Source organism: Microplitis mediator, chromosome 11 (genome assembly GCF_029852145.1).
Source record: "Microplitis mediator isolate UGA2020A chromosome 11, iyMicMedi2.1, whole genome shotgun sequence".
Classification (NCBI taxonomy): domain Eukaryota; kingdom Metazoa; phylum Arthropoda; class Insecta; order Hymenoptera; family Braconidae; genus Microplitis; species Microplitis mediator.
Window position 1 is genome coordinate 2,617,849 of NC_079979.1, and position 72,089 is coordinate 2,689,937.

Sequence of the window (72,089 nt, forward strand, 5' to 3'; positions counted from 1 at the left end):
AGTTACAATAACCTAAAAAAATATTTAATGAATGAATTTTATGATTTTTCATCTAATCCACAATTAAGTTGCACAGTAGTCAAATTTAAAGTTAAATATTTTGAAAACTACTAAAAATTTTGAAAAACTTTATGAATACAGTCTTTCAGCCCAGTAAATTTCCTATCCAAAACCCTCCCGAAAGTTCAATTTTTCTTTAGTTGTTGGGATGCTACAGCTGTTCAAAAAGTAATGAATGAATGAATTTTATAATATCCGATTTGAATTTATTAGCAATTTATTAAAAGATCATATTATCTCGGAGAGCATTAGAAATTTTGAAAAATTAAACGCATACAGTTATTAAGCCCAATTAATTTTCTATCTAGAACTCTCCAATGAGTTCGATTTTTCTTCATCCATTGAGAAGTTACAGCTCATTTAAAAAAAAATAATTAGTGAAATTAATAATCGAAAATTTAAATCTACTCATAGTTGGATTCGAAGTCAAATATCTCAAAAACTACTAAAAATTTTCAAAAATTAAAAAAATACAATTTTCTAGTCCAGTAAATTTTCTATCCAAAACTCTCCCCAGAATCAAAATTTTCTTAACAACATTAGTAGTGAGAACCAACGAAAAAAAAATTTTTTTCAAATTAAGATTTTTCCTTTTCTTTTTATCAAAATGAAAAAAATACATACATATATCTAGCTTGTTGAGTTTTAGATGAAACGAATGGTTATAAGGGTAGTCCATTAGCAGGAGTAGGATGTGTGCGATTACACACCCCTGACAGTCCACTTAATAATGCATCAGTTTCCATCCTCACACATTACACCCGAGCTATGACCACTCTGGCACCGTCTCTTTATCCACCAATACCTCTCTCAAATCCACCATCAGCGTCATCATAAACACCAACACAAAATCGTCTTTCTGTATCGCACCGTCTGCTTATTACCAGCTTTGATTTGTAAAGGCCGTTGAGAGCCAGACGTAGGATAGAAAGCTACCGTTGAAAGCTTCATCTTCCAAAGAGTCCAGCTTTCATTAAAACCCGATCCACCTTTCGCTTCTGCTTCTGCTTCTGCTTCTACTTCTACTTCTATTATTCTCTTTATCTTTCTCTGCCTCTCTCTCATCTTCCACTTTTTCAGATTCTGCATTTTATTCTACTTCAGTTTGTAGTTGGACTTCAATTTCTGGTCCATGTTCTCTTCCTCTATATTCTGCTTTCAGTTGATCAGTTGAATTTCAAATTTAAGCAGCATTAAAATGAACCGAACCTAAACTTACATCCACTTGAATTAAACAATATAGAGATTTTAATTCCCAGATCTAAAAACCGTTCCAACAATTGAATTTCTAAGTTTGTTAATCCGTATGCGCTACAGTTGAGATGGATTTAAATCGTCTGTGAAAGTAAAGAGAGTAATTTATTTCAAGGATTTTGAGATAATTATTTTAACTTTCTGTTTTATTTATTAATTTACGAAAGAACTAAAGGACAAAAATTTTGATCATTACAGGGTTCAGGATAGAAAATTTACTGGGCTACAAAATTGTATTTATGAAATATTTCAAAATTTACAATAGCTTTCAAGTTATTTGATTTTGAGTTCAACCACTAGTGGAAACAAATCTAAAATTATAAAATTCATTTCTTGATAACTTATTAATTAGCTGTAACTTCTTAAGGGACGAAGAAAAAGTACACTTTTCATAGGGATTTGGATAGGAAATTTACTGAGCTTTAAAATTGTGTAATTTCATTTTTTCGAAATTTTTAGTAGTTGCCGAGATAATTTTATTTTTAAATGAATTGTTAATGGATTCAAATCTGAAACTATGAAATTCATTTATTCATTACTTTCTAATCAACTCTAACTTCTTAACTGATGGAAAAAAATTAAATTTTTGGGTGATTTTTGGATAGGAAATTTACTGACCTACAAATTTTTTGGGTAAAGATTTCGACCATTTTTAGTATCTTCTTAGTTATTTGCCGTCAGTCATAAAACCAAAAATTTTAAATATCTCAACTTCATTTTAAAATTTATTAAAAATAAATATCTCAGAATTTAATTAACAAAAACCAATCACTATGAAATAAAAATTACAGCCAATGATCTCAGAATTTCAATGAATTCCAAGAATTCTTATTTTTCCAAATTTCCAACTTTGAATAAAATTAAAAAATGGGAAAAGTTGAAAACTATCCGAAAAATTTTTTTATTTTGTTTTTTATTGAATCAACTGAGAGTAATTAATCCAATTTATTTACTAATTGAAAATATTCTCAAATTATTAAGAAAAAAGTCAGTAGTAAATAAGAATTTAATTGACAGAAGAAAAAAAAATAAATAACTAGACTCATCAAAAGCCAGAGCAATCTCGTTCTTATTAACTGAGCAGTGATTTCTGTAAAATTAAAATAGCCCAAGGTGGTATCATTTGCCATCTTGCATCAGGGTAAGACGACCTCATACCTTTTTTTATTATTATCATTATTTCTTTTTTCTTTCTCCAAATCTTGATCTAGAGATAAGTCGCGCCGAATTTTATCTCACTTTTGCTCTAGGCGACTATCAATCGATTATTGTTTTTTATAAGAAGGCAATTAAGAGTTCTATGGTAATAATTAATTTTTTAAAGAAATTAATTTCTTAAAAAAAAAAAACTTTTATTTTTCAAACATTTCAAACTGAGGTACTTTTTGATAATTTGAAAATCAAGGTTGTTCCGAGACTTATAAAAAAAATTCGATGATTGAGTTGTGAAAATTGTAGATAATTAATGATGTAATATACTACAATATATCTCAAGTCATACCAATTTTTCGTCTATAATGGTCTCCTCTGATCACGATATAACGTCATGCAATTCGTTTTTCAGTTTAAATAATACCATCAACAGAAAAATTGAAGAAACACAATTTTTAACATTTTTTTCGGACATTTTAAATATTAACGCTATGATCTGAGTCAAACCCGGGTCGAAAAATTTGATCCGATTTTAGTTTAACTGGACTGCATTTGGACTAATTAGTCTATATTTAAACTAGTTGATCTGTTTTTGATCTTTTATAAAAATTTTAAGCCGCTTTAGATCTGCTGTTTTAAAAAACAATTATGATACAATTGTATCAGGGAGAGGGGTTTGGAAGAACAAAAAAAATTGCAACTGATTTCTACTAGGGGTATGTAGGGGCAGGTCGGGCAGGTATAAAAATCAAGTATCACGGCCGGTCATTTGAAACGCTGTTACTCCGTTAGTTTTACTCGGATTAATTTAAAATTTGTACACAATATTCTTGACATATTGTTCATTCAGAAAAGAAATAAAAATAAAAAAAAAATAAAATTTTAAAACCCTACCCCCCTTAATGGAATAGTTATAAATTATCTCCATAAATGAAAATATTAATTGTTTTTTTTAATTATTTTGTGAATTTCAATTCACTGCGCATATATAACGCTTCGAATGAAGCGAAGAATTAAAAAAAAATTTTTTTCGCGTAACTCCTTTTTTTTTTTTTTTTTTAAATTACTCATTTTCACACAATCTTTGATTTGCTTAGAATAACTTATCGTTGAGTGGCAAGATTTTCACTAATTATTCTTTAAATTAAAATTCTCTTTCATATTGAATATAAACTTATAATAATACTTTATCCAAAAATTCCCATAGAATCCACTCAACTGCCACAAAAACCGCATAGCATCCTATAGACTGTATTGGTTTCAATGCGGTTTTTGTCGCATTTGATTGGATTCTATGGGAATTTTGGGATAGGGTAACTTTCTATATTTATAAAAATATCTAACAGATGATGATAAGGAACCGAATGAGCTGGAGGTAGAAGAAGCCAGAGGAAAATAGTTGATTTTTCTCAGAATGCTTGTTCAAAGAAAGTCTCAGTTACTAGGATGCACCGTCAGAAGAAAAGAAGGAAGATGATGTTAAATTTTTTTTTCAATAATGTCTATATGTCAATTGAGACTAATTTATTTAATAAAATAAATATTATTTTTCATTAATATGTAAAATAATATCAAACTTTCATTAATTTTATGTTTTTATTATTTATCATTATAATTATAAAAAAAAAAAATTTTAATCTGTTTTTGATCTAATATTGATCAAAATTCGAACAAAAACAATAGACAGATAAAGTCTGATTTTGATCTAGATTAGAACAAAAAGAGACTTTAAAATTATTAAAAATAAGTCTGAAAATAGTCTCAACACCGATCAAATTTTTCGACCTGGGAAAACTCATTTCAATCACTTACATTGTTTTCTTCCCGAATACATTGATTTTATAGTACGTAATCTTGGATAAAAAAATTAAGAAAACTTGTTTATTAATTATTTTCGATATCTTGAATTTTCCAAGTTTAATATAAAATATTTCTGCTTCAAAGCTTGAAAAAACAAATGCAGTACAAAGTATTCCCGCATGGAAAAGCTATATATTGTTAAAAGTATATAAAAAAATATATGGTGAATATGTGATAAATATATATAGCGGCAAAAATATCTATATTGAAAAATATATGTTTTTTACATATATTGGATTATATATTTATCATAATATATTTACTTGTATATAATGTTTTGTATTTTTCTATATATATTATCTCATATAATGCTCAACATATTCTTATCATATATGGATAGTACATATATAATTTATAAGTATAATATAATAAACTTGATATATATATCCATATATTTTGACTCATAGAATTAGTGGTATGTGGCCTCTATATAATTGATTATATATGAAAGAATTTATATGATTAAATATATGGTTCGCGGTATATTGGAATTATATTTTTCCAGTATATCAAAACTTATATTTTTCGCAATATATTGAAAATTTTATTTTTTAATATACTTTTTCAATTTCTACACAATTCCACGAAAAAAAGTCAAATTTATTATTTTTTCTCCTTCTTTTCATTGACCTTATATTTACTGGCAATAACCTAAGAAAAGTAAAAAAAGTGCCATATATTTTACAATATATTGGAAACCATATATTTTGCAATATATTGAAAAACATATATAAAAAATTTAAAAAATACTATATATTAATTAATATACTACTTTCAATATAATATATCAATATAAAAAAAATATATTAAAATATATATGTAAAACATACATAAAAAGTCATATATTGATATATATATATAGAATATATATGTTAGCAATATATTTGTTTTCAATATATTATCATATATTAATACGGCAAAAATATAAATAATATTTTATATATTGTACAATATATCACATTATAATATTCATATATTCTATCATATATGTTTTCACATATAAAGTTTTTTCATGCGGGTTGTCAAGTTGAAAATATTTAAAATAATGTTTTCGAGCTCTTTGATTATTTTTAATAAATTTAAAGTACAAAATTCGTATCAGATAAATAATTATACATTTATATAAGTAATAAACATAAAAATAGAAGGAAATTATGGAATAAAAACTAAAAAATGTAAAAGTTGATCTGGAGTAAAATAAAAAAACAAATAAATAAAATACGAATGAGAGATGGGAATAGATAGGTCGCGTTGATATCGGAGATGGCGGAAATTTAATTTACCCCTTAGAGAGAGTTATCTCGACTCGTAATATTCCCGGCGTTTTTAATGAAACATTTAACTTTAAATTGTTAAAAATACGAGAAAAAAAAATTTTTTCAATTCCATTGGTAGCGTCCTAATGAATTTTCAAGCAAACGCGGATAATTTATTTTAGACGCTCCATTTTGCCCCAGTTTGCAAACACTAACGTTTTTAGAGCTCAATTTTTTTTTAGAAAATTTTCAGATTAAGAAAGTGAAAGAAAATTTTAAAGTGGGAGAAGTTTCGATTTAAATGTCGAATGTTCAGAGTTTGATATCTTAAGAAGTTTATGGAGAAAATAGATCGGTAGGGTGGGTTTGGAATCGAGAAAAGTCTGATCTTGATGACGAGACTGTTAATTTTTGTCGATATTGATTAGTGTAGAGGTTATTAATTTTTAAAAATAGAAAATGGGAAAATGGGAAAATTGAACGTTGTTCTGATATAGAAGTGATTGCTTTCATAGTTAATATTCCGAAAACTAATGACTGAAACTTAATTAGCCATGAATAAAAATTGTTTCTAGATATCCAAGCTTTGATTTGAGACCAATCTGGTTTCTTAATCATAATAAGTTTCTAAGTTATGAATTTTCAAAGTTTTCTTTGAAAAAATCTAATTTTGAATCTACTAAAATCAACCCCTATTTATGTAGATCGATATTTCGGGAACTAATGATCGAATCTTGATCAACAAAATGCCAAAATTTTACTTCTGACTTCAACCTTTAATTTAATCATGACCATTTCCTTTATTCATCATTTTTCTAGAAGACATAAATTTTTTAACATTAAAAAGAATCTTGTGATAAAGAGTTGGAATTTTTCTGGCAGAAGATGAATTCAAATCTCGTAAACTAATCATCGAAACTCGATGAACGCAGAATGAAAATTTCATTTAAAAGCCTTCTTTTTCAAATGAGACTAACAGCTTTCCTTAATAGTAATGATTAGATACAGAGCGATTATTTTACATAAAAAAAAAAAAAAATAAAAAATAAAAAATAATTACACAAATTAAATATATATCATACATAAAATATATTTAATATACACTGACGGGTGATTAAGAACTAAATATGTTTACAACACAGTATTCATGCACCGAGTAATGACAATAGGGGTTAAATGCCCATCTAGTAAAACCGCACTAGTTAAACGTCGTAGCGGTTGTCGCAAAAGTTTGGACGCGATTATCTGGTAGGTTATGTCCTAACAATTATGAGACTGCCACTCTGTAAAATCAGAACCCGACTAACTTGTTTGTTTGCTTTAATATTAACTATATGTGTATACATATTTAACCTATTGTCCGTAAGTCCAAATTATTTTCCCGACTTTGGATAATGGACATAAACTATCCGGGCTAACTTACCCTCATTTAATTATTTTATTTCACTTTATACGTTAATCACTTTGTAAATAAGTTTATTATCATGGTTTTCATCACTTTTAATACTGACTTCTAATTATTTTAACTTTTTTTTTATACAAAATTTTACTAATTTTTTTTTCTTTTTTTTTGAAGATCAAAAATTTCCAACTTTAAAATTTATATACACTAATGCAAAAAATTAAAGGTGCAGAAAAATTTTATAAATTTTGTAGTGATTTTTGGAAGGCTGTAACTTGGTGAAAAATGATCGTATTGAGATTTTAGAAAAAACATTTTGTAGCTTAAAATCTCTAGTTTTAATGCATTTTTCCCAAAATTTTTTAAAAGCTTCGGTTATTGCGCAAACATGAGAAATACCGCAAGACAAAAAATTTCTAAACTTTTTTTTTTTTCGAAGAGCCCACGGACCGCGGAAAAATTTTTTCAACTAAACGAATGCATAGCACGTTTAGGAAATTTATTCAGCTTCAATTTGGTTTTTTGTTTAACCTCGTAGGACGTTTTGTCGCAGAGATATCAGCCTTCAAACAGAAAATGATCCTTTTTGCTTTGATCATCGATATTTCAGGTACCAATGATCGCACAGACAGTTAAAGGGCGGCGTTGAAAACTTGAATAAATTCCCTACAAGACCCTGTCATCATTTTTTGGAAAAAAAAATTTTTTTATTTTTAACATCCATCAGAAGTAAGTACCAAAAAATGACTTTTTTTGGTTTTTTAGTAAATCAAACGCTACTCTGCAAATATCGATAAAAAACATAATGTTGCCAGGGACTTGTTTAGCTTAATGTACCCCCAAGACCCCTGTAAATTTTTTAATTGATCCATTAAACCGTTTTTTGCGAATCATCGATCAAAGTTTAGCGAAACAATTAAAGGAGCAAGTTTTATTCCTTTCATTGTGTAATCATAATCAAAATTAAAAAATTATTTTTTTTGGACTTTTCTCAAAGTTTAGCATTGGTGACTCAGCAAATTCACAGAAATGACAAAAAAAAAAAAATTCCAAAAAATGTAAAAAAAAAAAATTTAGAACACAAAAAAAAAGTTTCAATTTTTCTTTTTTCTTCGATTGTTTTTTTTCTGTACATAATTCTTGAAGTTCCTTTCATTAGTATTCCAGTTATTAATTTTTTAAGCCATCACTTCTGAATTAGAAGAAAACTTGAAATTTTCTTCCCATTTCCTATTTTCTAAAATTAATATCCTTAAAATTAATCATAAATAAGTAAAGTTATCAGTCCCAACAACAAGTACATACTTTTTTCGTTTAAAATCTCACCCTTTCGATCCACCTTAGACCACAACTCACTCTCATGTATCTGTAGCAAACGCGTGGATGAATAAAAATTTGTAATTAAATGAAACTAAAAATAAATTAACACAAATAATTAAGACACATGTCTCTTATTTGAATAGATGAATGAAAAATATATGTAAATACTTCTTTAAATAAATAAATAAATAATAATTTAAAAATAATAGTCTGCAATTTTGTATAACCCAGATCGAGAATTTCAATAGAATTGAATGTAAGCTTAATTTTCATTTGCTCAAGTTTATATGCGATCTTGAATTAATGAAAGTTGGAAGCAGTCTCAGCTCGCATGTCAAATAAATATGTCTTCCCATTCATCCCTTTTCAACCCCTTTTGTCTGCAATTTTTTTTCTTCAATTCGACTCTTATTCTTTATTAATTCAACGTATATGTGTGTTATTAATATATAATTTATATATGAATAATATAACCTCGTACGACTTCTTTCAGTCAATAATTAACCAGAAGAAAAATGAAGAGTTTCAATTTTAACTTGAGCTTTTCACTCGACGTCTTTATTTATTTGTAAGGGCTTATATTTATTTTTTAATTACATATTAAGTTTATTATATATGAATACATAATATATGTAATGTATGGATAATATAATAAGACATTTTTAATTATCTGTTTTTGGGAGTGTGAGAGACTGGGGCAAAATGAGACAAGAAGTTTGAATTAAGTCGGTAAAAATGTTGATGTTGTGGGGAAATTTAAAAAATAAATTAATGAAGTTTACGTCAACGCGATGTTTTTATATCGACAGTCGTGACGAGGTCAAATATTTTGTGAACCATCAATCGTAGGAAAAAATTTATAGACAAAAGTTCGAAACAAATGTTCTGGGAAATTCGATTTCCTGCAGAAAGAGTACCAACGAGCTATACTTATTTTCAAAATTTTAATTATATTTAATATAATAATATATTTACCACGTAATAGGGGAAGGGGGGGGGGCAAAACGGGGTACCCTCAAAATTTTATGAAAAAAAAAAATTTTTTTTTTTCGTCTAATTAGTATAAATCCGATATATTTGCGCACTTTTAGCCCTACGCATGACACATGGGGCAAAATGGACCAGCCGAAAATCCTGAAAAAATGATTCTTTCAAATTTTTATCGTTAAATTAAAAAAAATTTGATATAATTCCGCATTTTTAGCCTTACCTATAACACCTAGGGCAATATGGACCAGCCGAAAATTTTGAAAAAATGATTCTTTTATATTTTTATCGTCAAATCAAATAAAATATAATGCATTAATCCGTTTTTCGGCTGATTTGTTATAGCTGGGGAAAATTTGGCCACTAAAAATATTCAAAAATAATATTTTATTTTTTTATTGACAAAATATTTTAAATAATGCAAAATAATCTGCAATCTAAAAAATCAAAAAACACGTTTTTTGGGTTCAAAATAATGACAAATAAGAAGTACAGAATTATTTTTTTTTATTAAATAGCAATTAGTAATTAAGCTAATCGAGGGGAAACGATTTATTACACTTAAAAAAATTTTTCTTGAGTATTATAAAACCAAAAATAGTTGTCAAGAGAAAGAAATACATTCTTAATAATGAAAACAATTTAAAAAAAAAAAAAAAAAAATATCATTTTTTGGAGGGAAGCCTCCTTGCCCCACAAAAAATTTTTTTTTTGCCTTCGTGTCCACCAATGATGTGAAATGTAATTTTTCTTTATGTATATTACATATAAAAGATTCAAGTAATAAAATTTGATCAATTTTCAGAAATTTTTTTTTTTCAACTTTTTTTAAGGGTACCCCGTTTTGCCCGCCAAAAATAAAAATTTTATTTTTTAACGGCAGCTAAAAATTTTGTCTATTTACCTCGAATATCACTAAAAACAAAAAGATTTAGCGTATTTTAGTCCTCGAAAACTTAGTATTTCCTTAGGTACCCCCTTTTGCCCCCCTCCTCCCCTATATCAGAGATATGAAAAAATTTATATGAATAAAAGTTGTAGAGAATTAATTTTCCTGTAGAAAGAGTACCAACAAGCCATACTTATTTCCAAAATTTGAAAAAAACATCAATAAAAATATTCAAATAAATAATTTTCCCGTTTTTGATGTGTCAACTTTATCTTAAATTGAGAAAACAGAATTACCGAAAAGTATGAATAAAAATAAAAGAATACAAAACGGGGGTGGGGCAAAATAGAGTACCCCCGAAATTTTATTAAATTCTCCGCGTGTATATATATTATGTAACATATATAAAAGGTCACAAATGGCCTCAATACTTGAATTAAATTGCTCTTGGACTCCTTACCGATAACATTAACCTTTGTCTTATGTAACAAATCCAATGTGTCGTTTCCAATAACAAACGGGCGTATGCTCGCGTATAATCAACAGATTAGCCAACAAATAGATCAGAGAAGTCTCGTTCCAATTTCTTTCTTCTTTATCTCTACACTTTTTTTTACTCTATCCATGTTCTACACATGTGTCTCTAATATATATATGTGACAGACATCCAATGTGAACGAGACTCAGTTAAGCTAAAAGCTTTCCCAGTGGCCATTAACTGAGACCATATATATGTATATATATATAGGGAGTTTTGTCTTGTGCGACATATCAGACCGAGTGGTGAGAAAATGTAATTATAAGTCACGAGGTGTTAGTTCACATCAGTCTTTTCTCTTCTGGACAATTCAACAATTGATTTTTATTTTCCCTACATTTATTTTTTTTATAGGACAATTAATTTTTTTGTTACCTCCTAATAATTTTTATATTCAAAGGCCGATTTTTCTGAAAGTTATTAAGGAAATAAGAAGACTGAGTTGTGATAACTGTAGCTGGGGGTCTGATGAACAATTTTAACTTGAAATTTTTTGAAGATGAACTGCGAATAGGTTATTATATTGCGTTGCAGATGCCATAAGGGCGTAGAAATTTTTTTTTTTTTTTAGAAATTGACGTAATTATATTCTATAAGTATAATAGAGACAAAAAATAGTATATTACACACCTAGAACAGTAAAGTCAGAAATGTCTCAGATCACATGTAATTGTTGGCCGAGGCAAAGCCGAGGTCACCAAACATGTAATCTGAGGCTTTCTTATTTACTACCTACGGAGTGTATACTATTTTTCTCCTCGATGGAGGTGGAAAGCGTCAACTTTCATCCCGCTGTGCAAAACAAAGTTGCCGCTTTCTGCCTCACAATTACATCTGATCTGAGACATCTCTTACTTTACTGTCCTAGGTGTGTAATATACTATTTCCAAAAATCAAATTTTTTTATACGCCTTTATAGCTCCCGGCGTCGGTACCGGGAGCCATATGGTCCGGGAGCCAGGTGAAAATTTGGTCAGTCATTTCCTCTCAAGCGAAAATTAGAGGAATGCATCAGAGTGTTGTGTTATAAAGCTACGTGAACGTCAGCTTCGGTTCCATGGATGGGTTAAGCGGTGATAGCCTCCCACGCACGAAAAAAAAAAAAATGTATTCAGTCATTTCCTCCTACCTGAAAACACGGTAAATTGTCGCTAATCCAACATCTTGAAGAAACATAACAATCAGCTGACTATAGCGAGGTTTCCCTCGACTTACCGCCAGCTGATTTTTTTTATTAATTACAGCAGAGTACTAAAAATCAGCTCATAAATTTTTATCTGGGAGGAAATGACGTATCTCGAATTATTGGGTGTTAATATTAATATTAAGTACTCGACCACAGCGTGTGAAGATTTCCAATTTAAAATACACGTTAACTTGAGTTTTTATTTTTTAAACTTCTATAACTCCGCGGCATTTTATGATATCATCTCGCCCAACATCGCGATTTTCTTTAAATTAAATGCTCTACAAAAGTGCCTATGATCGCGAAGTCGTAACTCATACAGGTGGGGCAGTACGGACCGCTAAACTGAATTTTTCCATAGGATTCTTGTTTTTTCTCTCAACAACAAGACCTACAGAAAAAATGCGAATGATAATTTTATAGAAAATTCAATTTTCTACAAAAAAGGTATGTAGCACCGAATCACTCAGATTGATATTTTCTGAGATATTAGTCAAATAAAAAATCAATATTTTCTAAGATTTGATTCGACATTTTATGGGAATTCAATGCTACGTAAACTTCAATAATTAATATCTCAAAAAATATCAATCTGAGTGATTCGATGCCAAGGACCTTTTTTGTAGGAAATTAAATTTCCTATAAAGTTGTCATTTGCATAATATTAATATTAAGGGAATCGATGTCATTATGTCCTAAAAGTATAATACTGAAAAAAAATTTTTTTTCAAAATTTAATTCTTTTTTATAACTAAAAAATGATTTTTTTCGATATTGAAATTTTTTTTCAACTAACGAAAAAATTTTTCTTAAGTTTGAACGTTTTTGATCATTTTTATACTTGATGGTCACAGTCACGTTAGTTCCGGAAATTAAATTTTTTTTATACGCTCTTATGGCACCCGATGCTAACCTTGGGAGCAATAAGGGTGTATAAAAAAAATTTGATTTTTGAAAAACATTTTTTTCGTCACTATTATACTTATAGAACATAATTACGTCAATTTCCGAAAACAAAAATATATTATGCGCCTTTATGGCCTTTCAGCGGTATATTTTTGAGGTATACACCCTTATGGCATTTATATCGCGATATTTCAAATGACTGCTTGCAATCAATCTAAAGTTACAGCATATTTTTTAACTTCATTGTATATACACAAAAAAAATAGTGATCAAAATCAGAATTTTTGAGTTTTTGGATTTTAGCAAAATAATAATTATAAATTCTAAGCCATTCCCTGGTAGGAATGATTCCGGGTACCTGACCAGGCTTCATATAATTTGCCCGATTTGAAATAAGGGCCCAAGAAATCGCCCCGATTATTAGCCCGACTAGAATGTAATGCGTTTTGAGATGGCCCCGGTAAAAGTGCCCGGTCGGGTAAATAATCGGGTAGACAGTTAATCACCCGATCGGGTATATGTTCTGCTGCATGATCAGGAAAGAATTAAGAAACCTGATTGGGTTTTTCGTAATTGCCCTATTTGTAATTTTAACTAAACTAAAAAACAAAAAACAATTTTTTTTTTTTTCATTTTTCGTTCAATCGTTTTCGCGATGCAGGGACTATCAGGTTTGCGGATAATTTAATTTCTAATCGAATGGGGGAATTTTAATTCGGAGAAAAAACACTAAACTTAGGAACGACCGCACATACATTAGTGGGATTCGAACCCGGGACCCTACGCACGAAAGACCGACGCTTTAACGACTTGGCTACGCAACCGACAGTGATAACTGAGTTCAGCTGTACTACATAATCTGTAGGTAATTTGAGGAAAATTTTATTTGTTCTGTTAGTATAGTTTTTCACTTTATTTACTTTTTTTTTTATAATATAAGTAGATACCATATTTATAATATGTAAAAATTCTATATATTAGACCTATATATTAGAGTTATATAACATTTTGCCCGATTAGTTACCCGATCGGGTGAAACGTTATAGGGGTACAAACAATTAGCCACTTCGGGCACCTAAACGGGCTAGTATAATCGGGTCCATAACATTTTGCCCGATTAATTGCCCGATCGGGTAAAAAGTTATCGAGATACAGATATTTAGCCACTTCGGGCACCCAAGCGGGCTAGTGTAATCGGGCCCATAACATTTTGCCCGATTAGTTGCCCGATCGGGTAAAAAGTCATCGGGATACAGATATTTAGCCACTTCGGGCACCCAAGCGGGCTAGTGTAATCAGGCCCATAACATTTTGCCCGATTAGTTGCCCGATCGGGTTAATGGTTTTCGGGATATATATTATTAAACTTAACAGGCTCCCGACAGGGTATAAGAAATGAGGCTAACAAAATTCTCCCTGACTAGTTACCTAACTGGGTTTTCGATAGTTCGGGCAACGAAATCGTCCCTTGTCTAGCACCTTCTCGGGTACATGTAATCGGGCCTTTCTTTTACTCCCCGATCGGGTGCTGGTCGACAGTCGGGCGGTTGTCGGGCACTTTCTACCAGGGTTGTATTAAAAAAATATCAAGGCGTGACTCTAAAGTTTGATTGGTAAAATAAAAAAATGAAAGATTTGGCCAATATAATTAAAAAAAAAATAAAATTGAAAATCTTTTAGAAAATTAAAATGTGTGATAATTACAAATAATTAATGGTAATTAAGTGTAATTAATTAATATGTAATGTTATAGCTGCTTTAGATAATTCCGAATGTTAAAATAATTCTCTTGTAAATCAAATTGATAAATCAGTTTTAAAATTAACATACAATGAACTGCTTACACAGTCAACAATTTCACAAGGATTGAAAATAAAAATAAAAATAAAAACTACGTATAGATATATAATGAAATGTTGAAATAAAAAAGAAACTATCAAATATGTGGATCGTGGATTCATGTTCGCGATTAACGTTTCGCGATTAGACAATTCATCCGTTCTGTTTATCCGGCAACACTTTCAGTGGAGATCTTGACACTTGACTTAATCAGTAATCGCTAATTGCCCGTCTGATATGTAAGAACTTCTTTCTCTTTCTTGCCCCTCTCTTTCTCCCTCCCACTGACGGGTTCGCGCGCTTACTCGCGGGCTCGCTGGATAAGGAAACGTATGCTAATTTTTAGAATTGCAATATTATCTCACCCGATAATTACTATTGTTTATTTCAGCTACGACCGTTAAATTTTTTTATCATTTTACATATATATATATATATATATATATATATATATATATATATATATATATATATATATATATATATATATATATATATATATATATATATATATATATTAGGGTTTCATATTCAGGCAATATTTTTTTTTTCTGCCCTACCTGAAAAACTAATAATTTATAGAACATAAAAAAAATTCCCGCTTGAAAAAAAATTCTAAGTCAATTAGGAGCTTAGCGCATCAAAAAATTCGATTTCCCATTTAAATAGCATGGGAAAAAAATTTTTTTTTAGTTTGGAATTTTTCACCTCGGCAATGGCTTATTGTACGAATAAGCCCAGCATGTAATTTTGTCGGGAATTTAACGCTCTACAAAAAAATTCTTTTATTATTTTTTAATAAATCCATCTGTTCAAAAGTTATTTGACCTCGAAGTCAAGTTAGAGTAAATTTTGAAATCTTTTTACTTTTCCGGCGAAACTATCGGATTCATTATAAAATGACATATAATTTTTTTGTAGACAATTTTATTTCTTACAATTTATTGCTGAAAATTTTTTTTTCAATTCTGCATTGTTTTCTAGTTATCTCCATTTTAATGCCAAGCTCTTAAAATCGATCAGAACACTATTTTTCTAGGAGCTTGGCATTAAAATAGAAATGACTAGAAAACAATGCAGAATTTAAAAAAAATTAGTCAGAAATAATTTGTAGAAAATAAAATTGTCTACAAAAAAGATTTCATGACATTTTATGATAAGTCTGATAGTGTCGCCGAAAAAGTAAAAAGATCTCGAAATTTACTTTAACTTGACTTCGAGGTCCAATAACTTTTGAACAGATGGATTTATCAAAAAATGATAGGAGACTCTTTTAGTAGAGTGTTAAATTCTCGACAAAATTTCATGCTGGGCTTATTCGTATAATGAGTTATTGCTGATGTAAAATATTCCAAACTAAACAAAATTTTTTTTCCCATGTTATTTAAATGGAAATCGAATTTTTCGATGCGCTAAGCCCCTCATTGACTTAGAATCTTTATTCAAGCGGGAATAAATTGTATGTTTTTAAATTGATCTATCGAACCGTTTTTTGGGAATCATCGATCAAAGTTTAGCTAAACAATTAAAGGAGCAAGTTTTGTTCCTTTAATTGCGTAATCATAATCAAAATGAAAAAATTTTTTTTTTTCGACTTTTCTCAAATTTTTGCGTTGGTAACTCAGCAAATGCAAGGAAATGACAAAAAAATTAAAAATTTCCAAAAAATGTCAAAAAAAATCGAAGAAAAAAAAAAATTGAAACTTGTTTTTGGTGTTCTAAATTTTTTTTTTTACATTTTTTGGAAATTTTTAATTTTTTTTGTCATTTCCTTGCATTTGCTGAGTTACCAACGCAAAAATTTGAGAAAAGTCGAAAAAAAAAAATTTTTTCATTTTGATTATGATTACACAATTAAAGGAACAAAACTTGCTCCTTTAATTGTTTAGCTAAACTTCGATCGATGATTCCCAAAAAACGGTTCGATAGATCAATTTAAAAATTTACAGGGGTCTTGGGGGTACATTAAGCTAAAAAAGTCCCTGGCAACATTATTTTTTTTATCGATATTTGCAGAGTAGCGGTTGATTTACTAAAAAACCAAAAAAAGTCATTTTTTGGTACTTACTTCTGATGGATGTTAAAAATAAAAAAAATTTTTTTTTTCAAAAAATGATGACAGGGTCTTGTAGGGAATTTATTCAAGTTTTCAACGCCGCCCTTTAACTTTCTGTGCGATCATTAGTACCTTAAATATCGAAGATCAAAGCCAAAAGGATCATTTTCCGTTTGAAGACTGATATCTCTGCGACAAATTGTCTTACGAGGTTAAAAAAAAAACCAAATTGAAGCTGAATAAATTTGCTAAACGATGTATGCATTCGTTTAGTTGAAAGAATTTTTCCGCGGTCCGTGGGCTCTTCGGAAAAAAAAAAAAATTTAGAAATTTTTTGGCTCGCGGTATTTCTCATGTTTGCGCAATAATCGGAGCTTTTAAAAAATTTTGAAAAAAATACACCTAAACTAGAGATTTCAAGCTATAAAATGCTTTTTTTAAATTTTCGATACGATTTTTTTTCACCAAGTTACAGCCTTCCAAAAATCACTAAAAAATTTATAAAATTTTTCTGCTCCTTTAATTTTTTGCATTAGTGTATATATATATATATATATATATCTATAAATATTCAAGGTTGAAGTAATGTAAAACGACTTCAATAATCTTGAATAACTTTTGAAGGAGTGAATTTAGCGAAAATTGTTAAGAGACTTTTTTTGTAGAGCATTCAATTTCCTTCAAGAATATTCATTGTCTTTTTCCGGAAACTTATTTTTACATGAATTACAAAATTCCAAAGTTGAACAATCAAATTTGAAAATCATACCGACGTTCAAAGCATGATTATAAGAAAACAGTTCATCTGACGAAAAATTTTAATTTGACCTTTTTTGTAGAGCATCAAATTTCCTTCAAAAAATGTACCGAGTCGATTTCGTTTATCTCGATGGATTGAGAGTTATGAGACAAAAACCCGCTCATTTAAAAAAAATCGAAAATTGCGATGATACACCTCTTAATATCAAAATTGAGGGCTCAAATTGTCACAATAATTTTTTTTTGTCATCCCAAATAATATTTACACAGTATCATTAAAAAAAAAATATAGTCGATTTTTTTGGCCCAGTCTAATATATATATATGCGAAAACAAATCTATCAATTTTATTTTTAAAAATTTATAGCAGAAAATTATTGAAATTAATTAACTTAACTATGTTTTATTCAATGAGCACTTTTGGCCCTAATCTTTTAAATTTTGGAATTGATTTTTTATCAATAGTTTTCAAAATATTGAATTTTGAAAGTTATGAATTATATTTTAATATTTCGGTTTCTTTGTTCCTGAAAGTATCAGAGTAAAATGGCTGTTTGAAGGATGAAATTACGCAAAGTAGGAAGAAAACCTTTCTGGAGGAAATTAAATTTCCTATAACAAAATCTACTAGTTTTTTCTTATAAATCAATACTTTTAGATATTACAGTAATTTGAACCCGAAAAATTATTGTTGAACTTTTAATTTTTTGACTGAGCAATAATAATTCGGAAAATGGTTTCAACTTTCAAACGGGTGTGGTTGCGGTCAGTAGCCAGAGGCTTTTTTTTGGGAAATTTAATTTCCTAAGAATCAACATTAGACTGTTTTCTTTTTAAATCAATATTTAAGCCGAGACACTTATTTTTATGAGAAAAATTTTTTTGAGAATTAATATTGATGATATATATGTTTGTATATTTATTTGTATAAAATCTATCCCTTTCCTTTAGAATATCAAACAAATATCTTACGACTTAGACTTGCATCCTTTAATTCTTGTTACCGTTAAATTTATTGTAATTAATTTTACTATCTAGTTTAATGATCACAATCTTCCGGATACGTGAAATCCCATGCATTCCTCACGTACTAACGTCGTTCACTCTTAATCTGTTTGCTTAAACCTATTCTATATTATCCACTATCATCTATGATATATACATTGTTTTTTAGTGCTATTGTATTTTAATTTCCAATTTATCTTAATTTTAAATCACGAGTGAAATTGTGTTACAATTTATTTGTTGATTTAAATTTTATTTTTGTATAATTAACAGTAATTGAGACTAATTAGTGATTGTTATATAAATATATAGACTGATATATAAATATGTTATATAAATATATATATTAGATTGATTCACTATAATTGACTACTTTTTTTTTCTCGAAACCCCCTATCGAATAATTACAGAGAGGTGAAATAAGATGCCTGTTCAGAATGAGCTCTTGAAATTTATATTTAAAGGTCACTCATTGCAATTTTCTATTTTCCATTTAAATAACATAAGACAAAAAAATTTTGTCTGAAATTTTATACCTCGGCACCCGGGTCGAAAAATTAGATCTGTTTTAAAATAAATGATAAATTCAAATATTTTTCCTTTAATTTAAGTTTATAAATCGTATTTATTTTATATAAGAATTTAATCTGTTTTTGCCCGTACTATTCCTTATCCAGGCTAATATCAGACTTATTTTAGTATGATATTTAGTCTGTTTTAAATCGCGTTCAGACTAAAAACAGACTTTATTTTCTATAATATTTAGTCTGTGTTCAATTGTTTTTAAGGACAAATGCAGGACTTTTTATAAATATAAATAATAATAATAATAATAATAATAATAATAATAATAATAATAATAATAATAATAATAATAATAATAATAATAATAATAATAATAATAATAATAATAATAATAATAATAATAATAATAATAATAATAATAATAATAATAATAATAATAATAATAATCTAGATTTATTAATTTATTTTAATTTTCTTGGTATTTAAAACATGCTAATGCGCTTCCATAATAAGATGTCACACAGAGAAAATGTTGGCTCGAAACCTACCAATTTTTACAATGCTGTCGACTAAACTTGAAACAGGGAGTAAAGCATCCAAAAAATTATCGTGCTCTTACAGAAAATGATTATACTGTATCACATTACTTATTACGCGCGAGAAACTTATCGATGAGCTTCAATATCAATTACTTCCATACATTATAATAATTTTGATGCAGCATAATAATTTTTTATAAGAACATAGTAATTTTTTGGATACTTTACTTTCTGTTTCAAGTTTGGTCGACAGCATAATAAAAATTGGTAGATTTCGAGCCAACATTTTTCTCCGTAGCACAAGAATTTTGATGTTTTCTTCTGCCAAAATATTTTCAATTTTATCCAGTAAATAAGAGAAAATTCTTGACATTTTAAGAGTTGTTTTATCTCTTTTATTAAATGATATAAATATTCAATGAAGACAACTAAAAAATTCAGCTGTCAAATTTTCATTAACTGCCGACATTTTTAAACAAAAGATAGTAAATAAATAGTAAATAAAACATAATCAATTCCGCAACTTAATATTTTTTTATAAATATTGCCCATAAATAAAAATTTTATAAGTCCATGATTTAATCTAGTTTTGTCCTTGTAAATTTTCAGAACTAAAATTTTTTAAAGTTCACGAATTAATCTAATTTAGTCTGCTCGTAACGCGTTTGTTTTTTAAAGTAGCAGGTTGAAAACAGCTTAAAATTTTCATAAAAGATCAAAATCAGATCAAATAGTCCAATCAGACTAAAATGAGGTCAAATTTTTCAGTCCGGGTAGATCAAAAACAGATTAAAATTTTTATCGAAGTTCAATAACAGACCAAGTAGTCCAAATACAGCCCAGTTAGACTAAAATCAGATCAAATTTTTCGACCCGGGGCAATGTCTCATTGTGTAGATAAGCTCAGGATAAGATTTGGAAGGGAATTAAACGCTCAAAACATGATAAAATCTCTCGTCATTTTTTGATAAGTCTATCTGTTTAAATATAAATTTTAAACAAACATTACAAAATTCATGCAGAGCTGAATGAATATCCTGGAATGAATTAATATGTTTTTTAACGGTAGGAATGATGTGTTTCATTATGGGGTAAGCAACTACCCTGGTGATAGTATGAAGTACATGAAAAACCTGAACAACACTTATAGCCTTGTTGGGGATGGCACTGGAAATTAAAAAAAAAGAATTATATACACTGGTCACAAAAATTAAGGGATAGAAAAAAATTTTGAAATTTTTGGGTGATTTATTAGCGAGGTGAAGTTGAGTGATCATACGGGAAAGATTTAGCGGACATAGGATTTCGGAGTATCTTGATGTGCCCAAACTTTGGCTCTAGAACAGCTGTGATTGTTGTGAAGATGATCGGAGGTATTTTTCGTAGTCGAGTCGCTTAGCTCAATTATTAATTGCATCCCGAAATGAGGGTTGGTGCTTTTCCCAGAATTTCGGGTCCAGGCTGGCGAACATATCCGGTACCGGCACTTCTATTAGAATGTTTTTCAATTTAGTGACCCAGTTAAACTGGGTCCTGCAACTTGGGTTATTTGCTAGAATTATTAGATAGATAAGGCAGATTTTAGCCCATCGATCTTTACTCATCTTAAGAATTCTTATTACCCAGTTCACATTCGACTGATTGCCATCACAGAGAGTTGTGTGATACCCGTTTCAAGCCTGATCATATATCCAGGTGTGTTCCTGGGAAGTAACAGGATTTTTTTGAAGAAGTCGTCTCGAGACCCCATGCTTCGATTCCATAGAGCACATTTGGGGCGACGAGGCTGTAAAATAGTTTGCTTTTGGGTGCCCAAGAGTCTGATTTTGCTTTACTTAGGATGGATCACGCTTTGCCTGTCGCAATTTAAGCTTTGCGTAGCGCTGCCTCCGCTGCCGAGCTGCCTTTGGTTGCACTATCTATCATCGTACCCAGGTAATTGTATTTCGCGGTGATTTTAATGGGTTGTCCCTTGACCACGATTTCAATTTTACCTGTGTGTACCGTGAGTTTGTTCTCATCAAAGTACACTTCAAGTGCGGCTAGGATTTCTGTGGTTTCTATAAAAAAAGTAGTGAAAAAGACTACATCGTCCACGAACAGTAGTGCTAGTAGAGTGTTCGGGCCAATACATAAGCCTTTTATACCTTTTTTCTGGAGGAAGGATATTATATTATAGATATATGATATGAATAGTGTTGGGCTAAGTTTGTCCCCCTGCAGTAGACCCTCCGTAGCTTCAAAGACTCTAGACAGGTTCCCCTCTATCCGTAATTTGATGTTTGCCTGCTCGCAGACCTCTTGAACAGTGCCTATCAACTTACCACTGACTCCGATCTTGAAGAGTATCCTCCATAATCGATGATGGGGTACCGAGTCGATAGCTCGGCGGAAGTCTATGTATATGCAGTACACCGCATTGCCGTTGAGCCTAATTTTCGTTCGGAGTGCTGTTATGAGGGTAAATACCTGGTCTAGACAGCTTCGACAGGTTGTTAAGTAGATATATACCTCTATAGTTGGCAGGGTCAACCTGCACTCCTTTTTTAAAGATCAGCGCAACTAGTGCTGAAGGCCAAGCGTGAGGAACTTGTTCGGTGTTCCATATCTTGTTTAGCAGTTCTTTTATATAGTTGATCCAGGAAGGTGGTAAGTGCTGAAGATGTTCTTTTAAAATTGCGTCTGGTCCCGTTGACTTATTTGTCTTGCTATTCGCGATAGCTTTGCGAATTTCATGATGCGAAAAGTCCTTCTCCAAGTCAGGGTGGCGAACATCAGTGTAAACCGTGTCATCAATTGTTCTTGGAGGATAGACCGTAGAATAAAATTCTTCCCATTTGTAGAGCGGTATTGGGTTTGGGTTCCTTGGAGATCTTCTTGGCCTCCTCACCAACAGCCAGAAGTCTTTCGGTTTGGATGTTTGGGCCGTAGTATATCTTATGTTTTGGAGGTAGTTCCAATTTTTTTGTTTTCTAGCCTTACTGAGTTGATTTTTGAGGTCATGCAGTTCAGCAAGGTTCTTTGGAGAAAAGCCTGTTTTACGGCAGTTTCTCTGGCATTTAAATAAGGACGATTTGAGAGCTTTGAGTTCGCAGTCATCCCACGGTTTTCTGGGCATCCTTCTGTTAGGTTCACAGGATGTGATCAGTTTCATTCCCGCAAGCTCGGCTGCTTATCGGTGTTGATGAGATGTATATAATGAGAATAGCGTAAGGTTTTGGGGTACTGAGAGGCGTTCTCTGGTTTCTAGATTACTTTGGCGATGGTAGACTTGCTTCTGTTCACCGTGGCATTCGAGATAGCTATAGATAAAAAGAACCTAGTTCGAACAGGAAAATGATCCGAGCCGTCGGAGTCATCCTCCACTTCAAGTAAATAGACTGTTTTGGCTGCTTCATAGTTACTCCAAACTAGGTCCACAACACTAACACTACTCTGGCCACAATATGTTATTTTACCTTCTCCGTCCTTATTTGTCCTTCCGTTGAGAAGGATAAGACCATTGCTGGACATAAAGATTAGTAGAGAGATACCTTTGGGGGTGACATGGGTGTCCTGGGAAGATCTGGTTGGTTGCAGGTATGTGACATTGGTTAATTCAGGTGGTAGATCGCCATCCAGGTCACCCAAACGAGCGTTAAAATCACCACCTAGAATAATAGGGGCGTCCCCGTTGAGGTCTTCGCATTTGCTAAGTGCTAACTGAAGACGGTTCAGGTTGTCCCCGAGATTCAGGTCTGGCTTAAAGTAGAGTAAGCCCATAAAGACACAACGCTGCAGTAGTTTGATATCAATGATGATCCAGTGGTTGTTTATTGCTATTATGCCCGATTCAAGTTCATCTTTGACCAATGCCAGTCAGCCTCCGCTGCCCCTTCCTTTATTGTGGGATTTTGTTGCATTGGACCAAGACATCTAGGACCTCGGGCCCAGCTTGGCGAGGAAGTTAAACGTAGGGTAAGCCGTGTTCCTGTGAGCCCAATAAAGAAGGTATCATTGGAAATTGGTAGGTTGTTACAGTTTTCTATACCACGACAGTTCCAATAATTAGCAGTGTTGTAAGTGGAGCAGCTATTTTGCCTTTAGCTAGTTTTTTGGGAGGTTAAAGATGGTTTCTTAGATGGTTGCGTGAGATTCACAGATTCTTCGGTCCATTTCTTTGTAAATCCGTTCCAGGTAAGGCATTTTGTCTTTCAGAAAAATTTTGTTTGAGCGGATCCTTGGGTGGTTTCCTTTTGCACGTTCTTCTTCAACTTTTCTTCTCAGTTCGGAGGCTTCTTGGCTCTCTAGTGGGGTTAAGTCATTATCAATGAAAATGTCAGTATCGGCCAGCAGTGTCTTTTTACTCTTCATAATATTAGCTTTGGGTTCATGTTCGTCGAAGTGCACACTGGCCTGGTTTGTAATCTAGGTGGCCCGTGATTATTTCTACCAGGGAAGTTTTTTAATAGTCTCGGGTGAAAAATAAAACTAGATTTAGGCTCGCTTCACCTAATTAACTTCCAACTAAAAAAATTGAAAATTTTCAAAAATTCGGGATGTTATTAGTTTCTAATTTCTAAAACCGAGTTTTCTTCAGATGTCGACGTTTTGAGGTCCTAGGAAGCAAGTCTGACCATCTTCAGAATGATGTCTGAGTGTCTGTATGTATGTGTGTATGTATGCATGTATGTGTGTAAGCTTGCTATTACTTTTAAGCTAATTAACCGATCAGAACGATTCTTGCCGCAATCGAAAAAGCTTGTTGGTCATCAACTTTCCTGAAAATTCCAGATCGATCAATCAATTAGACTCTAAGATATTGAAGACATACGACAATATAAAAATTTCTTTTTCAGTTTTTTGAAAATTTCTCACAAATGAATCTATCGATTGATTCCAAAATCTAATCAGCTCTAGAACCCAATGAAATGCGCCGATTGCCGCCCAACCATCAAAATTAATTAATTTGTTCGAGAGATATCGCGGGAGAAAGAAATGTTAAGAAACGGTTTTTTCCAAATATCTTTGAAACGTTTTAACTGATCAATTCCAAATTTTAATCAGCTTTAAACCTCAATAAAACGCGTCAAATGCCACATTAAACATCAAATTTAATTTATTAGCTCAAACGATATCATCGTTGGAAAGTTAAAAGAGCAACATTTTATGTGATTTTTCTCAAGTAAGTCATTACATAATCTACTAACATGTATTTAAAATCACACCAACTCTTCATAATTAAAATAATAATATCGACGAACAAATTGGAAAAACACAGATTTCAATATTTTTTTCGGATATTTCATGTATTAATGATCTGATTTGAGTCAAAACTTATTTAAATCATTACTTCACTTACATTGATTTTTGCCTACATACACTTTTTTCTTTTTTTTATTGAACCTAATTGTGAATAAATATTGAAAAAACGCTCATTCCTTGATTACACCGGCGCACAAAAAAAAGTTGTTTGTACTTTTGTCTGGGCCCACCTACGGACATGGATATCAACCCGCTGAATCCGAATTTGAAGCCCGTTTGGCCCGGTCACCCTCCAGATTCAAGTAAAATGCAAAAAACCCTCCAAAAAGGCAAAAAATTGCGAAAAACTGCAGTCACAGCGATGACAAATTTTTTTTGGACCCAGATCAAGTATGATTTTTATGTATTTTAATTTACTGAATCTGAATCTATACGTTAATTAGCCCGCAGAGCCGTCAAAATTTGAAAAAATCGCGAAAAATCGAAAAAATTGCAACAAATCATGAAAAATTGAAATTATTGAGATGAAAAAAATTTTTTTGATTCAGATTGCTTACGATTTTTATGTATTTTGTTCCACTGAATTTTAACCTGGAGTTTTCTTGTCCCATTAACGTTTTAAATTTAAAATAAAAATCTCAAAAAACCAAAAGTACTGAAAAAATTGCAGTTATAAACATGAGAAAAAATCTATAAAACATGATTAAAAGCTTTGATTGTATTTTTTCACGCATAAAATACAAGTTTAGAATCTGATAATATAAACAATTGTAATATCTATAACAAATGACGTATAACTAGAATAAAGAGAACGATTTGCTCGAATTTTAAACTGTTCTTCGTTGGTATCGAAATCTTTTGTTCTCAAACCATCTACGCAGTGGATTTTTCTTCCGTTTGTTATCATCTCTCGGTGTATCCCTTTGAAATGCCCAGCAAAAATCGTATCAACATAATATAACATCAACCAAAAACATAGTGTGGGACCCAGGCCGAATTCAAATTCGTTATTTGAATACGAAAGCATTCCTCATAACTTATTTTAATCTTTCGGAAAACGCTTTACGGTTTTTTGCCGATTCAAACTCGCCACAAGCGTGATGAAATCAACCAGCAGTTTTATTACAAAGATGGGAATTACTTCTTGTAATGGTATACTCTCTTGTAGCTAAGTTTTCTACTACTGAAGAGCTGCAATCGCTTGATGACAACGCCTGCGGGCCTACTTTCTCCTCCTTACCAGACACTAGTACTAGGTTTCCGGATCCCTGCATCGCAAAGTACTTATCACTGGTACCTGCCATGACGGCACACATGCCGTTAACCCAGGGACTTTGCCCGATGGTTCTGTTGCCCACCGTCATTACGTGGAGGTGCCCTGATTGCAAGCACAAGCGATCGTAAAGAATTTTTAATGGACTACAAATTCGAACTCTATTCCAGGATGCAAATTTTGTAGGAAAAATAAACGAGACGGAGTGAGCAGCTTGGGTAAGTTTCAAAAACGTGTCTCAAAATTTTTTAGGAAATAGAAAAAGCGAAAACTACAGGACGTTAGTAAAAGAATTGGTGACAAATTACAAAAATTTAGGGTGCTTACTGAACCTCAAACTACACCATGGATTTTCACGTCCACCACTTTCCTGAAAATCTTGGAAACTAAAGCGAAGAACGAGGGAAATGATTTCATCAAGACACAAATGAAATGAAGAGTAACTATCGAGCAAATTAAAATGTCAACATGATGGCAGATTTTTGCTGGATGCTAACAAGAGAAATACCAGAAGAAAACGGAAAACGTAAAAGGAACCCACTGCGTAAGTCATTTAAAGATACAAATGTTTGATACAAACAAACGACAGTCTGAAATTCAAAATCATAGTTTCATACCTTCTCTTTACCTGCTATTTTTTACAGATTTGCAAGTTTTGTCAATTTTTGAATTCTACGATCATATTCCATCCATGAAAATATATTCAAGTTATTCACAATCGTGTTTAATATATTTTTTCGCATACTTATAACTGCAATTTTCCCGATTTGTTTTATTTTTAAAAATTTCGAAATGTTAATAGAGCAAAAAAACTTCAGATTCAAATTCAGTGGAACAAAATACATAAAAATCATAAATAATCCAAAAAATTTGTTTCTTGTTGATAATTTCGATTTTTCATGACTTATTGCAATTTTTTTCGGTTATTCGCAATTTATACAAATTTTGACAGCTCAACGTGCTAATTATCGTGTAGATTCAGATTAAGTGAACTACAATACATGAAAATCATACTTGATCTGGGTCCACAGAAATTTTTTCATCGCTGTGACTGCAGTTTTTCGCAATTTATAGCCTTTTTTTTTGGGTTTTTTGTATTTTACTCAAATTTGGAGGGTGACCGGGCCAAATGGACTTCATATTTGGATTCAGTGGGTCAAAATACATGTTCGTAGGTGGGTCCAGTCGAAAGTACAAACAACGTTTTTTTTGTGTGTTGGTGTAATTATCTTCGGTTCTAAAATTTCGAACTTTAACTTACAACATATCTCTTTTGAGCTTAAAAAGCTCATTAAAAAACAATGCTCTTTTCGAGCTCGAAAATGTATTTATAGTAATGTTGTTGAGCTCGAAAACAGCGGGGGAGAAGGCCGCGGGAGAAAGAAAAAATTAAAAACAGTTTTCTGCAAATATCTTTGAAACAACTGAACCAAACAATTCCAAAATCTAATCATCTCTAGAGCTCAATAAAATGCGTCGATTGTCGCCTCAACCATCAAAATTCGTTCATTCGTTTGCGAGATATCGTGGGAGAAAGAAATTCTAAAAAACGGTTTTTTTCGAAAACAATGGCATACAAAAGTATTTTTGAGTTCAAGGAGCTTGAAAACACCGGGAAGTTTTGGCTTCGTATCTAATTTTTTCATTATTGAATAATTTCAAATATTATTCGTCACTCCTCTTTTAAATAAAAAATTAACGGCTGACGCAGCTACGCATTCTCTAGTCCATTGAGTGCTTACCATCAGGAGTACATGGAGAAAAATGTTGGCTCAAAACCTATCAATTTTAATTATGCTGTCGAGCAAAATTGAAACAAGAAGGGAAGCATCCAAGAATTTATTATGCTCTTATGAAAAATTAGTATGCCGCATCACAATTATTATAATGTATGGAAGTAATTGTTATTAAATCTTATCGATAAGTGTCTTGCGCGTAGTAAGTATTATGATACAGCATAATACTTTTTCGTATGAGCATAATAATTTTTTAGATGCTTCTCTTCCTGTTTCCAGTTTGGTCGACAGCATAATAAAAATTGGTAGGTCTCAAACCAACATTTTTCTCCGTGTAGAGTCGTCTTATACAATCCACTCTTCTTATAATAATCTAATTTTAACTGATGATTTTCTTTCGAATAATATTCGCACGAGTATGCATCATCACTATGACTTCGAAATCATGCGACATCATTACTTTTACCACAATAATAGAAATTTTTCCTACAGTTATGGAAACTTCCCAGAATTCTGAGAAATGCAAGAAAAATCACTATCAATTTCTTGATGCATACTTAATCATCAATCATCGATAATTTAGAACAACAATGTAATCGTGAATCCTTGAGAGTTTATTTTTTGTTTTAATTGTTCCCGCCTCTTTGATCTTCAACTTTGTTGATAATTTAAATCAATAAGAAATAATTGACCTTTAATTTATTTCTAACGGATCGAAGTGTCAAGAAATCAGAATGACGAAACGAAATTCGCAATAAGTTATTTTGGTTGCAATAGGAATTAAAAAAAAAAATGTGAGATAAAATTAGCGACCAAATACTAAATTCAATAACTTTAAATTGACAAGAAATCTATTTAGATTTCTAGATAGTCTTGCATCGATAGATAGTTGATCTAAGGTATCTTTGTTATTTTCTGGTATTCAAATTTTTTTATTAAATTTTTCCATAAAAATTTTCGTTACTTTATTATCGTTTAAGTTCAAATTTACGTAACTTCATTATTGTCAAGTCATAAAAAAAATCTAAACATTTTTCCGAGAGAAATTCAATTTCTTATAAGAGTACTCCAGTACCTTTCTGCATAAACTTTATAGTTTTGTAAAAGTATTTATTTTAATTTTTCAGCTCAAGAGATAAAATCAAAATGGCAAAAATAATTTTGTTATTACCCAGAGTGGAAATGACGACGGGACCAGGCTTGGCCCATGTATGTAGAACCTTGGACCGAGTTTGTAAGCCAGCCTTGGTTCAGCCTTGGTAGAAGTCTGGAATGACAACATTGGGCCAATCCTGGTTGCTAAACCTGGCCCATGCTTCGTTGCCAGTCCTGGCCTAGGCTTTTTTGCAAGACCTGGCCCTTACATCGAGGAAACAAATAAATTTAATTTTAAAAAATTTCTATTGTTATTAACCTCGTAGAGTTCATGATCTTTAACGTTTAAACTTTCTAAGGGAGGTAAATGATGTGAACAAACTCAGTAAAATTCTGTTGGGCTCCGGGCACGAACTGCCATCCTTCTGATTGCTGGATTTAAACGGTAGCTACTGGACGAACCTACTAATGTTGAACTGACACATGTATATGATCTACTTATTAAACCATAAGTACAGCCAAACTTGGGTAATCCTACCTTGGCCCAAGCCTGGTTTGCCATTAGACGGCCAAGGCAGGGGCACCCAGTCTTGGCCCAAGCCTGGTTTGCCATTAGACGGCCAAGGCAGGGGCACCCAGTCTTGGCCCAAGCTCGGGTAATCATTGTAACGGTCAAGGCTAGGTTACCCAGCTGTGGCCCAAGTTTGGCTTGTCATCGGATGGCCAAGACAGGGGAACCCAGTTTTGAAGTTATCGGTTTTCTGACGATTTTTCAGCGAGATCTCGACTTTTTCTAATTGAATTGAATTCGTGTCAAATTTTAGAGCTTTTTACATCTTACTTTGGACTTATTCATATTTTTGATTTTATTTCGAACTTCTTCGTCTTCACTTCGAGCACGACAGCCATTCACCTTACTTTTGACTAACTGAATTAAGTCAAAAGCAAGCAGTATTTTTCAGTGTGAAATGTGTTGATTTTTTGTTAATAAAACTAATTGATTGTTATGTAACTATATTTTTAATATAAGTTAATCATTAATAATAAAAAAAGAGCTATCTGGCCTCACCCGAAAGGGAAAGGTAGATTCGTTATTTAGATACACTGTAAGAAAATATTCCTGACGTCAAATCAGATTCGTTTGGCTTAAGTACTCCGTGCGTTTGGATACAGCCAAGCGCGTCAAGAAATAAGTCTACCGCCCTCTAAGTTTGACAGTATATTTTGCTCCAACTGAGAGTTTCTTGAGGGAAGGTACCAAGTCGTTTGAACTAATTCTATAGTATTTGATATAACTCAATAACTTTCTTCATTAAAAAAAAAAAGTTTTTAAATTAGTTCGAGTCATTGATGCTGTTGATACAATAATGATTTTTATTTTATATAAAATAGTTAAAAATTTCACTCAAAGTAAATTGTGAAATGATCGAAGGTAGGAATTTTTTTTTCTTCCTACGATATTTATATCTACAATCTTCCAAAGTCCAAAATATAAATTTTCATTTGTTGAGGATTTTTAAGTCTTAGATATAATTTAAAATCGATAAATTATTTGAATTTAGGCGGCCATTAAAACATCAAAGGAATTGAGGCTTTCGAGAACTAAACTAGAATTTGTTTTTTGACTCGGGTACACGGAGAGAAATTTATGGTAAACGTTACTAGTACGTTTATGAAATATCATCCCGTACCGTTATGGTAATGATTACTTGGAAATATGGGATATAGGCCCATACTTTCTGGGAAAAGTTCCCATCAGAATGGGAACAATTCCCATAACTATGGTAAAAGTTCCCATATCGCATGTGAAAGAAGTATGGTAATGATAACCATAATATTATGGTAGTCGTTCCCATTATACTATGGTAAACGGTACTATAATATTATGGTAATGGTTACCATATATTATGGTAACCATTGATATATATTATGGTAATTATTACCATAATATTCTAGTAATCATTACCATAATATTATGGTAATGGTGACCATATTTATGGTAACGGTGCCGTTCCTATAATAAAAATTTAAAAAAAAGCGGTTACCATACATTATTGGAACCATTCCTATAATAAATTTTAAGTATTACCATAAATTTTTCTCCGTGTATGGAAACTTCCCAGAAATGCAAAAAAATATTGCCATGAACTTCTTGATGAACTTGATCGTCGATACATTAGAACAACAATTTAATCGTTAATCCTTGGGGGTTCATTTTTGTTCTTAATTGTTCCCGCCTCTTTGATCTTTAACTTCGTCGGTAGTTAAAATCAACAATAAACAATTGGCCTTCATTTTTTATCTGCCGGATTGAAGTGTCAAGGAATCAGAGTGACGCAATTAAATCTGTGATAAATTATTTTTGTTGCTGCTAAAAGAAATTAAAAAAATCATACGAGATAGATAAAGCGAACTAATAATGGAGTCACTGACTTTAAATTAACGAGAAATCTATTTAGAATTCAGTTCTTAGTCTTACATCGATAGATAGTTGATCTAAGGTATCTTTGTTCATTACTTGTACTAAAATTTTAATTATTGAAATTTTCTATTATTAATTTTCCTAATTTTACTATCGTTTAATTTAAATTAAGGCAAATTTATTACTATTGAATCATATAAAAAAGTCTAAATATTTTTCGAGGAGAAATTCAATATCCTATAAAAATATTATAGCTTTTTACAGAATCTTCATTATTTAGTAACAATATTTATTTTAATTTTCCAGATCCAGGCATACAATCAAAATGGCGAAAATAATTTTATTATTATCTATTTTCTTATTAATCGGCATATATTCTAGTACTGCATGGGTTAAACCTCCAGGTCCAGGTTGTGACGGCAAATGGGTGAGTAATTATTACAATTTAGTAAAACCTGAGTGAAAAACATTACATATATATAACTAAATAGAATTATTTCTAAATATGTGAAATCATTTTTGGGGAGCAGTAAGCATCAGATTTGCTAACAATTTGATTTCTAATCGAATTAGAAATTTTTAACTGAAGGTAAAATGCTAGAATTTTCAACGACCGCACGCGCGTTACGAGGATTTGAACCCGGGACCCTACGCACGAAATACTGACGCTCTAACTACTGCACTATGCAACCAATCGTGGTTTCTAAATTAAGTTATGCTAAATAAAAAACGATTATCTATTATCACTCATGACTGATAAAAAGAAAGCTTTGAGTCGACTTGGTTTGAGTTGAGCCAAATATTTCACGACTTCAAACACGGTAAAACACGTTACGACTTTGGCTGAATGGCCAAACGTATTTGAAGGAAATCATCTACTCAGATACATTGCGTACTTGTGACTTAAAAAAATTCGCAGCTACATTTATGGCCATATGTGCCTCATATACGATTGAATAGTTTTCAATGAATTAATACAACAAGTCTATCTTTCCATGTATCGGTGCATACGCCCCGTATACGGCCATGTATAGTTATATACGGATGTATATACGTATATAACTATACGGCTTGATATAGAAAAGTTGTATTCCCACATATGATCATTTATGGCTATATTTGGTCGTATACGTCTATATACAGCTATGCAATTTTATTGACAAAATCATAAATGGTCCAAATGTAAATCATTTACGGGCATATATGAAATTCACATGGCCATATGTAAACTATATATGAGCATATATATAAATAAAAAAAAAAATTTCCGAAAAACGAGATAAAACAAGAATTTTTTTTACTTTTTGCACACCTCAAGCGCGAAAGCGCAGAGGGTGCTTTATCAACGGTTTTTTTTATTCGACTATTTTACTCACATAAAAATCTTTCTACACTTTTTTTATTACACTAAGATAGGTAAAGTCGTATACCAGCATGTAGATAATTTACTAAGGAACAATTTAAACCTAAAATTAAGTCGTTTCATTATTTTATTCGTTTATAATCAATTATCTTAACTCAAGAAAATAAGAAATAAAAAAATCATGTTGGTGATTTGTAAATTGAATAAAAGTTCATAATAAAAAAAAAGTACATTAATATTATATTATAAAAGAAATGATTAAGAATAAAATGAGCGATTGAGGTGTGCACTTTTGGATTTTCCAACATTTTATTTTTTTACGTTTAACTCGGGTTATTTTTTTCTTTTTACCTTACATTTACTGGATAACTAACGCAAAAATGAAACAAAATCTAAAAATTTATTTTTTCATTTTGGTAATGATTACACAAATTGAGGGACAAAACTTTGAGCAATCGGCCCGGATGAACGGTTCAATGGATCGACTTGAAAATTTCCAGGGCTTTTGGGGGTACATTCAGCTATAAAATCACCGTGCAGCATTACATTTTCCATCAATATTCTTAAAGCAGCGGTTGATTAACTAAAAAATCAGTGTCCCCTGATCATATACGACCATAGATAATATCTAAGATGAGTCAGAAATAGATTATGTCATTTTACATGTGCCAATATATGCCCACATATAATCATATATGAATCATCTACGACCATATATGGCTGTAATTGACCATCTATGATTCGTTTTTTCCGGGTTAATCATATTGTTTTTGTTTTCAGTGTCATCCATCATGGGGTTATCATTGTTGTAAACATCATGTCTGCAGTGCTCATTTCTGGCAAGGTGCCTGTATGCCTATGTTCGATTGGATATGGTCAAGAGGATAATGAAGAATAAGAATAATCCGTCAGAATAATTGTCAAGACAAAAATAACGTAGTTATTTTGATTATTGCTTTGTATGATTCTTAATAAATATCTTGATAATATAAACTAATATTTCAGTATTATTTTTCTCATTTTAAAATACAAATTATTTTCTTAGCAGCTCTTTATTATTTCTGAACAGTATAGAAAGTTCCTATCGAAAAAATCCCTGCAGGATTATATAAGAATCCATAGGAATCCAAATGGGAAACTATGAAGTTTCATGAGAATTCATGGTGATCAACATAAGAAAGTACAGATTTCTATAGGAATTCATGTAAGAAAGCATGGGTACGTGCATTCTAATATAGAAATTCCGTATGGGAACTTAGGTATCTGAATTCCTACGTGAAAATTTAATGCACATGGTAAACCCTGCATAAGTTCACATAGAAATCTAAAATAGGTTTCTCTATGGAGTTTTGCATCGCTTAGAATCCCATGGAAAACTGTTGTAACAATCCATATAGGATTCAGAACAAGGCTTCTATTTGAACTTAGTATGCTGTGGATTCCCATGAAAATTCAGGTAAGAATCTGTAACCAGAGTTAGGAATAATACAACTGTGTACTCGGGAAGTAGATAGGACCTAACGGCTGCCTGCGGTAACCTGACGGCTTATGACAATACTAAAAATTCTAATACCTACTGAGTTGCCACGAGGCAAAGTTACAGGGCACATGCGTAGGTCGAGGCCTAGTGATACTAACGAGTCAGCCTGGGGGAAGAGGGACGATTTCGTACCAACCATAGCTGAACAAACATCGCCTTTTATTCAGTATACTTAAACCTGTAAACTTCAAGAAGTAATTGTAAAATTAGTTATGTATCTACTACACATCATTGGTCTTGTGATTATTCCTTCGTGGACGTAGTAAAGGAGTTTAGAACAAGGAAACTGGTGATTCATAAAATAGGCCTTCATTCAACTGATCACGTATAATGGGAACATCCATAAATTACGTAACATATTTTGAGAAGGGAGGGGCTTTTCAATTTGTTATGAATTGGTACGTTAAGGGGGGATGTCAATTTAACATATATTACGTAACAGAAATTGAATTATATTGCTTAGATTAAAAATTGAACGAAAATTCGAATTGTATATCCCGAATCGAAGAATTGATTCTCTATAAATTTTTTTGATTCTCCCCTGTTTTTCACAACTAAAAGGAACCAAAAGAGAATTATATGAGATTCCTTTCTAGAAATCTCATAGAATCCAATAGTTTCTCATGAATTCTGATTGAGATTTTATAAGAATGAATGAATTTTATGAGAAGTGCTATAGGTTAGTATAGAGCCTTTTACATACAGCCATAAGGATCTATCGGATTTTTTAAGCGGGGATTCCACATCCTCATTCAACTCTATGTAACTTCGATAAGGGTGTACGTTCTTTCCAAAATTAAATTTTTTTACTTGGCCATGATATAAATCATTGATTTGTGATTCAAAAATAATGAAAAAGTCAATTCCAATGCCGTTTAGCCCTGCCTGAGTGATGATACTTAACCATTTCAGTACAATGAGGAAAATATACCACTCTTCGAAAAAAATCTCTTATATTTTTTTTGTGAATCCATCCATTTAAGAGATATGAAGCTTAAAGTTGGATTTGTTGCAAAAAATTCGCGTTATAGTTTGAAATGTTATAACATTCTAATACATAGACAAACAGTTAAGCGCTATATCAATTTTTTTGTAAGAAATTCACCGCTCTTCAAAGAAGGTGTCCTATATTTTTTCGTAAATTCAACCATTTAGGAATCATTAAGAAACTTACAAAATTATGAGTATTGTTTATATATAATTTGATTATATTTTTAGAATTATACTATAAATAAATTGAAATCGTACTAAATACCAATTTTGTAGGAAGTTTCTTCTCTGTGTAAACAAATTCACCAGGGTACTGATATAATGACGCTCTATTAAAGCCACTAAAGTATCTAGTCTGCAAACACAAACATGAATATTTTTTTAACTTCCTGCGAAGAAAATCGATGATTTTCGAAAAATTCGGGAAGTTATTGTTTTCACCCCGATTTTCGAAAATCGAATTTTCATCAGATGTCGACGTTTTGGGGTCCTAGGAAGCTATTCTGACTATTTTCAGAATGATGTCCGAGTGTCTGAATGTATGTGTGTGTGTGTGTGTGTGTTAGGGTGATTCATTTCCGCAAAAGTTTTTTTATTTCAAGTCTTCAAGCAAAACCTCAATTTACATCGAAAAAAAAAAAATTCTCACCAAATCTGAGCTCTTAATTCCAATGCTAAGTACTTGTCATTTGATTTCAAAGATTTCCCATTCAAAATACACGTAAATTAAATTACTTTTCTTTTAACTTTCTAATACTCAGCTGCATTTCATGATATCAAGGCGGTTTTGGTCGCAAATTGTAGGGCATTTAGTGTTCTTCAAAAGTGCCCATAGTTACTTAGCTGTAATTCCAGCTGTTACACTTGTGTCCGTTGTAGAACTCATTTTTCCTATGAAATTGACGTTTATTGGCTTGCAGAACATGAACCAATGAAAGTACATCAAAAATGTCAGAAAAAATTTTATAGGAAATTTTATTTCCTTCGAAAAAAGTCCTATGAGTCAAGTCGCTAAAGTCCATAGTTTCCGAGTTATAATCATTTTAATAATGTAAAAAATATAATATAAAAAAAAAAATTATAATTGATATTTTATTAAACTCGTAGAGATTAGGAGTTCAGGTAGTGGTTTTTCTTTTCTAGTTCTGACTTTCTTAGGCATCTTAATGTAGGTTACTTCCTGTATTCGCCAGCTTTTGTACCTCAGCTGAGCGCTTATTCATCATCATCGCTTTTATTGTTGCTCTTAGAGCGAAAATATTTATTTCGTGTGCCAGGTTCTCTATAAAATTCTCGGGGTTTATAGCTTTTCCTAATGTTTGGCTCATTTGACTCCTGTAGCTTATTGTTGCTGGGCTTCTGAAAACGGTGTGTTCTGCATTGTCCACGGGCGCTCCGCAACTGATGCAACTCGGATCTATCCGATGTCTAAATCTTGCTAGATATTGTCCAAAGTACCCATTTCCGGAAATTACTTGTGTGGAGTATAAGTCGACTAAAACGCCGTTTCCGACTCTCTGTGTAACACTTGGAAATAACTAATGAGTCCAGTGCCCTGCTTTGTGATCATCCCAGCGCTGGCAGATTCTTTAATCCCTTCTGTAATTGAGGCTCTCTTGTCCGTATCATGGTTTTGAAGTTCTGCATGGATGTCCGCTCTTTCTCTTATCAAGAGATCTGTAGGTGGAATGCCTGCTATCACTTGCGCTGCAAGTGTTCAAACTGTTCTGTGCGCTGAGACTTCTCTGATTATGCTCATTCTCTGGGGCGATGTTACCATTCTCCGTAGGTTAGAGTTCACTATGGCTGCTGCCCAGATTCCTGATCCATAAATTATCGTGGAGTGCACCACGTTATCCAGTAATTTTCTTGTTTGGGAATCGGGACCTGCCGCATTTATCATTACTCTGGATGAGGATGCCGCAACCTTACTGGCCTTAGACGAGCATTGTGCTACATGCACTTTATAGGTGAGCCTGTTTTCTAGTTGCACTCCAAGGTATCTCAGCGATTTCTGCAGGGCAATATCGCAACTTTCCAGGCGGAATTCCGAGAGTTTATAACTGCGTCTGTCTGAAATGAGGATCGCTTCGGTCTTGTTTACTGCCATTGATAGCGCATTCTCTTTAATCCACCAGCTTGCGCGTCGTAGACTTTCATTTATCTGTGTTTTCATTATCGCTGTAGTGTCAGCAAACGCCACTAGAGCTTCATTATCGGCAAATCTTACCATAAGAGTATCTTCATGTAATGGAATTTCAATGAGCTCATCGTACATTAGGTTCCATAGAAAAGGACCCTGTACCGACCCCTGGGGAATCCCTGCAGTGGCTCTGTATTTCTGCAGTTCATCATCCGTATCGTAGAACATGACCCGTTCTGTCAGATAGCTGTCGATCAATCGTATCAGGTGCGGTGGAAATATTTTCTTTCACCATAGCCATAAGGATCCTATCCCATCGGGCAGTGTTAAAAGCATTCCGTATATCTAGCGTTACTACTGCACTGTAACCTTTTCTTCTCTTTGTACCTTGCTTAGCTTTTCTCGCAATATCTAACACTGCTTTAATTCTATCAATAGTCGATTTAACTTTGGTAAAACTAAATTGTCTAGACGAGAGTCCACCTACGTTTTTAAGATGTTCCTTCATTCTGGCCAGCAATAACCTCTCAAGTAGCTTTCCTAAAACATCCAGGATGCTGAGTGGTCTGTACCATGACGGGTCATCGGGTGGCTTGTTTAGCTTCGGAATGAGAACCAAGCGTTGCTTTTTCCACGGTGTTGGGAACTCCCCCTTGCTAAAGCAAGCGTTAAAGGTCTCTAGTAGCAGCTGTGGCCAAGTTTCCCCCGCGATTTTTAATATTTCACTAGGGATATTATCTAGTCCGGGTGACTTACGTGGCGGCAGTCTTTTGGCAGCATTCTGCAGTTCTGGGAGGCTGAATCGGGCTGGTATGTCTTTTTCATGATGCATCTGTGGTCGGGGTTGGTGCTGAGAAAAAAAGTGTGCCCACAATATCAGCCAGACGTTCTAGCTTGCCGAGCCCCTTTGCAGAGGTTTTTCCACTACTATCTCTTGCTTCGGCCAATTTCTGCTTTCAGTATTGTCCTTGCTTCTTTATATTCTAGTTCAGCTTTTGTGATATCCTTCTTCCTTTTCATTCTTTGCATCTTGCTTCTAGCCTCAATGCAGTTAGTCCGGAGTTGTGCGATTTTTGGGGTTCACCAGTACTTTGGCGTTCTTTTCCCCATATTACTTCGTCTTGGCATCGCTTTGTCGCCCACTTGAGTTATTGTGTCGATCGTGGATCGGGCAAGTTCTGCAGGATTGTCCGAGTCTGCTGGCTGAGTTAATTTATCGGTTTGGCTTTCGGCCGTCAGGGCCTTTTGAATGCTCCTTCGTCCAGTTTCCGAAGTATCCAACCTCTTGCTTGCGATGGTTTTGTACAGGGCTTCTTGCCGTAGGTTGGTGCTATCTTGAACTCGATGTACTGATGGTGTGTGTGTGTGTGTGTGTGTGTGTGTGTGTGTGTGTGTGTGTGTGTGTGTGTGTGTGTGTGTGTGTGTGTGTGTGTGTGTGTGTGTGTGTGTGTGTGTGTGTGTAAACTCTTTGTAACTTTTTAACTAATAACCCGATTTGGATGCTTAAGGCGACAATTGAAAGAGCTTATTAGCCATCAACTTTCCTGAAAATTTCAGATCATTTGACCGAGTAGACTCGATGATATTAGCGATTTACGAAAAAAAAATTTTTTTTTTTAGTTTTTTGAAGCGGACTTACTAAAGTTTTTAAAGCCGCCTTTTGATTCACTGTGCAATTATTGGTAGCTGATATATCAGCTACCAATGATCGCATATCGATGATTAAAGCCAAAAGGATGCTTTTCCGTTTGAAGGCTGATTCCTCAGCAACAAATTATCGTATGAGGCTGGAAAAATCAAATTCAAGCTAAATAAATTTGCTAACTGATCTATAAATTGTTTTGGCTGAAAAAATTGTCCTAAGCCCGTGGATCCTCTGAAAGAAAAAGAAAAATATCGAAAATTTTTGTCCCACACTACTTCACATAATTGCGCGATAATGGTAGGTCTATAAAAAATATTGGTCGAAAGATCTTAAAACTAGAGATTTCAAGCTCTAAAAGGATTTTTTTTAATAAGAGAGCTCTATTGTAGCAACTGCTACCAAAACTTATTCTTCAGAAATGATTCTCATAGTTATGGGAACTTTTCCCAGAAATTATAAGAAGATTACTATCAATTTTGATGACCTTGATCGTTGATTATTTAAGACAACGATTTAATCATACATGTTCTGCATTTAATCTTTTAATGATTTTAATTGTTCCTGCCTCTTTGATCTTCAACCTCGTCGATAATTATATAAATAACAAATAATTGACCTTTCATTTGTATCTGACGGATCAAAGTGTCAGGGAATCAGAGTGACGCAACAATATCTGCGGTAAGTTATTTCAGTTGTAATCAAAATTTTAAAAAAACTGTTAGATAAGAAAAGCAAACAAATAATGGATTAAATGACTGAATTGACGAGAAATCTATTCAGAATTCAGTTCTCAGTCATGCATCGATAGATACTTGATTTAAGGTATCCTTGTTAATTTCTTGTACTGAAATTTTTTATAGAAATATTCTATAAAAATTTCTTTATTTTATCATCGCTCAATTTAAATTTTGGCAAATTTATCACTATAGATTCATATTCAAAAATCTAAGTATATTTGAGAAGTTTAACTTCCTTTAAGTATATTTCAATAGCTTTCTACATAAATTTGATCGTTTAGTAATAATTATTATTTTAATTTTCCAGGTCAAGGCGTAAATTCAAAATGGCGAAAATAATTTTGTTATTATGTATTTTCTTATTAATTGGAATATATTCTAGTGCTGATGCAGGCTGTGACGGCAAATGGGTCAGTAGTTATTACAATTTAGTAAAATCTTTAATAGAATAAACTATATAGAATCATATGAAATTTTATATAATTCATATGTAATCATAATGTTATATATGAATATTTATAAAACAGATATAAATGCAAATAAATCACTAAAATCATGTTATTAATCTGATAAACGGCTGCTTTTGGGGGCCAGCCCTGAGACTTCCTACTGTTTTTGATTTCGAGAAGCTCCTTTAACGCCATGAATTATAATATATATATACGGAAAAAAAAGAACTGATGCTACAACAGGACATGTCCCTGTGTGCACACATGTGTGTGCACGTGTGCATAAACGTGTGTGTGCGCGTGCGCACGTATGTGTGTGCGCACATGTATGTGTGCGCGCGCGTATGTGTGTGTGTGTGTGTAAAAAAAATACATATCTACGTCATTGATTTTCAACTCCACTGATATACATTATTTTTTTTACTACAAATCCAAGACTATTCCTGTGACTGCAACAGGAATGGACCTGTGGCTGAGACAGGACTGATCTTGGAGCTGTCACAGAAGTATCCTGTTGCAGCCACAAACTCATGCTTCAGGAACGCTCTTGTTGCAGCAACATTTCTTTTTCGTCCACGTAATTGCATAGAATTATGTTCAATGAAGTATACTCACGCATAACCTTTTTTACTCGGAATAGTCCATAGAAAATGATTCAACCGCTTCATTTATGTTTTCAGTGTCATCCGTCACAGGGTCATAATTGTTGTCAAAATCATGTATGCAGTGCGCAGTTCTGGCAAGGTAATTGCATACCACTGGAAGATTGGTTGTGGCGACGAGGAAAATAAAAATTTGGAATTATTTGTCACGATAATTATCATGACAAGAATAATATCATTATTCTGTAATATTATTCTATATAAATAATAAATATCAATAAAAAACTCAATAATATTAACTGCATTTTTATTATACTAGCGTACATCTTTCGCGCGCAAGCACGCGCGTGTCATTTTTCATATTTTATTTTAATGTATATTTTTGTGTCGTTTGCATATATTTTTTCGCTTTCGACCAATCACGTTACGAATAGTTTGGCTTTACATATATTTCATCTAAATTTTATTATAGGATTTATTTAGTTCAAGTACAAATTGTTGTCAAAAATCAACACAAGATACATATATTACTGAGAAATCTTTTCATAGAAAATTTTTCGTTTCTTTAGTGTTGAACAGTTCAATACCATATAGATTGCAGTCCATACTGCTAAAATGTAATTTAACAGGATTCTCTTTTATAGAAAAATGAACTTCCTACAATATTATTGTTTGATTTTTAATTCGAAGTTTCTTGTTTAGTTAGTATTAACAAAAAAACGTGAAGTACCAGGGAAAAGTGACGGACGGATAGTGGAATCAGGTTTATTCAAGTTGCTTATCACGATCAGGAGTGAAGTTAAACAAGGATCAAGAGCGAAAATTGGTAGTAGCATAAGAAGAAATTTAAAAGATTAGATTTATTGACATGACTCCTCAATCGGTGCGGCTAGTTATAGTTTTTATATAAATTTAAGCTGAAGTTTGATTTAGACCTGGTCGTAGAGAGTGGTGATTGGCACGGAGGCAAAAATTCATTGCATATTATTCCAAACAGTTGGGAAATTTGGGCCGTTATCTAATAGCACATTACAGGTCGTTTTTGAATCAGCACAATTATTTCTGCTCGGTGTTATGTAGATTTAATGTTCATGTGCAGCCTTATTACTTTCATTTGTTTGCTTGTCACTTCAATTTACTCATTTCTGTTTTCAATTGACATTTTTAATTAACCAAATAAAATAACTTAAAGCGAGTGATAATAATATTTTTGTCTTATTTAGTGTTCACTAAGTGACTGTAAATCTCAGATTTCTCGTTCTCTTACAGTTTCTGCATCATCGGCTTGAAATCAATTTGTTTCTTACTGGCTGCTGACACTGAATCTTAGAGTTACGATGCAGGTCATCATGAAAAATATAGTGGGTGACTCAGGATGAAACACGCGATTTCAGACTGCGCGTGATGTCAGCACTCACTTACGGCTCGTGCAGCCAATTTCACCCTAGTCTCAAATCGTTTTGTTTCATCCCTTGTGACACAATATATTATTTTCATATATTTTTATGGTGTAAAAATGAATCATAACATACATTTATCCCATATTTTTTTTTTCATCATCCGGGAAACGTCTCACCTAGCCGACTTGCTCTTTAATTTACTAGTATACATCTGATTATCTCAATCATAATAAACTCTATAATTGCTAATTAAAATCACCAATGAAATAATAAATTCTGGAAAGTTAAGTTATTCGTAATCATTCCACTTCTTGATGAATGTACATTCTTCAATAAAAAAAATCCATAATAAATAACCGACTTTTGCTTCATATCAGACAGATTAAAGTGTCAAGGAATCGAAATTACGCAAACAAATGTGTGATGTACATCTTTAGTTGCAATAAATATAAAAAAAAACTAAGCTGAGAAAAGCTAACACATGAATAATTCACTCACTATAAATAAACTACAAAGTCATTTTAAGTTTAGTATTCGTTGTTGGAACAACAAAAAGTTCATCTAAAGTATCTTCTTTAATATCTGGTATTCATTTTGTTTTATTATATTTTTCTATAAAAAATTTTTGGTATTTGTGTTAAAATGTTAAAATTTTATGGAAATCGAGTTTTGCGGAAAAAAATTCCAAAAATTATTTATACAATTTTAACATTATACTACAATCATTTACTTTATTTTTTAGCGTCACAAAAAAATTAAGATGTCAAAAATAATCCTATTATTATCAATTTTCTTGCTGGTAGGCCTGCATAGTGCTGCAGTTGACGGATGTGTTGGCAAATGGGTTAGTAATTTTTACAAATTCCAAAAATTAAGGAAACTAATACAACCTTGGATCTCATTGCGTAACTCGAATTACTAAAACCAACAATGGACTATTGCGGGATGGGGATTGTTACACTACGATTTCAAACATGAATGAGGTTGGCCGCCCACTCCCTAAGTTGACTGTAATGGCTGATATCACTCGAAATCTGAAATCGTGTTTCGTCCCATATCCCACAAAAAATTTAACCCTCCGTCCGTCGCGTGGTCTCGCTACCTTTCGTTCGTCACGCCACTCCACCACCATAAATTTAATATTGCGGTGTTGCCAAGTATCATAACTTTGCTGTTCAAAACTTGAATCACTCAAATTTGTATGGCTAGACAATTGTAATTTTTTTACTAAAATAGAAATTTTGTATTAAATGAAAATATTAATGGAAGTGATGAAATAAATGAGCCAGAAACGAGTCGCTGGTATTAACTGGCAACACTGTGTAAAAAATCTGAACAAAATCAACGCCTAAGGTTATTCTTGTTAGCGACGAATTGGCACGTTTTTATGGTTTTCCAACTAAAAAACATTTTTATTTTAATATTTACAATTTCGGAAAAGTAATTATCATTAATTCATTCAATACTAAAAAGTTTAGTAGAAGAACTCATAAGATTTAAAAAGACTAGGAAAGTTATTATTTTTTAAAAATAATCTTTCAATAAAAATTGCGGCACTGCACTTATAGTGCGACGGACGAAGGGTTGAACGAGACTTGTTATTGTCCAGCACACTGTTGAGTCGTGTTCTGGAAAGAAATTGTTGACCGTACGACTGGTCCATGAGCTCATAATGATAGTTCATGATCAGAACCATACCCAGTCCAGTGCAGCATGTAAATACCAGAATGGTAATCAATCGTGTGTGGAGGATACTGATTCATGGGCACACCAGAATAAGTCATGTTCTGCTCAAGACTACTGTATGTCACATCACTGGTTAGTGTTCAGCAGAAGGACCATTTATTTGCTGCGCATGCCTGAATAGTGCTCGATGCGATAACTACACTTGGGGTGCACACGATCTACATGTTCCTAAACAAAATAGTGAGGATGTAGTTCATTGTAGTTAAAAAATAGTTATGGTTTCAATCATTATTCAGGCATGAGCAGCACGGTTCTTGTGCTAAACACGAACCAGCGCTGTGACATACAGTAGTCAGTCATGTACAGGACATGACTCGTTCTTGTGCACGCATAAATCAGTATGATCTTCACTCAGCTGACTGCGCTGCTGGTACTGTGCTATACCAGACTGGGTATGGTTCTACTTGTAAACTGTGCTTTTGATCACATGGACCAATCGCGTGCTCAGCCATTTTTTCTCTAGAACACAATCCAGTCGTGTGTTGGGCAGTAACTATCCAGATTAAAATCTATTTATCTGGATTTCTCTAGACTCTTCGGTTATCAATAGTTCCTACTGGTATTTTATTGATTTATATATATTTTTAATGCTTGATGAATCCGTGCATAATTAATCATGTTTGGATTGTTTCGGGTGTAGAAAATTATTTTTTTGATTACATTGAGGAAAATCCAAATAAAGTTCAAAGTAAGAACAATTGAATTTGTATTAATAAGTGAATTATTTTTTTGTTATTTTCAGTGTCACCCTTCATGGGGTTATGAATGTTGCGAGGATCATGTCTGCAGTAACTACTTTTGGCAAGGTAAATGCATTACTATGATTGATTGGATAAAAATAGGATAGTAACGAATACAAATAATTTGTTATGATAATTATCAAGACAAAAATGATGTTAGGATTTCGCATTATTGCTTTATGTAATCATTAATAAATGTCTCTATAATATTGACTACGTTTTCGTTATTTCTTTTCTAATTTTGAAGTACAAATTGATGTCAAAAATTTATACGTTATCCAGGCTGCAATGTCTGAGCAGGTCTTCAGTATTTCTGGACAGCTCAAAAACGTTCCTATCAAAACAGTTTTTGTAGGAATGTATGTAAATCCATGTGAAAAACTATGGATTTACATGAGAATATTCAATACAGGAAAGTATAGGGTAAGTTCCTATAACTTTCTTTTTGTGTAGGAATCAGAACAAGGTTTCCATTTGGACGTTTGCATAGTGTTTAGGTTTCCACTATATTTAAATGGTGTATTACCGTACGATGGACGGTGTGGCTCAATAAGTTATAGATCAAATTGAACGGAGTATAGTATAGTGCCAGATAGCTGGTATAAAAAAATTAGTATACTAGCAGTTTCTGGTGACAGACAGCTTCTTTTGGCAGAAACTATATTGCCTGCCGTTAAAAAAACCCGCTCGGAAGGTGTACTGGAAGAAGGAATACCTAGAAATTTTCTCGCAAAATTTGACAGGATCGAAATTTTGTTCCTCTTGGACATCCACCAAAGTAGTGGATTGTCTGCTTTTGGAATTGTAGGCTCTCGGTCAAATTTTATCATTACTTTCTTAATGGCACTTTGGCCTTCAAAACTTGCCATTCTCTGCAGAATTCCAGACAACCCACGTACTGGATCAAAAAGATAATCTAAATCTTTCTCCCTTTGATTTTTACTCAAATCAGGTTCATTAACTGTAATTCCCTCTGTCATCTCTATCAATTTTTCCTTCGTTTTATCCCGATATGATTCTTCGTCATCTGCTAAATCTTTGTAACTATAACATTTATAAAAATTGGTATTAAAAAAACTGTAAAATACGGTAGACCTGGCCAGTCATCTTTAAAAATTGAAAAATAATCCCGTGGATCTACATAAGATGCAATTGCACGACAAGTTACATTTGTATTACTTAAAAAACAAGTTGTTAATTCTTCTTCAAGAATTTCATTGAGTAATAAAATATTTTCGCTATCATCATCTTACTGCTGCAAAAATTTATTCAATGATGAATAGACAGTAGGCCGTACCATAGAAAGGGTAGACTGGCTCTCAGTATACATTAATTTTGTCGCATCCTCAAATGGCTTAAAAATTTTAATGACATCTTGCAAGTAGGTCCAATCAGATTCATTTGAAAGTAATTTTTTCATCATTTCTTTAGTCGTTATCTCCTTGTCTTATAGAACACACTCAACAGCTTTAGGCTGTTCAACTGGACGTTCGACCATATCATACGCCGAATTTCAACGTGTTGGAGAATGGCTTATTAACCGGTGAGTTAGCAGATGATGTTGCTTTTGAGCGTTTTCCGAAGCTGTACCAGTTTTATTCGAATGTTTAAAGTGACCAACTATGGCTCTCACTTTCTGCAAACAATCTTTTAAATTACATTCTATTAGAGCTGTTTCTACAACACACTAAAGTGCGGCAAAAACAGCGGACACTTATCTCAATGTCATCATCAACTTCCCGATTCTCTCGTACAGCAGCAACCATGTAACGAGGATTATCGTGTACGACTGCAATCACTTTGTGATAAAGATTTCAATTATTCAATGCTTTAGTATTGGTATGTATTTGTGGCATTATGACTTTCTAACATTTCTAATGTGTCTAAGGTAAAAGAGGACAAATTCCACTGATCATCAATACCATGAACAGTAATAGTTACATATGAACTATTAGCACGTGATGACCACCCATCAGTTGTTATGGACAAATTTGAGAATCGATTTAAAGATGATAATAGTTTATTTGTCACAGCATCATATAATCCTTTTAGGCAATCTCTGATTACTGTTCTGCTCGGAACCGTGTAATCGGGACGAACAGTTTTGAGAAGTTGTAGAAGTCCAGAACCTTCTACAAATGATAATCGTAGCATATCCTCTGCAATCATTTTTACCAAGGATATTGTTATTGCTTCTGATTTAGGATTCTGGAAAATAAAATTGTTTAGTATTTGTTACTATTCTAAGCCCTGATTAAAAAAATCAATTTAAAATGATTCAATCAATGTAAAGTGTATATCTCTATTTATGTAGGAGCCAATTCAGGCCATTTGAAATTGATTTTTTAATTAGAGAATATATGAATCTAAATACAAATTTATTGTATGCCAAAGTTAATCATTTTTTCAATAAATTTACATTACGGCTATAATACTCTTTTCTAGGTATAGATAGTCTAGGTCGTTTATTTAAATTTTCTTGCAAACTTGGGCCGCTTTCCGCTTCGGATCTATTATATGCGAACATTATAAAGTAATTAATTTGTAAAAAATACTGATAAAAATGCTTTTTTAATTTTATTAAGCAATCACTAAATTATTATAATAAATACCGAAACAAAATCAAAATTGACTTACTGAGAATCAGAATCAATCTTGTCGATCGGAGTAGTGGCTTGATATTTTACCGAGTGTTTGTTTTTAATATGGTATCTTAATGATGCCGTGGTTTTTTTCGCATTATATTGCATTTTGCAATATTCACATTGAGCTACTCCACTTGAAATACGTATAAAATGATTCTACAGTAACGACATTTTTCAGCAATTAACTTAATAATATTGTTGGTGAGGAATGTATGATTAAAAACTTGAATGTATGTGTTCAGTCACGAGCTTAGACAATTTGAAAAGCTTCGTGCATTTCCGCTACGATCGGAAGTAGCCGAACTCGCTACTGACTTGAATGTCAGAACAGTGCCGGGTCACTCGCTATTTGGGCCCGACACATACGATTTCTTGCTCATGACCTTGTCAAGATGGTATGAGAACCCGCTACCAGCCGGACAATCAGAAAAATTGGCGGCTAACTATTTCCTGTTGGCGCGCTTTTAAGCCAATGGGAAAATTCGTTACTGCAGCCATGCTGCCACGTCACCACCGAGCGGCAACGAAGGAGGAAGACGTCCTCTCAACATCCATTCTACAACGTGCTTTGTTAACTACAACCTCGGGTTCTAAGGCCGCTTAACCTTGCCGCATTCACTATCACTTATCTATCTTGTCGCATTCGCTATCTAATGTTAATTCTTACCAGTTTTACGTGTATAAAGTATAAATAAAGACCTAAATTATTTATCTATTAACTTTCTGTAATTTTAAGTTGTTAAAATTCCTTCACGCCTAAACCAAATCCTCTAAGTTTATTCGCACATTTCACAGTATGTAATATGTATATGGGGCATTCCACGCCAAATCGACTACTTTTGAACCCGACCCCTTTAGATTTGGCTGAAAATTTTTTCTCTTTTTCTACCTCATCAAAAACGTTTCTCATAATTTTTTCAAATTTTTTCACCCAACCGAAAAAAAGTTATAAATTAAAAAAACAATAGCTTTTTTCATTCAAAATAGCTATAACTGTTTCAAAATTCGACTGATTAAGACTTTTTTTTTTCAAAATTTTTGTTTTTAAATGTACTTTTTGAAAAAAAAATACAAAAAAATTATTGCAACCTATCTTCATTGTTTTTTTGTAGATTTTTAGAAAAAATCAAAAATTTTTCGATGTTTACCATTTTTGATTTTTGATTTTTTTTTATATAAAACTTTGACATTTTCTGCAGATCCTCAAATTTTTTCGGAGTGATGTTTTTTCGATTTGTATTTTTTTTTTCCAATTGAAAACAAAAATTTTTTATAACTAGCCTTATTTATCATAACACCATGCTTAAAATTTTTGAGAGTGCTCAGGAAACTTTGAAATTTGGAAAAAAAAAATAAAAACAATAAATTTAAATGGTAATCCTCGAAATATTTTGAATTTTGTTCGAAAAATCAAGTTTAAAAATAGAAGGACCTACTTAATAATTTTTTTGTTTTTTTTTTCTGAAAACTACGTTTAAAAACGAAGAAAAAAAAAAAAAAGTTTTCATTTAGTCCATTTTTGGACAGATGCTGGCAATTCAAAGAAATTCCTTCTACACTCATTGTTTCATGGTTGAAATGCATCATATTTAATGGGCACTGTAATACCATACATTAATTGTATAGAATTTATTTATCTAAGATGTTAATACTATAAATACGGTTTCGCCCCGAATATACTTGCTAGGATCATCAGTAAAGTTGATGCAAGTATATACCACTTTAAACCGTTGAAAAGGAGATACAAGCCAAATTCAAATAATTCAAATGAATTTCAGTCAAATTTAAAAAATACTTCTTTCAATGCTTGAAAACATCGATATTTCATGAAATATAAAATTAGCCAGTTTAACCTCTAGCTAATTAGCTTAGCTAATTTCAGTTAACCGGCTAAGCCGAGCAGTCAGCCAGCTAATTAGCCAGGTTAACTTTTTTAACCGGCTAAATTGTACAGCCCTAATCCTTAGGAGTCAATTTTTTTATTTTCGTAGTTGTTTCCGCTTCTTTGATCTTTAACTTCGTAGATAGTATGAATCGATAATAAATATCTGACGTTTAATTTTCATCTGACGAATCAAAGTGTCAAGGATCAGAGTACGCAACTAAATCTGCGATAAATTATTTTAGTATTGATAGAAATTAAAAAAAAACACTGTGGGATAGTGATGCGAATGAATAATAGATTAACAAGTCAAAAGCCGTATAAAAATCAGTACAAGTCTATTTGTTTCTATTCGGTTTTCGAATCGATTGAGTAGATTCGATGGAAAATTTTGCATAGGGACGTTATTTTAATTTGAATTTCGAGAAAGTTTTCTGTGATTTCTGCGAAAAAGATGATGACACATAAGCCTCCATTTTTTTCATGTTAATTGATACATGTACACGTAAATATCTGTCTAATAACTATCTGGTCAAAAATTAGTAGATATCACGTAATTAGAATGCGTAATTAGCCCGTCAATTGACCAACTTATAATCTTTGTCAAACTTGTAGTTTAACCTTTCGGAACAATCGTGTAGAGAGATTCTCTCACACTTTTTTTAAAACTTTTTTTTTTCTAAATTCAAATGGAATGACCCCCTGAAATTTTTTTTACCTTTCTAAAATTTAATGCTCTAAATGATACTAATAAAACAAAATTTTTTTAAACTTGAAAAATAGAGAAAAAAAATATTTGTTTATTAACTGTGAGAGATTCTCTCATCGCATGAGTCAAGTCAGGCATAAAAAAAATTGCCGTTCGTATGAGCTCGTTTCATTTCGGCTGTCTCCGTGGTTTCTAGCCGCCATCTTGAATGTATATAGATATACAAATAAACATTGTTCTGAAAGTTGTTTACAAGTGTACTTGTATACCGGTATTTTAATTATAAAAAAAATGTAATAATTAATAATTATTTTAAATATTATCCTAGTTCATAAGTGCTATTATTCATTAAGTGAATAACCACAGTAAGTAAATTTTTAACTTTATGTATTAATATTTTTCGGTCATAAATACATGTGTAACCTAAAAACATTTATAAATCATAAATTATTATTATTCAATTAGCTCAAATATTTTGTTTTGAAAAATTTTGATACTTCTGATAAATAACAAACTTTTAACAAATAATAATAATTTGTCACTATAATCACTTCTTGGCTTTTTGTGAAAATCTACTCAAAAATTTCATTTAATATATAACCTAAAATTGTTTAAATATTTTTTAAATTTCGCTTTTGGCGCTTGCGCAATAGGCGTGAGATTTTCTCTCATCACGATAGCAATGACTGTGGTACGGGAGACGTATGTTCTGAAGGGTTAATAGACACCGAACGATATTAGGTTTCACCCCAGATGTGTTGATGGAATTGTCAGTGATGCACCTCCAACCCATCCTGTCTCATACCCGATACTGAAGTTACGAAAAATTTATAAATGGGTTGGACCTATAACGCCACCGTCCATCTTACGGTTTTAAATAAAATTAATTATTAAATACTTTAATTTTTATTTAATCTATTACAAGATGGCAAGTTAACGGCTACACGTAGGTTAATAAACGCCATCTATGTGTACATGGCTGACTTTTTCACTATTTATATGCCACATCACCATACAAACGCATTTTAAACCGTTTAGATAATAAGTCCATGGGACTAATCGTTGGGGGATCAATCGTCCGAGAATATTCTATCGCGGGATCAATTAGCGCAGAACCTATTGTGAAGGGAGCGACCTGGATAGCTGCCATTGAGATCAACTTTACTCTCGTTAATGATCCGATTTACTGTCCGCACTATAAATATCACCACTTTCATTAACTTTCAAATAGCCGAACGAGTAGTGTGACAGTCAGAATACTATGTAGAATCTTGGATGATATCCTACCTTGATACCGTCCACGATCATTTCGCTGATGGATCGTAACGTTACTGACTTACTTTGCAAAGGCTCAGACCAACATATAAACTGTTTACTACTCCGAAGGATGGAAAACGTTTATTTTAGGTCTAGGCATAGGTTTGACCTAAGCAAGACCTCACCGTCTTAACTCAGAGTGAATACTGAGAAAATATTTGACCAGATGGTACGTGTTAGCCAATATCTTAGTTCGCATTAAACAAGAAGAAAATTTGCATCCTTGTAGATTATTTCAGGCCTGGTTCAAAAATTTCGGGTAAATGGTATTCTACAATAGGTTAAATGGTTAAGCAGAGACACAGAAAATCTCGAAGGTAAACATCTTAATATTAAGATTGAGAGCTCAACTTTTGCCAGTATTTCGTTTTCTTACTTTGAACAATACTCTGGATAGAAGTTTGGAAAACAATTGTCGATTTTTTATAATCAGTGTAGTATGTATTTAAAAGTGATAGAAATATAGAAAGACAAGTAATAGATTTGTAATCTATCCAAAGAGCTTGCGGCACTTGGGAATGAGATATTTTGAGAAATAGAAGCTTGAGGTTGGAAGTGTGGGTGATAAAGAGAGGGGTGGGGTAAAGATAGTTGGACGGATATCGGCAGTCTGCGAATGAAATGGCATGTCTCACTCAATGCCCTCGGGGACGACGGTTGCCAAATCGTAGCTAGGCTTCTATTCCATCATAAATCTTTCTCTCTTTCTCTCTCTCTCTCTCTCTCTCTCTCTCTCTCTCTCTATCTCTCCATCTTTTCATATCTTTCACTCTCTCTAGTAGACTTTTAGTGAGTAGTGCACTATTAAATCACTTCTAAGTCGTCAAGGATGCACGGCGACGTATAATGTCGATAATTGTTTTTAATCGGCGTGTGTAATGGAAAAAAAAAATAATAGAAAGAGAGAAAGAGAGAGAGAGAGAGAGAAAAAATCCGAGTGATCAGACTTTCAATATTTCTGATTGTTATTGCTTCAGGCTAAAACTATTACAATCTTTTTTTTAATATCTGTGGGATAGATTATTTTCAGTGACGTCAAATATCAATTGATTTTTTTCCTTTATTGAAAAAAAATTAAGACTCATTAAAAAATTAGATGGTGTTACATACTGGAAATTTCCCAATATTGAATTTAATATTTTCAAATTATTAAATGTTTATTGTTTATTAAGTCTAGGTTGGGTCTCATTGGGGTGTCAATAGATTCCCGGCGGGCCTAGTCGCTGACTGTTTGATTTTTATTATTAATTTTAAATATTTACGAGATTTTAATATTTTTGGTGTCGATTCCTACTCTAAATAATCATTTTTGTAATGGTAGGTGAGTGATTGGTAGGAAATCGTCAGGATACCCGAATTGCTGTTAAGTGTTCTGGATTATAGGACAGAGTGGAACTGCTAATGTCCTCGTAACTGAGCATTGATACGGTTATGAATCGGCCATAGTATAGATGAAAATATTGGGGTGACAATTAGCACTCCAAACAAGGTTGAATTAATTTGGAATTGATCGTAGACTTATTTTATAATGAATGGAGTGTAAAAAAACAGACTGATAGATTCGGATTCAACAGAGTATTCGTGTCCCCTGAGTTTTCCGACTAACTGAATTTTTTTTGCCACTGCATAATTATATGCATTAAAAATTAACACAGTGTTGCATCTCAGGTTCTCTAAGAAAACATCAAGGTATTCAAACTCTCATCTACGTAGACATTTTGTTGTGACCACGGATACACTGCGTCGAAGTTCTTTAAAGTGCTCATCAACAATATTTCCGTTTAAACGGCTAAAAAGTAATTTATCAAAAAAAATAATTGAATAAATTATTTTTATTAAATTAATAAATATTACGGGAACTAAACAATGGATTTATTGAGTCTTTCTTTAGTCGTCATCTTGATGAACAGAAGTACGTACAAAGAAAGAAGCATGAAAGTATAAAAACAACTTTTCGATAGGATTATAACAATTAATCGACTTTCAATATCATTAGAGTTTTGTATTTTGAAAAGCCTGAGTATTACAGCATTTTGTACGTTACTACCGAAATATCACACTTATTTTCCCATCTCCCAGAGAGGTCTTAGTTCATCAACTTCTGCGTCAGTAAGACAACTACCTTGCATAAAATTTGAGGAACATTGATGATGAGCACAACATCCATAACCTTGGTAGGGATGGCACTGAAAAAAATTGATTTTATGAATTTGTAAATTTTTCAGTTTGGATTTCTAGTTATTTTGGTCAGACAAGATATCTTTTTAACTACTTGATATGAAAATTGGTAAATTTCAAAATAAGGGGCGTTACTGGTTTCGGCCCGATTTTCAGAAATCGAGTTTTCATTAGATCTTGACGTTTTAAGATCCTAGGAAGCTATTCTGAGTTTCCGGGTGGGCAACCGCGCATGTGTGTGTATGTATGTGTATAAACTAATTTTTGTCGTATGATATCTTTGGAACGAATCGACCGATTTAAATGTTCTTAACGGCGATCAAAAAGGATCATTGAGACTTAGATTTGGGTGAATTTTGAAATCGATTGGTCAGGTAGTTTCCGAGATATACGAAACAGAAAAATTACAAAACCCTTCAATTTTAGATTTATATTCGTATAACTCGTAAACCGATCAACCGATGGGCTTCGAAATACGTGAAAATCTGTTGATTTATTCTAAAGATGTTGTTGGATTAAAATTACTTTTTTTCAGCGAAATTAATTTTTTATTTGGTCCGAGTATTTTTATAACTCAGACAGCTAAAAAATTAATACGTGATAACGTTGTCGAGTTCTCTAAGTACGGAAACAGTAGGAGGTTTTGATGTCAGCTTAGAAGTTCCTCTGTTTCATAAATTTTTGAGTTGATTCACTTTACCCGCTCGACCCTTTATTCGTTTAATTTCTTACCCATCCGCCTTTGCATCCTTCAACTGCACAAGCATAGAGACCAATTAATACAACAATTGATAATAATAAAATTATTTTCGACATTTTTATTTTTTGTCTCTGAAAGAAAAAAAAATGAAACTATTAATTGAACTAATTGTATACGTTTGTGACAGTATTCGATATTTAATGAGGTAAGAATAGGCTCATACTTTTTTGTATAAAATTAAATTTTATATAAAAAAAACTAATAATGATTTTTAAATAAATTATCAAGAGTTTAGTGTTAATTAAATATAATTATAATTTATTAAAATTATTTACTTACTTATGAACTAACGATACGACTACTTGCAAGTCAGACAAAACATAGTATTTAACTCTTTGTAGATAATCTATATATTTATCAACAGTATAATTAAATTTCTCGAACTCAATAATTTGAAATAAAAAATAGCGATAGATATTTCTGGATGATAACTCTTGATCTTGTTTTCGTTTATAAATCTAGCAAGACGCAACTGATAGCAATTTTCTAGTGTTATCTTATTCAGATGACTTTGTCTCAAGATCAAGAATTCCTTATCAAAAAAATCCATGTAGGATTTTATGAGAACCCACAAAAATTCATATTAAAGCGTATGAACTTATGTAAGAATCCATGTCGCAAATCATGATGTGTAGATTTCCACATGGGAAATCCACATAAAGTTATTTCTATAGGATCCGGGGTATCTGAATTTCTATGTCAATCATTTATTAATACGCGTACAAGAATAAAAAAAATCTGGGCGTCGGTTGGCCCTGCGGGCCAGCTCAAAAACTTTCTACTGTTTTCAAGCTCAAGGAGCTTGAAAACATTGGTGTGAATATATTTTCCAGCTCTTCAAGCTCGAAAACGCTATTACATGCAATTGTTTTTTTATGAGCTTTTCAAGCTCTCACAAGTTACGTTTTATGCTGAAGTTTAAAAATTTTAATATTGTAAATTATTAATGAAGAAGCGCTTTTTAAATTTCAATTACCGATTATGTTCAATAAAATAAACGTATTGAGGCAAAAATCAATGTTAATAATCGAAATCAAGATTTAAATAAGTTTTGACTCAGTTCAGAGCAATAATATATGAAATATTCGAGAAAAATATTAAACTGTATTTTTAATCTCTCAACCGGACTTCTTTCAGATTCTCGGGAAATCTTCAACAACGTCTATAGTGTGGTTATTCAGGGTCCACTGCTAGACCTCCTAGGGACTATACCAGTCTTTAGTAAGTCGTCCAGACAAATCCTTCAATTCTATCAGTTCAATTCTATCAGATATCCTAGTCTTACTAATTGACTATAGAATCCTGGGAACCCTTTATAACGTCTGCACTGAGATCGTTCAGGGTCCCAGCTGGACCTCTTTTATTTCCTCTTATTGATATTGATCATAATATGGAACAAGACGATTCACATGTATGATTTTATATTTCCCTTTTGGAATTTTTCTAATTCTATAATCTACATTATTTAATCCATTTTCAATTTCATAAGGACCCTCCCAATCGCATTGAAGTTTCGAAGATGTTCCTTTGACTTTTTGGAGGAAATAGAGCCAAACTAATTCTTTTTCCTTTAAAGTTAACATATTCATTTTTTAATCAAAATTTGATTTAGCTTTATTTGATTTAATTTCAAATTTATTTCTCGTTATGTTATGAATAGAATTTATTTTCTTTTTCAATTGACTCACGAAATCAGACAGTGTCTCAAATTCCCCAAAATTTTCCAGGTCTATCGGAAAATCTCGAAGAAGACCCAAAGGAATTCTGAGTTCACGTCCCATCATGAGCATTGCAGGAGAAAATTCTGTAGTTTCATGTTTAGAAGAGTGATAAGCTAAGAGGAAAAGTGGTAACCGTTTATCCCAATCTTTTTGATTTTTCGAGATTAATTTTGAGAGGTATTGAAGAATTGTCCTATTCAATCTTTCAACCAAACCGTTCGATTGAGCGTGCAAAGGAGTCGTTCGAGTTTCCTTTATTCCAAAGTATTCCATCAATTCTTTAAAAATTAAAGATTCAAGTTCTCTACCTTGATCTGATTGAATTTCTAAAGGAAGACCATGACAACAAATAACATGACAAACTAGTGCTTCAACGATTGTGGATGTTTGGTGATTTGGAAGAGGAATTGCTTCTGGTCAACTAGTAAAATAATATGTGACGACTGAAATAAAACGATTTTCTGAAGAAGATTTGGTAACTGGACCGAGGATGTCAATTGCAATTCTATCAAATGGTGACCCTACATTATAAATCTGATATTCTGCTTTAGTTTTACGATGAGGACCTTTTTTCGAGAAACAGACTTTACAATTTTTACACCATAACTCAACGTCTTGTTTACAAGTTGCCCAATAGAATTTTGTCAAAGGTCTTATTGATTCCAATATGTTTTACCTGTGCCCCTAGTAAACCAACTCATGTCAAAAGACACTGCAACGTACAAGATCTGATCATCTGGAATATTTTTGTTTTCAATGTCAGTGTTATTTGAGGAAGGGAATAGGAAATCTTTGTGGTAGTTAGGAGATCTGAAATAGAAAGAAATTACTAATTGTAGCATATCTATTATTTTTAATAACTTATTAATATTTGCTATGAATGCCAAAACTTTTATATTAGTTATAACTTGCAATAGGTGAATAATCGTTTCAAATATTTTGTTTATATTAAATGTTTCGGAAAATAATAGTATAATTGTGAATAGTATATAGTATGTACAATTTCATCTCAAAAAATTCTTAATAATAATCGTTGCATGATTAGCAGTTTTCAATTGGGTTTAATACACTCATAAAAATTTGTGAAAATTTAAGTATCACTAATTAACAAAATGGCGGCCTTAATTAACTGTTGATTTTTTCCTGAAAATCTAGAAAAAATTTCTGAGGCCGCCAGTTTGTTAATTTTTGAAAAAAAAAAAAAAGCTTCGATCAGGCCCAGGATTATTTATTTATAAAACTAATTTTTTTCATCCGATTGATTTTAGATGAATCTCCAAGGACTTATGACAGTCACCGCAAGGACCTTTTTTTTGAAACTGGGTCAACACAGACAGCTATAACTTTAAAAATTATAAATTTTTTTTTTTCAAATTTTCGTGACTTCAAGTCAAAACATTGTTTAATAATGCCATATTATTACTTTTGTAAAATAAAATGATTTAATAGCAAAAAAAAATTACTGAAAATTCTCATTTTTTCGTGTCTCTGACTGCCCCTAACCCCTTAACCCAATTTCCTTTCCTAAACACGACCTGCCTGGAAATTACTACTGCGTAGTAAATCCGACCTCCTTGCCTGGATATAATGAAACTAATTTTGTAGAGTCCGGTTTTTGATTATTTCATTACACGATAATTGACACGACAATACTCCGCGGACACGACGTTTATTTACGTGTTTTAATTAATAAATATTCTGGCCTCTGTGTCTGGGATATTTTACAAAATACCTATTACGATTTACGTTGATTTCGTTTTACGCCGCTTGTCCTGTATGAGTAGTCCTGGTCCGTGTCTTGTTCTCTCTCGTCCGTGTAGTTGGTTTTGGACCGTGTACGTCTCGTGTAACCGGGTCGCCTCGAGTTCGTTTCTTCGTGTTAACTTCTCTCTCGGTTCAAATCCTTGTCTTTTCCAAATCACTCGAACTCTCCTTCAATCTGCGATTCAGACGTAATCAGTAATATTTGATAAAGAATACCGTTTTCCTGCCTGGTATTTAACTCTATGATGGATGAAAATATCGCTTGATTCCACAAGGAAAAGTCAAGTGCGACTTAATTAATTACCTGATGTTCGGTAGTCAGCAGTCCTACGTCTGGATGGTTACCTGGTCCTTCCGGCTCTCTCTCGTCTCCGCTACTGTCTTATGGTTTTATCGATTTCACTCGATTAACTTCGGTTGTTATCGGAAAACTCCTCCTTCAGTTAAGTATGATTGGGCCTAGCGTGCGAGTATTTTCACTGAGCGTAATCAGCGACAAATCAAAAACTTATTTGAATGCTCTTTTGGGGTTACAGGTAGGGTAAGTGACCATCGGTGAAAATCCACGATGTTGATCGATAATGTAACTCAATTTACCCCGTTACATGCAATTGTTGTTCTTAGGAATTTAGATTTTATCGTTTTTTATCTTACAATAGAGCAGTTATTGCTAAAAAATTACCTGTGGGATTTTTAAACTTAAAATTTTTTTGATCATGGCAGCTATTTCTAATTAGCGGACCCCATTTCCCTTCCTTTCTTTTACCAATTACACGTGATCTGACGAGAGTCTTCCTCACTTTACAAATTTAGGCTCTGGAGGCTTATTATACGTTTTTAAAAGATGATTTGAACCTAAACTTGATAAAAGCTGAAAAAATTACCAAATTTAGGTCCAAATCACCTTTTTGATGTACGGATTTTCATATTCTAGAAATATAATTAGAGCCTCCTTGCTCTCGTGTAGGATTTGGAGGCTTAAACTACTCTTTTAATTTTGATTCTAGATGATTTCGGTGTTAAAAAATTTATGTTCATTAGGGTTATTTTTTAGATAATAACATATTAACTACGAACAGAACTTATGTAGGGTAACTATGTCTTTATTTATTTACTGTCTTGACGTACAAATGTAATTACAGAGCAAGACTTGCTTTTTGCATAGAGTTTCCTATTTTCCAAAACCTGGCGATCCAATAGCATCCCGCGAATTGAGTCATTTACCTTCGAACCAAGCTGATGAACATGTATGACCCCCGCAACAATCTCGACCTTGTCGTGGATTGCACTAAAATAATAAAATTTATTTTGTTGATTCACAAAAACCTTTCGTATTTTAATTAAAATTTTCCAGGTATTTCTACATTTTTAACAGATTTTTTGTCAAAAGCTTTAACTCATCAAGTACTTTGTGAGGGAAAATAATTTAGATCGATAGTAGGTCCAAAGAGATCTGATTTTTTCGAAAATAAGATTCACGTTACATCTAGCAGATCTACAGAGATTAAGATAAATATCATAGTCATTTGTGAATTTTTATCAAAAAATCTAGGAAGATTTATCGAAATTTACGAAAATCGTCAGAGATCTCTAGCGACCTCTGTAGCCTCAATAAGAAAAATTGATGTTCATAACTTATCAATCTGCGTAGATCTGACTTATCGAATGCCCCAACTCCTTTATAAACTACAGCGCGTGCACTTTTATATTTACATGAATGATACATACATAAATATACATCGACACATCAAAATGTATATCATCGGATGAGAGACAGCATAGCTGATAGTAGGGGTGAAGATTAAGGGAAAGTTCCGAGTTCATGAAATTCGATTGTATTTTCTAGGTATACTTGCCAAAGATTTAATCGACTTGCTTAAGCTTTTTCTTTAATACTCACGGAATGTATACATGATTATATCTGAGCAGATATAATAAGATCTGATTATGTTAAGTGTTGTATTTAGTTCAAATATGGTTATATTTGATCAGATCTTACGAGATAAACGCAGATCTGACCAGATATAAACAACTTTCTATAAAAATAAGACGTCTTCATGATTATATCTGAGCAGATATAATAAGGTCTGATCATGTTAAATGTTGTATTTATTTCAGATATAGTTATATCTGATCAGATCTTACGAGATATACGCTGACCTGACTAAATATAATCATGTCTGATATTGAATCTAGCCCAGATCTAATTACATTTGATCAGATCTGACCGGATATAACCGGTGTTTGGCCAGATATAATAAGATCTGATCATGTCTAAATATTAGATCTAGTCAGATATAATTATATCTAGTCAGATCTAAATCATTTTCTCCGGGTGAGTAATAAATATTATTTGGAATGTTACGAAATTCCCAACTTTGAGTATACTCCAGTCAGCTTTAATTGACAAACTAAATTAAAAACAATTGAATCGATCGTGAATTTACAATATTATTTGTCGTTAGTGACGAGAAAACCGATAAACCATTTTGGTATCATCACGGCCAATAAGAGATATGTGGTGAACAGTAGATCATTTGGATAAGTGCCAATTACAGGTACACCTTTAGTGGAATTACTGTCACATGGAGGAAAACATATCATGACCAGCGTGATACAGTATTTTGACTGTTACAATAATCGGTTAGATACTTGGAAGTTAAGACGAGTAGCAATACGTCTAGTGCGAACAGAGATTTGGATCGTGAATTGGACTAGAATGGATCGCGACGGTATCTGTCCAGATCACTCTTCACGCGATATGAGAATCACAATCAATTCGATTATCCAATCACGATATTTTTCCTCCGTTTATGAAGAATGAACATTCATTGTTCAAATGACTGAAATAAAGGTTAAGTAAGGATGCGTCAAAAGCCGGATAGAGATTCCCTGACCAGGAGCGTGAGATATGGCGTCTGAGCACAGAAACAAACTCAATGTCATGTGGACCAGTCCGTCAAGAAGATGGTGATGGACTGCATCTGGTATCACGGTAGAACATGACCCAAGATGATGTTTGGATTCTACTGAAACCAATAATCTGCAGGAAGACAAAAACCTTTCGAGACCAGCACAAAACAGTGGACTGTTATTATTATTTTAATAAGTAAATGCCAACGCTCAAATCAAATATTGCGTCCTCAGTTACTCTAAACTATTGCTATCTCAGGTTTAAATTGGTTGAGCAGCAAATGTTTTAGTGATAAATAAGTACCTAGTGATAGCGAGTGAATTAGTTGTGTAGAAATTAAATTGAATACATAAAATTTTGAATGTGTTACTTTTTCTTCATCATCCTCTGGGTCAAAAAATTGAACCTCAATCAGGCCTTCGATTCACTACTGTTCACAAACATATCAACTTATTAATCTTGAATTGAGTTATTAGCATCGCAGGTGCAGAAGGCAAGCAACCTTGCATCCCTTCATTTTCTAAAATAACAAACTTTGGACGGTTATACTTTGTAACCATATTGTTGCCAAGCAATGTAACGAAAGCGAAGTACTTGAGTTAACAAATAGAATCTTATTTGGTACTTTCATATCCAGTTGAGCTTCATTTGAGCTACCATGAGTCACTTTAAGGCGCATTAAAACTTCCCCGGCATCATTTGTTTATTTCATGTTTAATCTCATAACATAATCTCATGCCAACCTCACCGATAATTCTATAAAATCTTGAGTCAAGCAATTCAGCTTCATTTGAACTTCTTGGGCCTTATTTTATAATCTACTACTTTTTGCTGTAAAATTTGCTGCTACTACAGCGCATAGAATAAATAAGGGGGCTAAAGATGCAATGACTCTGTAGAAAATAACAAACAACGTCAGAAGGTGAAACAGAAATAACGAAGGTAGATATATGAATGCTCCAGATATAGAGTATAGGTGAATTCAACCTTATTTGAACCTCTATAGTAAAGAAACTGAAATAAGATCCAAATATGGTTATAAATACATTTCTAAGTTACATGATTGAGATTCAACGAAACGTTTTCAGCCTCAACTGGTGGACAAAATAAGGTTCATCTTGACTATTTATGATAACTTATGGTGATATTTCGCCTACTTTACCAAGAGGACATAAACAGTAGCCAATATTTTACAAAATCTACTAATAAAAAATAAAATAAAATTAGGTAGGTTTACGAAGTCTCTATTTATTAATTATTTTGACGTACAGATGTAGATACAGACCAAAAATCTTTTCGTTTCAATAGTATACTTTTTGTAGCATTCAGTACGGCTCTACTCCAGTAATATTCCGAATCTTTTCGATTGATGGATAAGTTGGCACTAAAATAGCTTCAAAATCAGGTCTGCATATGCCGTCAAAGATAGCTACGGTGCATGTATAACGCGGGCAACAATGTAGCTGTTTTAGAGGGTTGCACTGAGAGAAAAAATTAAATTCATTATTAATTACCATACATAGTACTTATATAGGGACGGAGTAGGCACATGTAGCCATTTATGGTAATTTAAACTACATTTCTGAGCATATAAGGGAATACAATCTTTTTATATTATCCTGTATAGCCATGCATGACTTTTATATAAATCATTATACAGCCAGTAGGGTGTTTCAAAAGAAAAACAAAGTATTTTTTTTATGGTATCCAAAAATTAAAAGTACAACTGAAAATAAAAGTCTTGGTACCAATCCGAGCTCTTAATAATAATAACTAGGTTCGCCTAACCTTAATATTATTATTTAGAGCTTGGATTGGTACCGAAGTTTTTACTTTCAGTTATGCTTTCAATTTTTGGATCCCATAAAAAGTTTTTTTTTCCTTTGAAACACCATAATAGCCAGGCAGGTGACACGCGTTTTGGTCCCCGCGAATTACATCCCCGACAAAAACTCCCTGACAAAATATCCCTAGTCACAATATCCCTGCGACAAATTATCTTCTGACAAAATATCACAATAGTTCAAAATTTCTGTTCAAAATCATGTTAATAAATAAGATTCAATTTAAGTATATCATTATTAGAATTTGAATTTAAAAATTTAAAGGATTTGTTGGATTGAGAAAATCATGAGAATAAAGCACACAAAATCATGAGAAAAATTATGCATATACTGCATGGATTACATAGGTCATTAATCTATTATATATGGTTATGCATGGGTCATAAATGATGCATAAGTTACATATATGGCTGTATATTACTCGTGCATGGGACATACAAGCCCAACCATAGGTCACATACGGTACTGTATGAGTCAAATGTGATTGTATTTGATCCATACAGGGGACCTTATATTTTACCATACATGGGTCATATATGGCTATGCACGCGTCATATATGAATTATACATAGCCGCAAATAAATTATAAAGGTCATTTATCAATCATATATGGTTATGCATGGGCCATATAGGTCATTTATATTTCATATCTGGTTATTTGTGGGTCATATATGATCATACATGGATCATATTTGTTATTTATGGATGAATTATGGTTATGCATAAGTCATATATGCCCAAGTATTGGCCACATATAGACATGTATAGGATAAATATGGCTATATTTGATCTGTACTGGGGTCACATATTTGGTAAAGCGTGGTCCATCTATAACCATACATGGATTATATACGGCCATAAATGGCTATATGTGCATCGCATATAATCATATCTGAATTATATTTGATCATGCATGGATAATACACGGAAAAATTGAAACCTGACTGAGTCGTGTACTGCACAGAAACCAGTCAGGTTTCAATTTTTCCGTGTATAGGTAATTTCTAATTGCTAATTGGTCATACATTAGTCACATGTGACCATGTATGTGTCATATGTGCCTAAGAATAGGTCACATATGGTCCTGTAACGGTAAAATATGGCCGTGCAAGAGTTGTACATGACGATGTATGCCATTTTCAATAGGATGCAATTGAAATGAACTAGAATTTTACCATTGTATTCTAAATTTTACTAGGGGCTCTTAATTGAGTTTCCATTTATTGCTGATAACAGTTTTAGGTACACTGAGATAAATTAATATGTGCTGCGAACTACCATCATTCCGTTGAAACGAGAAATCTTTTACTGAAATTTCAACATGCTGAGCCAACGGTGACGTTCATTCAGAAACTGAATCCAGTTCACAGCACATTTTTCTCAGTGTAATCAATAAAATTACTTTATTGTAGTAATTTATTTATTCTAGCCGATCACAGTAATTACTTACACTTTGGCCTCTGCATCCTTCAACTGCATGAGTATAAAGACCGACGAATAAAATAATTGATAATAATAGAATTACTTTCGACATCTTGTTTTTTCGTCTCTAAAAAAGAAAAAAAATTAGAATAATTACTTTCATAAACATTAAAACTTCCTACAATGGTATATGTGAATTTCAATTGTATCTCTGTTACAATATTCAATATTTACTGCAATTAGAATATGCACATATACTATCGGATGAAATTTATTTATTACAAGAAAAAAAATATAGGAATTATTTGAACATAAAATATGAAAGATTTTAAGTTATGGTGGTTCAAACTTTAACTTGAAAATAATAAAAATTTATCCAAATTATTTACTTACGCATAAACTAATGATGCGAGTACTTGCAAGTCTAACACAAAATTGAGTGAGAAGTTATTTTCAAACTATCGCGATATGAAAGTAAATCCATTAGATTATATTTCCTTCTGTGTCTACAGCAAGGCGTAGCTTATAGAAATTAATAGTTTTCAAAATACCGTGTCATAGGTTAAGAATTATCAAAAGTTATCAGAGGTGACGTATCTTGATTATTTATTGAAAATTTCTTAGTCTAGATGAATAAAACATTTTATGAGTAGATTTATTGGAATCGAGATATAAAATTTGTCTTCAGGGTCAAATGTATATAGAATTTTGCTATAATCAATCATATCCATGATACACTTTTTGTACATGGATAATGAAATGAATTTTCCTGACTAAAAGTCGGATATCCACCAGATTCAATCAGAAACAAACATTCAATCAGAATTGTTTGGGTGCATTCCAAGTATCGGACTGAATTTCAATCAGATACAATCGGAAAAAAATATTCATTAATTTTTTAATAACTCTGATTTAAATTTTTCAATCAGATTGAATCGGATTCAATCGGAAAATGATAAAATTATTTTTTAATTAAATCTGATGTATATAATTCATATATAATTTTTTCTGGGACTTAATGATAACATAAAATTTTATTCGTAGAGTACGAGGGTAACCGTTTTTCGAAATTTTTTTCGTTTTTTCATGTACTGACTTATTCAATCCTTATAAACGAATAAAATCAGGAAATAAAAATTCCCGAGTCATTGTACCCATGTCTATTTTAATATAACCTATAAACGAAAATTATCAGAAACTTTTTACGCCTCAATAAAAAAACACTTTTCTGTTGTTACTTTTGCTCCCACATTTGTTGTCCTCGTGACAAGACCACTCACTTTTTCTACCGAGTTTTATTTCTTATTTACAACTATTTTATTCGCGGATTCCATCACAATCAGTCTCTTTTATTATCAAGAGCATGGACCAATACAACAAATTATTTACGTGCTCTAATAAAATAGCATTAATAAAATATAAATATAAATATAAATATAGATACAGATACAGATTAAGCAAAAAGTCTAAAAAATACCGGATGAATTTTCACTTGCATTGTTTCCGTTTCAATGAAACCCTCGCGATTCACCCTCTCAATCAGCTCCTACTCCGACCCATTACTCTATTTCTTCTCAAATATTTTTTTTTTTATTATTTTCGGTGACAAATATTATCGTGTCGAACAATGATCTTCAATGTATTTTCTATTTTTTTTGTCTTAGTGTTCATTGAAATGTGGATACTGAATATAATAGCAATCTTCGACATTGTTTTTTCCGTGATATATTGAAAAAATTTGCCCTCAAGTCATTTGTTATTATTAAAAAAAAAAAAAATCATAATAATTAAAATATTCCTTCGATTTCATGCATCTCAATGTTCTACAATTTGATTTTTTTTTCATTTAGAAATAAATTATGTTGAAACATTTATTACTTTTTTTTTTAAATAAAATAATTGGGAGTCGAAAAATTTTTTTTTTGTTATCTTAGAATTTTTATTTTTTCATTGTTCATGCGGCCTATTCTCCCCATGGTTATTATTTTTTTTTTATGAAATAAAATATGTCATTGAACCACAAGGCAGAAAATCTGTCTATCAGTTGACCTTGCGGGCCAGCCCTGAAACTTCCCGTTATTTTCGAGCTCCTTGAGCTCGAGAAATTTGTCATGAATACATTTTCGAGCTCAAAAATCCTTTTGTATGTCGTTCTTTTCGAAAAAAATAGTTTTTTACCATTTTTTCTCCAACGCTATCTCTCAGACGAATAAACCGATTGAGACGGTTGAGGTGGCAATCGAAGCGTTTTATTGTTCTAAAGCTGATCGAATTTTGGATTCCATTTATCGAGTCGTTTTTGAGATATTTCAAAAAAAATAAAAAATAAAATTTTTTTTAATTCTTTCGACAACGGTTTCTCTTGAACGAATGAACCGATTTTGATGGTTGAGTTATCATTCGACGCAGCTTATAAAGCTCTAGAGCCCAGTCCATTTTGAAATCAATCCATCGAGCACATTAAAAGTTATCGGAAAAAAACACTTTTGAAAAAATTTTATTTTTGGAATATCTCTGAACGAGCCCTACCGATCAAGCTCAATTTTCTTACAGCTTCAAGATATTGACAAGCCGCGTCGAATGACACCTTAAAGTTCAAAATCGGTTCATCCGTTCAAAAGATACAGGTATTCACATACGTACACACGTACGTACGTACATGCATACATACATACACTCGGACATCATCGTGAAATTAGTCATAATAGCTTTCTAGGACCTCAAAACGTCGACATCTGATAAAAATTCGATTTTCGTAAATCGGACTGAAACCAATAACTTCCCGAATTTTCGAAAATTTACAATTTTCTTAGCGGGAAGTTAAAAAAGGCATTGAGTAATTTTGGTATAACTCAGTAAATATGAGACGTACTTAAAAACTCATGGAGTACTTTTCTGTGCAAAATTTGATCCCCTACAAACAATTAATTCACTATTTCTTAATTATCTCTAAGGAGTTAGAAGATACAAGCAATATCATTATAAATATACATGAAATTACGACATTTCAACTTTTCACACTTTGACACTCAATAACTTATTAAATATCAATCAAACTAAAAATTTTAATGGGTAATTTTTTATGCGAAATTTAATGCCCTACAAAAAAGGTCATTGTCATTTTTCACCTATCTCTAAGTTTTTAGAAGATACCAGCATTTAAAAAAAATTAAAGCCGCTGGGAAGGGGTATGTCACGATCAATCTCAAAATCTTAATGAAACATAATTTTCGCAACTAGAACAGGCCTCAGAACATGCATAGGAATTGACCGTGTTAACACAGGCAGGGGGATTCGGGCCACTGAAAGATCAAAATCCGCAATCGGCAAAAAAAATTTTATTACAATTAAGTAGCAATATTAGATTTTTTTTGCCCTAATAATTTCTTTTTCTATCGCCGTAATATGAATATTACTTATCTTCCGATTAAAAACCTTCAGAAAATGTAAAAAAATAAGATCATTTCTTAGGGCTCTCAACCCCCTCCCCGTAATTTCATCCCAAGGCTTCTTAAAAGAATAATAATTATATTATACATAACAATAATCATCCCCAAAAAGTATAAGCATAAATTTACCCACCTCTTAGTCTAATTGAAAAAAATAATAATAATAATGATAAAAATAACAAGTAATAAAAAAGTCAGCATAAATTGAAAATAGTGATTACAAATAGCAGCTTTAGCGTCACTGTGATAAATATATAGATATATATGTATACATAAAATATATAAATGAAAAGACAATAACAGAGAGTGTTTAAAATCTAAATGAAAGTGAGAGTTAGCTTTTGATAAAATACACTTGTACTGAGATTTAACTTCAGTGTAGGGTGTCTACTGATATGAGGGTGTTGAGTAGACTTGTCACGATATGTTAAAGACTAAAGACTAAAGAGAATGGCTATAACTACTCTCCTAGATTTTATATATGTTAAATATATATATATATATATATATAGAGATGGACCAAAAGAACTGAGAAGAAAGTCATACCGTGTCGGAATTAACGCGAGAATGAAGATTCATGTTTTTGTTTTCGAGCTACGATTAAAATTTCGTAGGACTGTATACTGTATACTGAGTACTATATAGTACTGTACTCTGTATTATGTGTGTATTATATACATATGTATTTATATATAGAGGGACTGTGGATGTAGTAAGTAAAAAGGGATATAACGGTGGGAAATTTCTCGTATGGGTATTCTTTAGGTTTTTTTGTTATAAATATAGAGATAAAGACGCAGTTGAGAGCTGCAGGCTTGAGAAATTTTGTAATTGTTAATTCTAAATGTGAATGTGAATGAGAATTAGGGACTCGCTGATGTGGAGTAATATAAGTTTGTCTTAATTCACGGATTGTGGGCACGAAAATATTTGAAAATTTTTCGGGTGCACCTACCCTGGTCAAAAATAAAACTTGGTTTAGACTTGGTCGTCTTAAATCATGACTAAGTAAGACTAGTTAAGTCGAAACCAAGGCGAAATCACGCAACTCGTCTTGGTTTCGACTTAACTGGTCTTACTTAGTCACGATTTAAGACGACCAAGTCTAAAACAAGTTTTATTTTTGACCCGGGTAAATGATCGGACTTACCAAAAAAGTGTAAGTAACCTTGTATGGAGGAGCACGAAATTCTCTACGAAAAAATTTATAGAGCTTATTTGTATGAATTCCAAACAAAAACGCCAATTTTCGTATACAAATCAAACTTTGAGCTTCAGTATCTCTTAAATTGTTGGACTCACGAAAAAAACATAGAAGCCCTTTCTCGAAGAAGGGTAAATTTCCTACTGAATCATGATTAGTTATAGCCGTACAATTATTTCTAAGCGCACGGAAAAAAAATTCTTATGACCATCACGAAATGATATCATTGCTACCACGATACTCGTTTAATGAAACATTGTTTCCTCACATTGGATCGTGACAGTTAGGATCCAGTAATCGTTAGGTTGCATTGCTACAGTAGTGATACCGCATCGTAACAACAACGATTTGTTGAATCACTCGGCGGACGATAATGTAGAAACAGATTTAAAATACTGCCTATGAGTTGATTATCGAAATGATTCGAATCAATTTAAGGTCATACTTTAGTATATTATACTACATGGAAAGAAAGTATGAGATTCCTGCACTGTGCACCATGATGCCTGAGGTGAAGTATCGTGTATATTATTTTTCTTTATATCCGGTCCAAAGAACGTTGATTAATAAAAAAATTAATTATTGTACCAACATAACTTCTTTCAGCAGACAGTGTTTTTTTTCCTTCCGTTTATTCACCTTTCTGAGCCGTAATGTTACCTAGACCTAGTACGTTATCGATGCCTGCCCTGACATTTGCGTCACGAGCGAAGCGAGTGCTGCTGGTCAAGGGCAGGTATCAAATACACCTAAAAAGACAAATGTAACATCACTTTTTAAGAAAAAATTAATCTTCTTACATAAGAATATCTTTATTAATATTTCATGAATATAATAGAATCAAATTCTTTATTTTAGAGTAGTTATAACATGAAATAAATCTATATCACTTATCAGTCATATTGTATTATTTTATCATAAAAACTCTGACTGCATTTTCTCTTTGTTTTTTCACAGTTTTGATGATCAATACACGAATAATAAAAATTGTTTATAAAATTTACTGTAAATACACAGTTTTCATATTTATTGCTTGTAGTATTTGCGGTGGAAGCTGAATTTGAAGATTTTCCATTTACAATGATATCATCCGAAATAATTTTTTTTTATCGGGGGTAGATTGTCTTGTCCTCTAGAAAAAACATCAATCGGTAATTTGGTTGTAAAATGATTGAATCATTTCAATTGTTTATTGCGAGTTGGTGGTATTTTTTTGTTATTAGCTGCTGTAAAGGCTGTTTTTGGTGATTTAGGTATATTCGGATTGATTTAAATTATCGATGACAGCTAATTCTTAAGCACTGAAATTAAAATCTTCCAAAAATTAATCACAATATTCTTCGGCACATGTAGACTTTTGATTGTTGCCCTTACGGACCCAAATTACGGTGGGTTTATCGTAGATTGAAGTAAACCCACCATAAATTACGGTAATCCACCGTAAAATACCGATCTACCGTAAATTACGGTGAGTTTACCGTAATTTACGGTGATTTTACCGTAATTTACGGTGATTTTACCGTAATTTACGATAATCCACCGCAAATTACAGTAATCCTCCCGAATTTTCACGGTAGATTTACCGTATTCGCAGTAAATTTACGGTAATTTACGGCATAACTACCTTAATTTACGGTAAACTTACCGTAACTGACCCATTTACCGTAATTCACCGCAGCTTACCGTAAATCTGCGTAAAATTTTATGGCAATTTACCGCATTCCGGTAGATTTACGGTAATTTACGGTAAATATACCGTAAATTTACGGTAAATCAGGTCTGCTAGAGTGTTCGCAAACATTTCAATTTTTTCTATTGATAATTGTAGTGGTATACTATACCTTTAAAATCATAATTTTTACGATGTATCATTGGAAATTTCATTTATGAAATAATACTTCAGACAAATAACACAAAGTCTTATTAGTATACTTAAGCTTTTTAGTATATATTACGATGTGAACATCGTAAAATTTGATGTAAAGGAAATTTCAAATAAAAGTATAAAATAAGAATCGCTCAGGTGTTCGATTCGAACACGAGACTTTTCGAGTGCAAACTGACAGATGCTTTGGACTACTTGGCGACAGAAGGGCCCACAAATCTAGGCAGTTTTTAAGATCCATATAAACGATGTAAATAAACAGTCATAAGTCACGAGAACGCCTCTGACGGTGGACACGGTTACTACTTGAAAATAAAGATATAACATTGTAAGTTTTATCTCACATCGTATTATAACAGAGGCAGCACTGTAACATTTATTTTATTCAAAAGTAAATAAAAAGATAAGGATAGGAATAAATATAGTTTTTGAAGTGTAATTTTCATTTTGTTCTTTTTACGATGGTAATGCTGTTATTTTTTAAATAATTTTTAATGCACAGTCTTTGTTAAAATTATGATATGAAATAGTAAAAAATGTAACCTACGGAGTAAATTTTAAAATAAGACATTTGAAAATTCATACTAATGAAAGTATAGTCTACGATTACGATGTTGACATCGTAAATTTTAGTAGAATATTCTTTCCGTGCATAATTTCATTATTTTAAAACTTCAAATGCTTTCTAACTAACAAATATTAAAGATCAAAATGAATTTTATTTGTAAGATCAGATCTTTAGCTACAATGTTTGATTTTTAGTCGTCCATTTTTTATTAATATTTTACGATTTATAAAATTCCAACAATCTGAAGGGAAAAATAATCGTCTATATGAAATTGTATTTTCATATAATTTTATAACGTATAAAATTAAATAGCACCGGACCTAGGATATATTAATAATCCCGATAGAGTTAAAATCATCGATAAGAACCCTGGCCACACTTTTCTTTATATTTTGTTTGAACTTCGACCAATAGCACTCGAGATATCAACTTCCGAGTACATCTCTAAAAAAAAAAAAAGTAAACTAAAAATAACTAATTAAAATTACGTGTGCTCACTTGAGCCAGTGGATTCACAAAATATCAAAATAAATAAAAATAAAATAAAATACATAATATGTTAGCGACAATTCTTGTTGGTAAAGCTGTCTACCGCAGAATCACTTCCCTTCAGTCTCTTGGCCCATTCTGGACCCTCTAGAAGTCGAGCAACCACGTTAAACGTTGGTAATGTTAACGTAAATAGATTATAACACTCTGTTTAACCGGCAGACATGCCTCGACCTCAACTCTCGACTGCGAATTACTTACGGATCGCGTGACACGTTACCCCTGTCCTGCCAACTGCTTCTACTCTTTAACCCCACCTCCACCCACTCCGCCTTCATCTACCCCATCTACTCATAATCATACATTCTATAGACTAGTCTTTTCCGATATACGAAAATAAATATATTCTGATTACCCATATCCTGAAAAATATTTCTGTCAAGAGAATTTTCATAAAAGCTTCACTTGTCGTCCGATTGAAGTCGAACCAAAATTCAAAAGAATTAACGATCCAAAAATTTATCAATTATAAATTTTACTGAATTTGTAACCGTTTTTAAGCTGCAACCAGTAACAGATTGCAGGTCAAAAATTACGGATTAGATATATTCTATTTGAACCAAGGTCATTATAATTATTAAGTCATTGAAATTTAACAATTGAATCGAAAATTTTATTTG

The 72,089-nt window shown here is 32.2% G+C and overlaps 5 long non-coding RNA genes across 6 annotated transcripts; 3 read left to right on the forward strand and 2 right to left on the reverse strand.

Annotated features, from left to right (window-relative positions):
• Window positions 1-31,245: 31,245 nt before the first annotated feature.
• On the forward strand, window positions 31,246-33,663 carry LOC130677281 (uncharacterized). Its single transcript, XR_008991564.1, has 3 exons — window positions 31,246-31,382; window positions 31,610-31,730; window positions 33,447-33,663. It is a non-coding gene; the product is annotated as an uncharacterized LOC130677281 (long non-coding RNA).
• A 6,023-nt stretch (window positions 33,664-39,686) lies between these two features.
• Window positions 39,687-41,067, forward strand: LOC130677381 (uncharacterized). 2 transcript variants are annotated; one of them, XR_008991592.1, is made up of 3 exons: window positions 39,687-39,806; window positions 40,029-40,131; window positions 40,851-41,067. It is a non-coding gene; the product is annotated as an uncharacterized LOC130677381 (long non-coding RNA). The 2 variants fall into 2 exon arrangements; XR_008991591.1 differs by having other exon boundaries at window positions 39,753-39,933.
• A 1,536-nt stretch (window positions 41,068-42,603) lies between these two features.
• Window positions 42,604-44,874, forward strand: LOC130677249 (uncharacterized). The gene is made up of 3 exons (XR_008991558.1): window positions 42,604-42,757; window positions 42,915-43,016; window positions 44,661-44,874. It is a non-coding gene; the product is annotated as an uncharacterized LOC130677249 (long non-coding RNA).
• Window positions 44,875-53,043: 8,169 nt separating this feature from the next.
• LOC130677289 (uncharacterized) lies at window positions 53,044-54,581 on the reverse strand. Its single transcript, XR_008991567.1, has 3 exons — window positions 54,429-54,581; window positions 54,122-54,220; window positions 53,044-53,397 (listed from the first exon to the last, which is right to left on the reverse strand). It is a non-coding gene; the product is annotated as an uncharacterized LOC130677289 (long non-coding RNA).
• A 7,173-nt stretch (window positions 54,582-61,754) lies between these two features.
• Window positions 61,755-64,356, reverse strand: LOC130677228 (uncharacterized). The gene is made up of 3 exons (XR_008991556.1): window positions 64,208-64,356; window positions 63,843-63,941; window positions 61,755-62,029 (listed from the first exon to the last, which is right to left on the reverse strand). It is a non-coding gene; the product is annotated as an uncharacterized LOC130677228 (long non-coding RNA).
• Between the last annotated feature and the right edge of the window lie 7,733 nt (window positions 64,357-72,089).